Source organism: Nicotiana tomentosiformis, chromosome 6 (genome assembly GCF_000390325.3).
Source record: "Nicotiana tomentosiformis chromosome 6, ASM39032v3, whole genome shotgun sequence".
NCBI lineage: Eukaryota > Viridiplantae > Streptophyta > Magnoliopsida > Solanales > Solanaceae > Nicotiana > Nicotiana tomentosiformis.
Genome location: NC_090817.1, coordinates 96859411 through 96931499, shown reverse-complemented (window position 1 = coordinate 96931499; position 72089 = coordinate 96859411). Strand labels below are relative to the sequence as shown.

The 72089-nt window shown below is 39.1% G+C and overlaps 2 protein-coding genes across 2 annotated transcripts; one reads left to right on the top strand and one right to left on the bottom strand.

Moving 5' to 3' along the window:
• Window positions 1-56285: 56285 nt before the first annotated feature.
• LOC104085976 (protein farnesyltransferase/geranylgeranyltransferase type-1 subunit alpha) lies at window positions 56286-66673 on the top strand. Its single transcript, XM_009590106.4, has 5 exons — window positions 56286-56662; window positions 56999-57108; window positions 57807-57927; window positions 64957-65052; window positions 65799-66673. The coding sequence occupies exons 1-5, from the start codon at window positions 56426-56428 to the stop codon at window positions 66279-66281; spliced, it is 1047 nt and encodes a 348-aa protein (XP_009588401.1). The 5' UTR covers window positions 56286-56425; the 3' UTR covers window positions 66282-66673.
• Window positions 61832-63586, bottom strand: LOC104095281 (uncharacterized). The gene is made up of 3 exons (XM_070177617.1): window positions 62652-63586; window positions 62446-62564; window positions 61832-62356 (listed from the first exon to the last, which is right to left on the bottom strand). The coding sequence occupies exons 1-3, from the start codon at window positions 63553-63555 to the stop codon at window positions 61943-61945; spliced, it is 1437 nt and encodes a 478-aa protein (XP_070033718.1). The 5' UTR covers window positions 63556-63586; the 3' UTR covers window positions 61832-61942.
• Window positions 66674-72089: the final 5416 nt, after the last annotated feature.

The window sequence follows — 72089 nt, the reverse complement described above, 5'->3', positions numbered from 1 at the left end:
TGCTTTAAATTGGTTGATTGTGACTTTGCTTAACTGCTTTGACTAGAGAGTCGGGATAGATACGATCCGAAGTAAGTTATGTGCCAATGTGTGAGTGAGGTTTTTGTTGATATTCTGTGCATGTCAGTTGATGTCTAGAACTTGCCCCGTGTATTTGCAAAGCGAAGTATTAGTCTTGTTCAGTCTAGAAAGGGATATAGACATTTCTTTGTGAGCCAATTATATGCATGTGACCCGCCTAATTGCTTTGCATCCTAGTTAGCATTTTTGAGCCTCTAATCCTATTTTCTTTGGCAACTACACTACAAGCCTGACCCCTTTGTTTGAATTGACTATCTATTTGGATATTTTTTTTGGGGCATTTATCTAATGATTTTAGAGAGAAGTGAGAGTGTTCTAGAGAGAGAAAGTAGATAAAGTGTCTTGTTCATCAAATTCTTGTCCAAGCCTTAAAAACCAACAAGAAATTCCTCAAGTTCTTCATCAAAGAGGTAAGGTTCTAACCCCTAATCTTCAATTTCGAGTTTGGGTAATGATGGGTGATTAAGAGCATAATTCTTGGGGTAAGTGTTCTTTATCCTATATTGATTATTTCATGATTTCATACTCATTTACATCTTCTCTATGAGCACTTGATTTATTTATGAGCTGTTAAAAGCTAAGTGGAGGTATGGTTAGATTTTTGAGTGAAATTATAGAAAAGGAGAAAGGAGCATTGTTTGAAAAGAATTGTGAGAGCCACTTGTAGGGAATTGAAAAAAAAGAAGAAGAGAAAAACAAAATGTTGGTGTTTGGATATATTACAAAGAAAATTAGTCCTTGCTAGTGATAAATCTTGATTTGTATGTGCTTAAAGAAATTGAGAGCTTAGTGTTGATATGATGTAAAGGTTGGGGTTTGAATTTGTGAAATTGTATATATTAAAATGCTTAAGGAGGAGTAGTCACTATTATCCATATGTATCCTACCTGTCCCATAACCTACATTACAACCAAAATAAAGTCCTACTTGATCCTTGACTGAATGAGATCAATTAGTAGAGTATTACACTGCGGGCAAGTCTATGGTACATTCTTTATGGCGCATGAATTTTATTTCTGAGAGTGAGTGAATTCTTTCTATCTTGAGTTCCTATTTGTTCTTGAATTTTATTGTGTGTAGAACTACTCTCTATTATTTGTGTGAGGCCACATGACTTGTGAAGTTAAGGTAAAGTATTTGACCTTTGTGTTAGAGTAAGTGAGCAGGTTTTGAAAAATGCGTGGTACGTTTGAGTTGAGTCTTGAGGCTAAGATGTTATGATATAGTGATTAGTCTATTTTAAATATTCTTGGCATAATGTGTTAGGGATGTGAAGTGAGCTTGATTGCTCGAGAACGAGTAATAGTCTAAGTGTGGGTGTTCATGGTAGGCTAGAAACCCGTATTTTAGCCATAGTATTGCACTCTAATTACTGTATTTTACGTGTGTTTGAGCTTAAATTATAGTAAATTACACTTATTACATATTTTATGCCTTGCAGGAAATGATCCCGAGCTATTAAGGTAATTTGGAGCTAAATCTAACAAGTTAGAGCTTTGAAGTCTGAGTAAAAGCTCAAGAAATTAAGTCGGGATCACGTTCGGGGGTCGAGGACCAAGTCTGAATGTCAAAAAAGTGGATGAAACAATATACTCTGGGAAAAAGACACAACCGCGCTGCATGGGGCGCGACGCGACAATGTAAATTGGTTCTGACATGCATTTTGCATGCTCTCTGAATATCCTCACAAGCACGCCGCATGGCGCGGTGCGGATGTATAATTTTGTCAGAGTTATTTTCTGTTTCGGCTAGGAAAGGGTAGTTTCATCTGGGCCCGTTTATATAGGGTATAAATACACCAAAAATAAGTTTTTGAAGGGACTTTTGACCTACAAAAGATTTGAGAACCAACCAAGGCAAGAAGACTTAATAATTCATCAAGATTTCAACCAATGATAGGTGCAATATGGGGTTTTGTATCGAATCATTACCATTGATGTCTTCTATGCTTTTAAACCTCATTGAGATAACTTTTTCGATAGTGATGGAGTAATTTTCATTAGGGTATTGACAAATACAGTGTTTTGATAACTTGATTAGGGATTCGATTCTTGATAATTTTTGGAATTAATTGATGGAGTTTTAATTCGTATTATAGGGTTATTTCTTATTTTGCTTAATTGAAAGAGGAGCTTGATTTTGAATTTCTTTACATCTTAGCTCTAGTTTAAATTCGTGATTCAAATAGGTAATCGAATGAGCCTCTTGAATTATTAATCAAACTAGAAAATAGAGAAATATTCATGAGAAGTTACCCTTTAGACCATAACCATCATTTTATTCGTTGCAATTGTTTACCGTGCTTCAATTGGATTAATTACTGAAATTAACGTTTAATCAAAAGAGGAACTTAACTTCAAGTGTAATCTGATTATCTTTTGAATTTGTGAGAATCAACAATATTATAGAGTGAACTAACTCAAGAATTGGATCCCGGGTCAATTATCTTGCACTTGTCTAGTCAATTACCTTTATTTCTCTCATTGATATTTCTTCGTTGCTCATCTGCTGTGTTTCGTGATCAATTGTTAATTACTTAGTTATTATAGTTAATCGTAGTTGATAATCATCAAATCAAGTATTAATTTTTCTGGATAATAATCAACTGAAGATTATTCGAACATTGTTTAAATCTAATCCCCGTGGAGACGATAATTAAACTGTACTATCTTTGGCTAGCGAGAAATAATTTTGTGTTATGTTTTGCGCTCGTCACACCCATAGAAAAAAGGGCAAGGAAAATACCAGACATCTGGTTGATGAAGATGATAATTTGGGGCAACAATCAGAAGAAAGAATACACCTAACAGCACCCAAATCTAGTCAAGCAAGTTAATCTAGTGTTCAAGGCTCAAAGTTTGTATTCATGTCTACACCATCTGTGTACAATCAATCAACCAGTCCATTTCCTGACTTTGACCTCCCTGAACTTGATCCAGATATAGTTACAAGGCCAACCACTATGTCAGATTCTAAAACAAGACTTCTGAAAAGGCAAAAATCACTTCAAACTTCAAGTGTAAGGTTAATTTCCTTCACTGGTTATACAAATGGTGTCAGTCTTCCATCATTTCACTTCCTTTCAAACCACCAGGCCTCAAATGGAAGGATAAAAGTGTTTTAACAGGAAGCCAGCTGGAGATGTAAAGCAAAAAGAAAGTGGATAAGCTGAAGCCAAGAAGGGGAATCAACTAAAGTCTATTGTAATATAACTAAATAGGTTATTTTTGTGTAGTTTGATTGGGTTGTAATTACTGCCATGTGATAGTATATTTCCTATTATGTAATTTGTTAAGACTTGTTGCTGAAAGTTGGAGTTGGATGTCATATTATCACCATGTTTGTGCTAGTTTTTTGGGGGTATAATATGGACCATATCTCTAAAAGTCTAACTTTGTTTATCTGACTTTGTTATGTGTAATGAAATATGCATTTACTATTTAATTTGTTATTTCAGTAGTTAATGTTGAATCTGTAGTATGTGCAGTTAATGTTGAATATGCACTATGTGCAGAGTTTATTGAATATGTAGTTTGTGCAGAGTTTGTTGAATATGCAATTTGTACAATTGTTGAATCTGCAGTTTGTTGAATATGTTGTTTGTGCAATTTGTTGAATATGTTGTGTTAATGTTGAATCTGCAGTTTATGCAGTTTGTTGAATCTATAGTTTGAGACATACTATATGAACAACGAACTGATATGGAGCAACTTAAACTTCAACTTAAATCTATAGTAGAATCAACAAGAGCAATTAACATTACAACTTAAAATATTAAAGTTACAAGATTTGAAGTAGTCTAAACAATAGTCAACTCATCTGATATTACGCCAACATAATTTTTTGAATAACAAAACATCAAAAAAGAGGTAACATTCACTACCAAATATATCTAGTATCATAATAAACTTCAAATCATTACCCTAGCAACTAAAGATCCAACAAAAAGGGCACATAAAATGAAAATGAAAATCTTTATTTTGATAATTTTCTCTTCTAATTTAGTCACTTGAACATGGTTTCTTGCCTTCACGATGATTATTTTCTCCTTCAATTTATCCCTTTCAATTTTAACATTGTCCAACGATGACTTTAAAGTACTGATTTTAATATTTGTCGCACCCAGTTGAGACCTTAAATTGTTGATTATAATGAGCGCTCTATCGGGAATAGGATCATCTGACCATTTCCAATAACACATGAAGCATCCTGTAAAACCAAAATATAATTCAAACAAATTAGAAACAATTCGTTAAATTATTAAAAAAAAATTCAAACACGACAAAATTTAATAATAATCACTTACTTCTGATTTTTGGACACTTTTAGAATCTCCGTCAAGGGTTAAAAAGAGTAGTTGAAATAAAGTGGTTAGAAAATTCTCCACATTGGCATTTCCTCTTGGATGAAGAACTATTTTCTAACAAACCAAATCACCTTTTTGGATAATATTTACAGTATAGATTAAGAAACTAAGATCAAATAAGTGATAATGAAAGAAATTGGAGTAGCCAACATAGAATCTTGAAGAACCCTAATTGCTCTCGTTGGTTTGGAAAGGAAATGAGAGAGACTATGTTTTGGGGCTCTTTTTTAATCAAAAGATCGGGTGGGTCAGATAAAATTAGCAGGGTCGATAGGTCAATTAAAAAATAGGGGGTTTAGTTCATCCAGTAACAGAATGACATGTGGATATTTTTAATTTAAATTTGGGACTAGATGGCAGAAGGGTATTTTAATTTCTGGGCACAAATGATAGGGACTCTTTTAATTGAATAGTATAACCCCCCCGGGGGGGGGGGGGAGGGAAGATATGACATATTTTAGCTAGTAGGTGGACATATATGACCCTTTTTCGTCACTTATACAATATCTTACTTACTATCTTTTTGAGGATTTCCAGAAAGTTACTTGTAATTGAATTGGTAAAGGCTCTGATATGTCCCTCTACTATTAACTATTATTTAAAAATGTCCTTCGTTATACTATAGGGTCAAAGACTCCTTATCTTTACACTATTAAACAAAAATACCCTTAAACAGACGGAATAGACACGTGGCATGGATTTAAAGCTCAAGGCCATCTGGTTATTTTTTATAACCCAAATTGAACCGAACCCGCTCCCGATCCACATACTTGACCCACCCTTCTCCAACTAATTTAAAGTTCAGAACCCTAAGTTTTCAACATATTTCGTCCCCCTAATCAGAGAAAAGTTATCTCCTCTCTATTACTCATAATTCATAATTGCAAAACTCAAGATTCAGTCTCAAAGGTGGGTTCAATGTCCGATTCAACTTCTACATCAAAGAGGGGTGCCATTGTGGGGAGATTGCCAAGAACTTCAAATCAACCACACTTCAAAATCCCGGAAGGAGATTCTATAAGTGTGCTAAACCTGAAGTAAGTTTTAATTTTGCTTGTGATTCGTTGTTGGAACGTATTACACAAATTTCGTTCCTCTTTTCAGTAACATAATTATTGGTTGTTTTTGTTAGAATGAGTCGTGCGGATTCTGTTGCCAATATTAAAAGTATTTTAGGTACGACATAAAATATTAGTAAGTTTACAGTTAATACATCCCAACAAAACACAAAAAAGTCCAGCTAGGTCATTATTTTCCTTTCCTTGGCCTAAGCTTCCCAATCCTCTGTTGCCTTTATTTTTCTAACTGATTTGCAGTTGTAGCAGGTTTTCCCTTCGAGCTTAAAGATGGTGGTGAGTATGGATGGTTTGTCAGATCACTCACACCCGTGTGATCACCAGGGAAGTTGATTGACCTTGTGCCAGTGGGTATTGATACCTTCTGTCTCATCTTAAGTCTTGTATTGACTTCTGATATCACTCTTGGCCTTAGCACAATATCTTCATCAATGTCCAGATCCTTGCTTGATTGGCCAATACTCCTAACTCCATGTCACGACCCAAAATTCTAACCTGTCATGATGGCGTCTATCGATGGTACTAGGCAAGCCGATTCTCAAAGATACTTTCAATGTTTCACAAAAGATAAGTCAAAAGCTTTTACATGACAGAGTTTTCATTAAAAAATAGGAGTAAGATCAAAATACAGTGCGAAAAATAGCCCCAAAAATCGGGTGTCACCAAGTCATGAGCATCTAAACAACTAGTCTAAGAAACAATGTCTACAAGAGTCTGTGTTAAAATACCAATACAGAAAAGAAAATATAATAAGGAAGGAGAGACAAGAACTGTGAACGCCGATAGCTACCTCGTGAATCTCCGATACTCAACCACGCAGAAGATCAACATCCTCCGTGACTGAAAACACCTGGATCTGCACATGAAGTGCAGGGTGTAACGTGAGTACAACCAACTCAGTAAGTAACAATAATAATTAAGGAATTTAAAGGTAGTGACGAGCTATACAAATACAGTTCATTTCAGTAATTTCAGCAATGAAAGTAGACATGTTTCCATTCCGGCAATTTGAGTCAAGTCAGTTACACATTACCAAGTTCAGGTAAAACCGAATACAATATTTTCCAGAAATTTTAGAACAATGACATAAATCATCTAAGTGTAGCAACATTGAAACAAGTGCAACCTCTCAGGGCAACGACCCCTCAAGCTCTCTTAATAGATCAACACTCGGCTCTCAGCCCTCAATACTCACACTAAATAGGTACCTGCGCTCACTGGGGGTGTACAGACTCCGGAGGGGCTCCTACAGCCCAAGCGCTATAATCTGCACGGACAACTCACATGTTCCACGGATAACTACAGTATCATATCAAGATCCGCATGGACAACGCACGTGTTACAGTATCATATCAGAATATACACGGACAACTCACGTGTTATAGTATAAATATCATGATCCGCACGGATAACTCACTTGCTATGGTATCATATCAGAATCTGCACGGACAACTCACATGCTATAGTATAAATATCATGATCTGCACAGACAACTCACGTGCTATGGTATCAATACCTCACAAACAGGCCCTCGGCCTCACTCAGTCATCAACCTCTCTAGTCTCACGGACCTCAGTAACAAAGTGGAATCAGCCCCAAACAGAATGATATAATGTATCAACAGGGAATAACAGAGATCGAGGTATAATATGCAAGTAATACTATGACTGAGTATAAGTAATAATAAACAGGAAGATTCAACGGGTATCACAACCACTATGGGTCTCTACAGCACCAACATATAGCCTAAGCATGGACCAAGTCCCAATTCCCACGGTGCACGCCCACACGCCCGTCACCTAGTATGTGTGTCACCTCGAAACAATCATTTAACATAAAATCCGGGGTTTCATACCCTCAGGACCAGATTTAAAATTGTTACTTACCTTAATCCGCGTAAAACTCTACTCCGAAATGTCTTTGCCTCTCGAATCGGTCTCTAAATACCCCAAATCTAGCCACAAGCAGTATGATACAATTAATATAGGCTAAAGGAATCAATTTCATAAGCAAAATACAAAATTATAAGACAAAATCCAAAATTGACTCAAACGCGGCACCTGAGCCCACGTTTCGGAATCCGACAAAAGTTACAAAATCCGAAAGCCCATTCACTCACGAGTTTACCCATACCAAATTTATCAAAATCCGATCCCATATGGTCATCCAAATCCCCAAAATTTACTCTCCAAATCTCTAGCCCTAAACCCCTAAATTTCACCTCAAAAACTCACCAACTAGGTGTAAAATTCAGTGAGAAAACATCATTATTGAAGAAAAATGAACACAATGAGCTTACTTCAGTAATCACTTCAAAATCCCTCTCAAAAACCTCCAAAATCCGAGCTCAAAGTGGTGAAAATGGTGAAAAATCTCGAAGCACCATATTTATATGTTCTGCCCGGACCTTTCGCACCTGCGACTCTTATCCGCACCTGCAGAACTGCTTCTGCGGAAAGAACCCCGTATCTGCGGAAACCACTTAACCAGCTGACTCCGTTTCTGCGAGTGCTGGACCGCATCTGTGAACATCGCAGGTGCGAAAAATGCCATCGCACCTGCGGAAACAGCCGCATCTGTGCCTCTTCTGCTCGCTTCTGCGACCATGCAGGTGCGGGAGAATCTTCGCACTTGCGGTTCCTGCTCACTTCTCCCTTGGCCGCTTCTGCGACACTTGCCTCGCTTCTGTGGACTCGCACCTGCGATGCCCACTCCGCAGGTGCGGTTACACCAATAGCAGCAACACTTCAGCTCCGTAAATCTCCCGAAATCAACCTGAGTCCCCCGGGACCTCAACCAAACATATCAACAAGTCCTAAATCTCGATACGAACTTAGTCAAATCCTCCAATCACCTCAAACAACATCAAAAACACGAATTACACACGGATTCAAGCCTAATTAATTTCAAAAGTTCCAAATTTTATAAACGACGTCGAAATCTATCAAATCATGTCCGATTTACCTCAAATTTTGCACACAAGTCATAAATGGCACCACAAACCTACTCCAACTTCCGAAAATCTAATCCAACCCCGATATCAAAAAGTCCACCCTCAGTTAAACTTTCCAAAAACTTTAAATTTCCAATTTTTGTCAAGTGACCCCGAAACGACCTACGGACCTCTAAATCCACTTTCGGACGCGCCCCTATGTCCAGAATCATCATACGAACCTGTTGGAACCTTGAAATCTTGATTCCAAGGTTGTTTACTCGAAATCACACCTTAATAAATTCTTCCAACCTAAAGCTTGCGAAATGAGAATTTTCTTTCTAAATCAATTCCGGACTTCCCGAAATTCAATTCCGACCACACGTACAAGTCATAATACCTGAAGTGAATCTACTCATGGCCTCAAATTGCTGAACGACGCGTTAGGGCTCAAAACGATAGGTCGGGTCGTTATATTCAGTCACGCCCCAACCTCGGAGAGTGCGACTGGCGCTCAACCGAGTGGTCCCGGTTGAGAAATCCTATTAAACCTTTCCTACCCGACTCATTCATAATCCAAAAAGGGATCACATCACCATTTGTAAAACAGGGGAGAGATCAGTTATATAAATATATAAACGTTGCTAGTTCATTTTTCCTTATATACATTATGCCATAGTTGAGTTTCCAAAATACAACTTGATCCAACGACCACCTCAACATACATGACCTATATAAAAATCTATGAAGCCTCTAATGATACAAAATACCAACATTACAATGCCGGCAACAAGGCCCCGGCTATACCTCAAAATATAAAAACTTAACCAAAAGAAAGACTACATGACCCCTGGGAGAAATGGGGCTCACCAAGACTGCTTGGAGGAGAAAAAGAGAGCACCAGTATCTGCGATCGGCACTATCTGTGATGGAACCACCTACATCCATTCAAAGATATAGCGTCCTCGGCAAAAGGGACGTTAGTACTGTCGAATAGTACTAGTATGTAAGGCAAACACCAATCTTAGTAGAATGAACAGTGAAACAAAGAGAAGGCAGTCATAATAATCAATAAGTACTTCATAGAAATACAAACAAACACCAAGTAAGGATCACATAGTTTTCAATTCAATCTTTTCATCTTTTTAGATTAATAATCTTTAGTGCCAAAGTCACAACTCACAATGCCACCGTGTTTTTACACGGAGTCCGGTCTCGGTCCGACCGGCTAAGCCATCTCAAGTGAGACATATCAATATCCACAATGTAACTCAATAATTTCAACACAAATGCCACCATGTGTACAGCATGGCGTCCGATCTCGGCCCGATCGGCTAAGCCATCTCACTTAAGACATAACCTCTTTCAATTGTTCACTCAATTCACATTTCTTTCCCATCTTTTGTTACATGGCACAAACAACCTCAGTTATTAAGTAGTTCTTGGCACTTGGGGACATTTTACAATTCAAGTCTTTCCCTTTTTATTCGTTCAAATAACATCATAATTCATGTCGATAAGTACCATCACATAAGGCATTGCGCACACAAGGGAATGTGCTTGGAAAATCATAATCACGTTCTCAAATAGCATGATGACATGGTAACCATCTAAAACAATTAGGGAACATGAATCTTTCAATCCAACATACTAAGGTAAACAATTCTAGTATGATCAAGTTGGAACTTACACCCATTATTCGAACGCCATGAGTTCGATTCTAGGAAGAAGAGAGTTAGCCATACATACCTCAATTGTGCTTCTTTAGACTCTACAATTATCCGGAACCCTTAGCAACCTCAATCTATTTTAGCAATATACAAATTGAACCCGGAATTAGGAAAAAGTTCATGGTTCTAGCCCACTTTTTCCCCACACTCTTTATCACACATGCATGCAAGATAAACCACCCTCATACCCATGAAATATCACCCTAGTACCCCATTATAGCTATGTTTGAAATTAAGAGTTGGGGTGATGAAGCCTTACCTTTTAGGATGAAGAATTTTGGTGCTCTACTTGAATATTTCCCAATCTTTGAGTGATGGTTGAAGATTCATTTGATGAAAAATTAGGCCCTCCCTCTAGAACCCTCTCTCTCACTCTAGAAATATCAGAAATGAGCTTCAAAATAGACTAAAGGGGTGTTTTAACGGAATGGGGGTTGGGTTTTAAATTAAGAAAATTGGTGCCCCGACACAGGTCTGCGGTCACATATGCGACCGCATAATGGTTATGCGATCCGCAAAGTGACCGCAGAAATGGCCCTCAGGGGCCTAAACTTTCGGCCCAGGTATGCGACCACTATGCAGTCCGCATACATGTTCTGCGATCGCATAATGCACCACAGAACTCCCTCCGCAGAAACCCAAGAGGGATTATACGACCGATATGCGGTCCTCATAGTGATTATGCGGTCGCATAATCGACCACAAAGCTGACCTCAAATTGGCCAACTTTCTGCTTCACTCTGCGGCCATTATGCGGTCCGCATAGTGATTATGCAGCCGCATAATGGGCTACAGAAACGTGTTCTTCTGCGAAACATTTTTTTCTAAGTCCGTAGAGTACTGTTCAATCCAAAAAGTCCGAACCCCCGGCGATAAAGCTCGCCGCGAAGAATTTCTACTATAGTAACGCAGGAATCTATCTTGGCACCACGAAACCCCGAGTTTTTGGTTAAAATTTTTATGGGTCCTTACACATTCTCTCTTACTTAAACATGCGTTCGTCCTCGAATGAGGATCAAGGTTCACTTAACACAGTTTCAGTTATGCCACATACCATCAGCCCCAAATTTGCCTAACTTCCTAATTTTCTGAAAATTTTGCCAGAGTTTCCTTTGTATTTAGGCCTATCCACCTGCCAGAGAGCCCCCGAAGCACACCTTAGCAACATATATAGAATTAAATGACACAACAGAATGCAAAATAACACCAACCGAAGCCTCATGGGGGACATATAGCTAGAAAGGAGTGTCTTTATATTAGCCGAACAAGTGATACAAACTTTTTGGGGGGGGGGGCAACTTTATAGAGCTATTACATGGCTATTCAAATAAATGAGGGTACTTCTCTTTCATTTCATTCTCGACTTCCCAAGTAGCTTCTTCGACTTGCTGGTTTCGCCATAATACCTTTACGAATGCAATTTATTTGTTCCTCAACTTTCGGAACTGTCTGTCAAGGATAGCAACCGGAATTTCTTCATATGACAGTTACTCACTAACCTCGATGGTCCCAATCGGCACAATAGCGGACGAACCTCCAACTACCTTCTTCAATATGGACACATGGAATACCAGGTGCACTAATGACATCTCAGGTGGTAGCTCAAGCTTGTACGCCACCTGACCTATCCTTTGAATGATTCTATACGGCCCGACATACCTCAGACTTAATTTCCCTTTCTTTCCAAACCGCATGATCCCCTTCATGGGAGATACCTTCAAGAACACCCAATCATCTTCCTTGAAGTCTAAACATCCGAATAGGATTTTTGACGACTCTGAGCAGCTCTCAACCGCTCTTTTATAATCTTAACCTTTTCCATAGCCTGATGCACAAGGTCTGGTCCTATTAGTTCAGCTTCTCCAACCTCGAACAACCCAATCGGCGATCTACATCTTCTACCATACAAGGCCTTAAACGGCGCCATCTGAATACTGGCATGGAAGCTGTTGTTATAAGAAAATTCTATGAGTGAAAAATGATCATCCCAACTAACCCTTGAAGTCAAGCACACACGCACGCAACATATCCTCAAGCGTCTGAATAGTCCGCTCTGCTTGCCCATCAGTCTGTGGATGGAAAGTCGTGCTAAGATTTACCTGCGTACCCAAACCTTGCTGAAATTTCTTCCAGAAATTAGCTGTGAATTGGGCCCCTCGATCGAAAATGATGGAAACTGGAGTTCCATGTAGCCTGACTATCTCCTTGATATACAATTGAGCATACTGCTCCGCAATGTCGGTGGATTTAACCGACAAAAAGTGAGCTGATTTCATGAGTCGATCCACGATCACCCAAATTGAGTCAAACTTATGCGGAGTGCGCGGTAACCCTACCACAAAATCCATATTGATCATTTCTCATTTACACATTGGAATTTCTATACTCTCAGATAACCCAATGGGCTTTTGATGCTCGGCCTTCACCTGTTGACAGTTTGAACATTTTGCCACAAAGTCCGCCACACCCCTCTTCATGTCATTCCACCAGTAAACTTCCTTGAGATCATGATATATTTTTGTAGAGCCTGGGTGCACGGAATATCTAGAATTATGAGCTTCTGCCATGATTCTTTCCCGAAGACCATCTACGTTTGGAACAAATAGTTGTCATTGGTACCGTAATGTACCATCATCCATGCCAAGAGAAAAAGCCATAGTTTTATGTTTATGAATCCCTTCCTTCAGCTGCACCAACACTGGATCATTATATTGTTTCTCCTTGACTTCCGCCACAAGCAATGATTCCGCCCTATTTCGCACAATCACTCCCCCTTTACTAGAGTCTGTAAGATGAACTCCCAAACCGGCCAACTGGTGAACCTCCCGGGCCAAGAGCCTTTGACATGTCTCCAAGTGAGCCAAACTACCCATAGATTTCTGACTAAGAGCATCCACCACCACATTAGCTTTCCCCGGATAATACAAAATGTCGATGTCATAATCTTTGAGCAACTCAAGCCACCTTCTCTACCTTAAGTTCAATTACTTCTATTTGAAAATGTAATGAAGACTCTTGTGGTCCGTGAATACATCTACATGGACTCCATATAAATAATGACGCCAAATTTGTAATGCAAAAACCACCGCCGCAAGCTCTAAATCATGAGTTGGATAGTTCTTTTCATGATACATAAGTTGCCTTGAAGCATATGCTATGAACTTACCATGTTGCATTAATACACACCCAAGACCGATCCTTGAAGCATCGCAATACACCACAAACCTCTGGGTACCCTCTGGTAGGGTCAATACCAGCGCCGAAGTCAACTTTGATTTCAATTCTTGGAAGCTCCTTTCACAAGCATCGGACCACTGGAACTTAACCGCCTTCTGCGTTAATTTAGTCAATGGAGAGGCAAGAGTGGAGAACCCCTCCACGAACCTCCTATAATACCCAACCAAACCCAAGAAACTGCGAATCTCTGTTGGAGTAGTAGGTCTAGGCCAATCCTTCACCGCTGCAATCTTTTGAGGATCAACCTTAATTCCTTCTCCGGAGATGACATGACCCAGGAATATAACAGACTCAAGCCAAAATTCACATTGCAAGAACTTTGCATATAATTGGTGTTGATGAAGAGTCTACAGAACTGCCCTGAGGTGGTTGGCGTGATCCTCTCGACTTCGCGAATATACAAGGATGTCGTCAATGAATATTATCACAAAGGAGTCAAGAAACGGCTTGAAGACCCGATTCATAAGATCCATGAAAGCTGCCGGGGCATTTGTTAGCCGGAAAGACATTACTAAAAATTCAAAGTGCCCATACCGGGTTCTGAAAGCTATTTTCGGAATATCCTGCTCCCTTACCTTCAATTGATGGTACCCAGACCGCAAATCAATTTTGGAGAAGAACTTAGCACCTTGCAATTGATCAAACAAATCATCTATCCTTGGCAATGGGTATTTATTTTTTATTGTGACTTTGTTGAGCTTCCGGTAATCAATACACATTCGTAGCGATCCATCTTTCTTTCTGACAAAGAGAACCAGTGCGCCCCAAGGTGACACACTCGGTTGGATGAAACCTTTCTCTAGCAAATCCTTAGTTGTTCCTTTAGCTCTTTTAATTCTACTGGTGCCATTCTATAAGGTGGAATGGATATAGGCTGCGTGGCTGGCATCATATCAATCGCAAAATCAATCTCCCTGTCTGGATGAATTCCAGGGAACTCATCCGGAAAGACATCGGGGAATTCATTCACAATTGGTATATATTCAAGGGTAGGCACCTTAGCAGTGGTGTCCGTAACTCGGACCAAATGATAAATATACCCCTTCCTGATCATCTTTGTAGCCTTAAGGTAAGAAATAAACCTACCTTTTGGCATAACATAATCCCCCCCCCCCTCAACAGTTGGCTCGCTAGGAAACTCAAGCCTCATAATTCTAGTCCAGCAGTCGAGTTTGGCAAAATATGAATAGAGCCAATCCATTTCCATTATTACATCAAAATAAATCATTTCCAGCTCAATGAGATCAACCATGGTATCCCGGCCACGCACCGTGACAACACAATCTCTATAAACCCGTGCGGCCGTAATAGACTCGCCAACTGGGGTAGATACAGAGAACGACTCATGAAGCTGTTTTGGTTCTATCCCAAAGCTCGTAGCAATATAAGGAGTAACATAGGACAAAGAAGATCCGGGATCAATAAGGGCATACACATCATGAGATTGAACAGTTAATATACCTGTGACGACATCAGGGGAAGCCTCCGCACTCTGTCGACCACTCATAGCATAGAATCGATTGGGTCCTCCCGAACTCTATGCACCACCCTTAGCTGTACCACGCCCTGCAGGTGCTGAAAAGCCTCGAGCTGGAGGGTGTGTTGAAGATGTAGCAGCTGTAGGACTGGATGACTGAGTTGTGCCCCTGCCTGCACCCTGACGGGGTGCACGACACTCCCTCTGAATATGGCCTCTTATTCCGCATCTGTAACATACTGGCATGTCCAGGTAGCACACTCCCGAATGTATCCTCCCACACTTAGGGCATGGGGCCCTCTGCTGCTGTGGGAATCTCCCTCCTGATCGGCCCTGATGGTGGGACCCCCTGCTGCCCTGATCGGGCCTAAAGCGACTCCCCTGCTGCTGACTGTGCCCTGATGGCGGGGCACTAGCTGAAGACTGAGCATAATACTGGGACGACCCTGATGATCCTCCCCGAAAAGCTGATCTCCCACCTCCGAACGAATCCCCAAGGTTGCCTGCTGATCGGGCCCTACTACTACCTTCTCGTTCCATCCTGTGCTTTAATTTTTGAGCCTCTGTAGCTTGGAAAAATGCCACCATCTTTCCATAGTTCATGTCAGAATTTAGAGAAGTTGTGGCAGCCTCATTAATAACCAAAGGGCTAAGGCCCTGTACAAATCGATGCACCCTAGCCTCCATAGTCGGCATCATATAAACAACATACTTTGACAGGCGTGCGAACTCCATGTGATATTACTACACACTCTTACTACCCTGTGTAAGGGTCTCAAACTCCACAGCACGGGCTGGCTTAGTCTCGGCAGGCAAGAAATGGTCTATGAAGGCATCCGCGAACTCACTCCATCTCGCCGGAGGGTACCCCTCCTCACGAGAATCCTCCCACATTTCAAACCAGGAATATGCCACCCCTTTCAAATGATAGGAGGCCAAATCTACTCCCTCCGTCTCAGTAGCACGCATAACTCGGAGGGTCTTATGCATCTCATCAATGAAATCCTGAGGGTCTGCCCCGGGATCAGTACCTGTGAACACTGGAGGGTCTAACTGAAGGAACCTGTTTACCCTGGAACCAGAAGAATCTCCTTGCAAGCTAAATGAGGTGGGTGCAACATTTGACCTCTGAGCCTGAGAAGATACTAACTGAGTTAGCATCTGAATAGCTCCTCTAAGATCCCCATCGGAAATATCGGGACCAGGAGCTGGGGCTGGAGGTGGAACATGAATATCGGCGGGAGGGATTATGGCACCCTCCGCGGGTGTAGGAACTGGGGTAGTCTGTTTTGGAGTAGACGAATTAGGCAGTGTGATAGTAGGGGGATTATCCTCACTCGCATTATCAAGTAAGGGATCAACAGCCACTCCTGGGGTGGCATTGGCTTCTTGGCCAATTCTCACTCTCTTCTTAGGTACCATTTACTGAAAGTTAGAACAATGCACGAGTTAGGGGAAAACAACCTCATGTTCCGCTCTATCATACGATATAGAACAACAATAAAGGGTTTCATTCTTAAATGTCCAAGTAGCCCTCTAATTATAGGTGTGGTCGACAACACACCGATAAGAAGGGGTCTACTAGACACGGCTCTGAGACATCCTAGGACACTTTAAAACCTTAGGCTCTGATACCAAGTTAGTCACGCCTCAACCTCGGGGAGCGCAACCGGCGCTCAACCGAGTGGATCCGGTCGAGCAAGCTTATTAAACCTTTCCTACCCGACTCATTCATAATCCAAAAAGGGGTCACATCACCATTTGTAAAACAGGGGAGAGATCAGTTATATAAATATATAAACGCTGCTAGTTTATTTTTCCTTATAAACATTATGCCATAGTTGAGTTTCCAAAATACAACTCGATCCAACGACCACCCCAACATACATACATGACCCATATAAACATCTACGGAGCCTCTAATGATACAAAAGACCAACATGACAATGCCGGAAACAAGGCCCCGGCTATACCTCAAAATATGAAAACTTAAACAAAAGGACTACATGACCCCTGGGAGAAATGGGGCTCACCAAGACTGTTGTGAGGAGAGAAAGAGAGCACCATTATCTGCGATCGACACTATCTACGATGGAACCACCTACATCCATTCAAAGATGTAGCGCCCCAGGCAAAAGGGACGTTAGTACTGTCGAATAGTACTAGTATGTAAGGCAAACACCAATCTTAGTAGAATGAACAGTGAAACAAAGAGAAGGCAGTCATAATAATCAATAAGTACTTCATAGAAATACAAAGAAACACCAAGTAAGGATCACATAGTTTCCAATTCAATCTTTCCATCTTTTTAGATTAATAATCTGTAGTGCCAAAGCCACAACTCACAATGCCACGGTGTTTTTACACAGAGTTCGGTCTCGGCCCGACCGGCTAAGCCATCTCAAGTGAGACATATCCATATCCACAATGTAAATCAATAATTCCAACACAAATGCCACCATGTGTACAGCATGACGTCCGATCTCGACCTGATCGGCTAAGCCATCTCACTTGAGACATAACCTCTTTCAATTATTCACTCAATTCACATTTCTTTCCCATCTTTCGTTACATGGCACAAACAGCCTCAGTTATTAAGTAGTTCTTGTCACTTGGGAATATTTTACAATTCAAGTCTTTCCCTTTTTATTCGTTCAAATAACATCATAATTCATGTCGATAAGTACCATCACATAAGGCATTGCGCACACAAGGGAATGTGCTTGGAAAATCATAATCACATTCTCAAATAGCATGATGACATGGTAACCATCTAAAACAATTAGGTAACATGAATCTTTCAATCCAACACACTAAGGCAAACAATTCTAGTATGATCAAGTTGGAACTTACACCCATTATTCGAACACTAGGAGTTCGATTCTAGGAAGAAGAGAGTTAGCCATACATACCTCAATTGCACTTCTTTAGACTCTACAATTATTCGTAACCCTTAGCAACCTCAATCTATTTTAGCAATATACAAATTGAACCCGGAATTAGGAAAATGTTCATGGCTCTAGCCCACTTTTTCCCCACACTCTTTATCACACATGCATGCAAGATAAACCACCCTCATACCCATGAAGTATCACCCTAGTACCCCATTATAGCTACGTTTGAAATTAAGAGCTGGGGTGATGAAGCCTTACCTTTTAGGATGAAGAATTTTGGTGATCTACTTGAATATTTCCAAATATTTGAGTGATGGTTGAAGATCAATTTGATGAACAATTAGGCCCTCCCTCTAGAACCCTCTCTCTCACTCTAGAAATATCAGAAATAAGCTTCAAAATAGACTAAAGGGGTGTTTTAACGGTATGGGGGTCGGGTTTTAAATTAAGAAAAAGTGTGCCCCGACACAGGTCTGCGGTCGCATATGCAACCGCATAATGGTTATGTGGTCCGCAAAGTGACCGCAGAAGCCCTCAGGGGCCTAAACTTTTGGCCTAGGTATGCGACCATTATGCGGTCTGCATACTTGTTCTGCGGTCGCATAATGCACCGTAGAACTCCCTCCGCAAAAACCCAAGAGGGATTATGCGACCGATATGCTGTCCGTATAGTGATTATGCGGTCGCATAATCGACCGCAAAGCTGACCTCTAATTGGCCAACTTTCTGCTTCACTCTGCGGCCATTATGCGGTCCGCAGAGTGATTATGCGGCCGCATAATGGGCTGTAGAAATGCATTCTTTTGCAAAACATTTTCCTTTAAGTTCGCAGGGTACTGTTCAATCCAAAAAGTCCGAACCCCGGTGAGAAAGCTCGCTGCGAAGAATTTCTACTATAGTAATGCAGGAATCTATCTTGGCACCACAAAACCCCGAGTTTTTGGTTAAAATCTTTACGAGTCCTTACACATTCTCTCTTACTTAAACATGCGTTCGTCCTCGAACGTGCTAAGAACTGTTCTGGAGTTGTCTGAAATCACCGTTTAACACCTCATGCACCTACCCGTGCTACCACAACTCAGTTGAGCACATTATATTGAGCCAATATGAAAATCTTCCCCTTTATTTAGTCAAGTAAGCCTTAGAGTCAAATTCCAACATCCGAAATTCTCCACTGGCTTGTTTCCAACATACGAACACCGTATCAATCACTACACACTACACCAAACACGATTGTATACCCTTACTGAATTCTTACCATGCACCGCGTAACTCATTTGCCCAAGGCAATCTTCCCAAAGGATAACAGCTAAAATTTCACTGACCCGAAGATCGTCGTGTACCTCAAGACCAATTAAGCCTTGCTTTAACTCTCGCAATATAGCTACGACAGATAAGGTGTGTAGAACTCATAACCACCTACCGAATCACAATTTATGGAGTCTCTCCTCCCGACAAGAACCATTACCTCATTCTGGACTGAATAACAATATTTACTCTTTAATATTCCTTATAGAAATCAGATCGCACTAATCCCAAGTCCAATAATCTCGTTTTACCCAGTACAAGCTGCTCGGGCAATACGCCATCTCAGATACTGCAAAAGCCTCATAAGATGCCACATTGTGCTAACAAGCTACAAACTCGAATGTGATACATAAGGAAAACGAACTCTGGAATGAACTACTCAACCCATGTAACTAATTTAATAACCGAAAAGATGTTATGAACCTTCCTCAGAAATGAGACACAAAACACACAAGAATAGCTATGGGAAACTGTACTCAATGTCACACTGTTGTGGCATGCAACCCGATCCACACATGATACCGTTATGGTGTGCAACCCGATCCAACCATGATACCCGTGGCGGCGTGCCACCTGATCCAAACAACATACCTGTGGTGGCGTGCCACCCGATCCACACAACATACTCGTGGTGGCATGCCAACCGATCCACACATAATAATCTAAAAAAAACAAACATCGAGTCGTAATGCTTATACTCACGAAATGCCCGAATATCAACCATAAGCACGCCAAGTGCATAATACAAATCCTGGGGAGACGGGTAGCGTCATACGCTATAAAACTCAAGCACAACTAAGGTGCGATATATGATCTACATCTCGAGAGCCATCCTGCTCACATAACACCACCGCTACGCGGAACCTCAACACATTGTACAAATAATCAAGCCATCTCACAACCCACATGGCACAATAGAGTATTACATGAAATAGCTGGCGACCAAATTAACATCCCACGCCCGAATACTCTTCCATAAGGAATGCTATGCTGAATGAACATACCCAGGCTGGTGTAGAGTACACATCCACATTTGGACCCATCAATAGACCTCAAACTGATTCTGATCATACCATGCTTGGGCAAATAACCTCTCAAGGATCCACAATGACCCTTTTCCCATGACACGCAAGAACAACTGTCGAATCCGGAACAAACTTTTACAATTCACAACCAACTTAATAGAGCGCCTTTTCAGGCCTAAACCCTCATATTAGCGATAGTACAAAAATATCTCCATACTTGATTTTAATCTTTAATCAATCAAGTGACCACATGTCACACTTATACAATCTTCCCGTGGGATACGATCCCACGACCTTCCGCACCAGGTAACAAGTCTGCACCTCCATACTGCTGGCCACATTAATGATGTAAAGCAAATCAAGAATCCGCAAATCGGTACACAAAGCCTCTTACACAGGACACCGATCTTAAGTGACGCTAAGGACAATACCAGCTGATTCTAACCATCTGAAATTTTTCCTGCTCGTCTGAGCTCGTGACGTTCTTGTCAACACTGAACTGCAATCTTGATCCTCAGCTTCCGATTTCCATGTCTCTCACTACATCTAACATGACAATACGTGAGAGTACAAAAAGTCCATAATAACCCCTAATCCACTAATAGAATAAACACTCCATTATATAACAACCTTTCACTTAACTCATCTCAGGAGAACCATTGCAACACGCGACCGAATTCTCATAATCGCATAAAATACAACCCCAAGTAGTGGTCTAAACCACCATAAACCTTCCGGGATCCATCTACACATAACATGCCATAATAACTCGAATGTCTCCAAGTAAAATCAATTACGGTGGTCGTCAAGCCTCGTACGTACCGCCACAACCACATGTAAAACCTAACACGTTGAAGGAACTGATCATTGCCACATCATGCCGATTCAACCATTGCTAACCGATCCGACTTCTTCTAATTTACTCCAGATTTGCCTTAGGAATAATAATCGCTCCATTCAAAACATGACGAACTCAATTCGCACTCATCCAGAAGGACCCTATTTCACGAGACCACGTTGTCTTAAAACCCACAAACCATCTCATGCCTTCCTTGTGCGCACATTCGCATCTTCAACTGGTACACCCATTCTGATATTTTCTTTATGAATCTGAAGTTATTTTCTCCCATTCCTATAGTTCTACACCGCAGACCGATGATAACATTGAACACTCCAAGCCCCTTTTCGTAATCCGCTGCAATGCTCGATACTTAACCTTACTACGGACTCAAAATCCTTAGGCACCGCACTTGTAAATTGTTTTTTTTTTAATCCACTAGGATCGTTGTTGAGAGTTACCCACTCTGACTTATTCCCAAATATGATCAATTCCAAGGCTCTGCTAGAACATGAACGCCCTTTCAAAGAAGCACCCGGCTGAATCACCCTTCTCGTACATCACATCTACACGAAGCATAAATCCCGAGTCTTCCCAAAATCCTTAACATGAATCGATAAGGCCAATTATAGCACACATTCCTCAAATCCTTTGCTCAAATCACCACTGATGTTCTCTTTCCTTAGTCATAATAACCCACCAATATGCTGATAACCAGAAACCTCACAAGTAGACAACTATGCAATCCAATCGTAGGCGGTGGGGCTCTCCCACTTAGCTTGAAGCTAACATAACATAACCTGGAACCTAACAAGATTCCTTCTTCCTCACTGACACGACCTCGCATAATCGACCCGCCAAATTCCTTGAAATCTTCCTGTTAACCATTTCATGAACGCTCTGAATCCCTAGCCACATTCACATGTTCGACCTCTTATCGGGTATCCAGTAGAACTCTTTGCAGAAGCTTCCTCAACACCACGCAACCGTAAACCTTCTCACCGGAAATAACCCACATGTGGAAATTCCATGCCGACATCTTCCAACAACGCTGCACCGAGTACAATTACCACGAAACCAATAAATCATCCTGAGCCCATGCTCATTCACCAGCTGTTCAAGTCCGTTCACTCCTCATGGACATCCACTAAAGGTGCGACAATACATTCCAATCCAAAGTCATGTTGTATCCTTCTTCATATCAAGAAACTTATTTCTGTCATATCCAACCTTTTTCCGTATAGCAGCCAATATTCCAAATTAAGTTCTTAGACTTAGTCATTGTCCACCATGAGTTACAAATCGCTCTAAACTTTCCTTAACGCGTGTAGCTATCCTATCACAGAACCCATACGCTACTCTGTCACTCTCCCACTTTGGTCAAACTATCTCCTTTAGGCAACTTCCCGACTTCTGCTTTACATACTTAACCTACTAGTAATTCACCTACCGCGAGACTCCCTTCCACGATGTCCTTCCTCATCCTTCGCTACCCAGCTGTTGCCTTAAATCAAAATCCATCTCTGTAGCACTTAGATTAATCGATCGCTACCAACTTTAAACCTCCCCGAAGATCACCTTTCTCGAGCCATCAACACTAGGAACACCGATTCGATTCTGAACCACAGCACACCGCGATCTCTGACAGCCGCTTCCCGGACACCATTCCACCATACCCTGCCCGAAAGGCAAATTTAAGAAAACCATAACACCAGCAAACTTAATACATTCAACAAGGACAACGACGCCATATCACAGATGAAAATTTCATCATGCTCGAAAATGTCAAGTCTCGTTACTCTATCAACCCAACCCTGAACATTCATAGTCCGATTGCCTTTCCTCCGATGGAAATAAAACGCTGAACCTCTGAATCATGCACTGAGAAAACCTCCTTTCAAGTCATTCACTACCCCGACACATAGACAAGCATTTTACCATTACATCAATACTATGCGATAACAACTCATGTATCATCATAACAACCAGTGCCCAACTTCAAAATCATAGGAATTACTGATACTGAGCTGAAACGACAGGACAACCTTTTGCAAGGCGATGACCATAGCCCAAGCAATTACGTAGGGAGAAACATCCCGCACTACATCTGTAGTACTATTAAAATTCCTCGATTCCCAATTGATAGCAAGCGCTTCACATCGCATAAGATTGAGTAAGAAAGAAATAAAGGCATAAGCCTCAAAGGAATCAAATCGCACGATGAGGAATCAAGAGGGGAAGTGCTCCTATAAGCCATGTAGCCTCTCGAAGATAAGTACAGATGTCTCCATACAAATTCGCAAGACTCTACTAGACTCGCTCATGACTCGGGAGACATAAGTGAACCTAGTACTCCGATACCAATTTGTCACGACCCAAAATCCTAACATATGATGATGGCACCTATCGATAGTACTAGGCAAGCCAATTCTCAAAAATACCTCCAATGTTTCACAAAAGATAACTCGAAAGCTTTTACATGATAGAGTTTTCCTAAAAAAACAAGAGTAAGCTCAAAATACAGTGCGGAAAATAGCCCCAAACATCTGGTCACCAAGTCATGAGCATCTAAACAACCAGTCTAAGAAACAGTGTCTACAAGAGTCTGTGTCAAAATACCAATACAGAAAAAAAAAAAGATAACAAGGAAGGAGAGACAAGGACTGCGAATGCCGATAGCTACCTCGTGAATCTTTGATACTCAACCACGCACGAGATCAACGTCCCCCATGACCGGAAACACCTGGATCTGCACATGAAGTACAGGGTGTAACGTGAGTACAACCAACTCAGTAAGTAACAATAATAATTAAGGAACTGAAAGGTAGTGACGAGCTATACAAATACAATTTATTTCAGTAATTTCAGCAACAGAAATAGACATGTTTCAATTCTGGCAATTTAAATCAAGTCAGTTACACATTACCAAGTTCAGGTAAAACCGGATACAATATTTTCCCAAAATTTCAGAACAATGACATAAATCATCTAAGTGCAGCAACATTGAAACAAGTGCAACCTCTCAGGGCAACACCCTCAAGCTCTCTCAATAGCTCAATACTCGGCTCTCAGCCCTGAATACTCACACTCAATAGGTACCTGCGCTTACTAGGGGTGTACAGACTCCGGAGGGGATCCTACAGCCCAAGCGCTATAATCCACACGGACAACTCACGTGCTGCACGGACAACTCGCGTGCTATAGTATTATATCAAGATCCGCATGGACAACTCATGTGCTACAGTATCATATCAGAATTCGCACGGACAACTCGCATACTATAGTATAAATATCATGATCTACACAGATAACTCACGTGTTATGGTATCATAACAGAATCCGCACGGACAACTCACGTGCTATAGTATAAATATCATGATCCGCATGGATACCTCACGCGTTATGGTATCAATACCTCACAAACAGGCCCTCGGCCTCACTCAGTCATCAACCTCTCTAGTCTCACGGCCCTCAGTAGCAAAGGGGAATCAGCCCCAAATAGAATGATATAATGTATCGACAGGGAATAACAGAGATTGAGGTATAATATGCAAGTAATACTACGACTGAGTACAAGTAACAATAAGCAGGAAGATTCAACAGGTATCACGACCATTGTGGGTCTCTACAACACCAACACATAGCCTAAGCATGATTTCTAACATGATTTACTGTCAAATTTCTATAACACAGGAAGGCACATAGCTAACAACAAGCTTATTCAACTTTTCAGTTTGCCGGAATGGACCAAGTCACAATTCCCATGGTGCACACCCACATGCCCGTCACCTAGCATATGCGTCACCTCCAAACAATCATTTAACATGAAATCCGAGGTTTCATACCCTCAGGACCAGATTTAAAATTATTACTTACCTAAATCCGCACAAAACTCTACTCCGAAATACCTTTGCCTCTCGAATCGGTCTCTAAACATCCCGAATATAGCCACAAGAAGTGTGATACAATTAATATAGGCTAAAGGAACCAATTGCGTAAGAAAAACACGATAATATAAGCCAAAATCCGAAATTGGCTCAAACCCGGCCCCCGGGCCCACATCTTGAAATCTGACAAAAGTTACAAAACCCGAAAGTACATTTACTCACGAGTCTAACCATGCCAATTTTATCAAAATCCGACGCTATTTGGTCATCCAAATCTCCAAAATTTACTCTCCAAATCTCTAGCCCTAAACCCCCAAATTTCACCTCAAAACTCACCAACTAGGTGCAAAAATCAGTGGGGAAACGTCATTATTGAAGAAAAATGAACACAAGGAGCTTACCTCAGTAATAACTTTAAACTCCCTCTCAAAAACCTCTAAAATCCGAGCTCAAAGTGGTGAAAATGGTGAAAAATCTCGAAATCCCGTATTTATATATTCTGCCTAGGCCTTTCGCACCTGCGGCCTCTTATCCGCACCTGCGGAACCGCTCCTGTGGCTAGAACCTCGCATCTATAGAAACCACTTAACCAGCTGACTCCGCTTCTGCAAGCGCTGGACCGCATCTGCGAACATCGCAGGTGCGGAAAATGCCATCGCACCTGCGAAAACAGCCGCATCTGCACCTCTTCTGCTCGCCTCTACGACCACGCAGGTGCGGGAGAATCTTCACACCTGCGGTCCCTGCTCACTTCTCCCTTGGTTACTTCTGCGACACTTGCCCCGCTTTTGCGGACTCGCACCTGCAGTGCCCACTCCGCAGGTGCAGTTACACCAGTAGCAGCAGCACTTCAGCTGCTTAACCAACTCAAAAATCAAGTCCGTGAAACTCCCAAAATCAACCCGAGGCCCCAGGGACTTCAACTAAACATACCAAAAAGTTCTAAATCCCTATACGAACTTAGTCGAATCCTCCAATCACCTCAAACAACATCAAAAATACGAATTACATATGGATCCAAGCCTAATGAATTCCGAAACTTCCAAATTCTACAAACGACGCCGAAACCTATCAAATCACGTCCAATTGACCTCAAATTTTGCACACAAGTCATAAATGGCACCACAAACCTACTCCAACTTCCAAAAATCTAATCCAACCTCGATATCAAAAAGTCCACCCTCAGTCAAACTTTCCAAAAACTTCAAATTTCCACTTTTCGCCAAGTGACCCCGAAATGACCTACGGACCTCCAAATCCACTTTCGGATGCTCCCCTAAGTCTAGAATCATCATACGAACCTTTTGAAACCTTCAAATCCTAATTCCGAGGTCGTTTTCTTGAAATCACACCTTAGTAAATTCTTCTAACTTACAGCTTCCGAAATGAGAATTTTCTTTCTAAAGCAACTCTGGAGTTCTTGAAATTCAATTGCGACCACACGTACAAGTCATAATACCTGAAGTGAATCTACTCATGGCCTCAAACTACTGAATGGCGTGCTAGGTCTCAAAACGATCGGTCGGGTCGTTATACTCCAGGTATAGGAATGAACCTAAAGCTATTGTCTTGACTTGGTTGACTGATTGGAGGTGGTGAACAATTAATTTCTTCTTCAATTTCTTCATCTATTAAAGTTCTTGGCCTCTTTGTTTGATATTTTCCCTTTCCCTTTTGTTGCTGAAAAAATCCAAGTTAGAAAAATAAAAAAAGTTCAAATTACAATAATTAAATATTCAAACTACACTTTATCTGTCCACAAGTCCTAGTATTGTGGGTTGTCTCTCCACATTTGCTACAAGTCATGAATCTTCCTTTTCTGGATTGTGACCATAATCCTTGCCTTTTAATTTCCTCATTATTCTACCTATTTCTCTTAACCTTTGGCCTGCCATCCAACTTCACCAACTTAGGTGCCTCCATTGCTTGTGAGTCGGTCAACCTTCCAAATGATTTCTCCTCTTACAGGTTGCAGTTTGTGTTTATAAGTGAGCAAAAATGCCTTCTTGCTATACCATCAGTTCATCTTTGTCAAAGGATCACACATGTTGTGAAGTACAACTTTAATAACATGTGGACATTGGATTCCTACAAGGTCCCACTACCTACAAGTACACTTCTTCACGGCCATATTCGCACAATGCTTATCAGAACCTTCTGACACTTCGCAGTCATTTTCTCCATTGGCATTAACTTTACAAGATGATTGAGCAATATGCATGTACTCATTGTACAGTTTCATGATTTTTGGACTAAAGTCATGTCTCCAACTCCTCACTTCATCGTCGTGTTCTCTTAACAGGTTCATCACTTTGATTCTAATGTCCTCCAACATTTTTATTATTGGCTTATGCCTTGCCTACAAAATCCATTTGTTGAAGGATTCTATCAGCTGACTGATTCTTGCACATTATGTCTAGATAAGCTCTACACCAAGCCTAAGGTGGGTACTTCAACAAACCAGCTATTGCATCCTTGTTTAACTCTCCTAAATTCTTCAGTTGGTCCTTAAATTCCTCCTCATAAGTAGACTATGCACACCATCAAAGTAGTTTTGTGCTTTCACCAGTATTGTACATCTTGCACCAGTTAGCCTCAATATGTCTAACACAATATCTATGTTGTGATTGAGGAAGGACAGTTCTAACAGCATCAATTAATCCCTATAATAGTTACAGATGCATATTGTAACGACCCGATCGGTTGTTTTGCTTTCTAGATCCTCGTTCCCCTAAATAAGACTTTTGGTATGTGCTTTTACTGTTTTATGACTTGCGGCAATGGTTAGTTCGGGATTTGGAAGGGTTCGGGTTGAAATCAGAACACTTGGTTCCTTAAGGTAGGTAAAAAAGGCTAAGTTTGACCTTGGTCAACGTTTTGAGTAAACGACATCGGAACGGGGATTTGATGGTCTCAATAGGTTTGTATGATGATTTTGGACTTAGGGATATGTTCGGATCGGGTTTTCGATTACTCGAGAGCGTTTCAGCGCTTAATAGTGAAAGTTGGCACATTGGAGGTTTTAGAGTTCTTTAAATTTGGTTGGAAGTAGGATTTGGTGTTATCGAGGTCTATTTGGGATTTCAAGATGAGAAATAGTTCCGCATGGTGATTTAATATTGCACGTAAAATTTGGTATCATTCCGAGTAGTTTAAGTAGGTTTTGGCGCGTTCGGAGTAAGTTGGAAGAACTTGAAGTTCATAAGTAAATTCAATTAGGTTTGGGGTGTGATTCTTAGTTTTGATGTTGTTTTCCACATTTTGTGGGTGCGATCGAGTCCATCTTATGATTTCCAACTTGTTGGTATGTTTGGGTGGGGCCCCCGGGGCCTCGGATGTTAATCGGACGAGGCGCGGACCATGTTTTGGATTTAGAGGAAATGGCTGAAGCACCCAACTTCTAGTGTAATTGCACATATGGAAGTCCAGTCGCAGATGTCAGCTCGTAGAAGCGAGCCATGGACCGCAGAAGCGGCACAGCACAGACTACCCAGTGATCGCAGAAGTGGCTAAGGGACCTGCGGAGGCGCATGTGCGAAGAAGACGATTGCAGAAGCGGGATAGGGTCGCAGGTGCGACGCGCTCGCCGCAGAAGTGAGCCCGCAGATGCGAGCTTGTGGACACAGAAGCGTCTTTGGGAATTGGCCAGTGGTCCGCAGAAGCGGGGAAGCAAGCGCAGAAGCGGGATCCCGTCCTTAGAAGCGAAGCTAACTAGCCTTAGGCACTTCCGCATAAGCGGACCTTGGTCCACAGATGCGACCCAGTGAGCGTAGGTGCGGAATCGCTGGAGGTAGAGTGGTCCTTTTAATACGGGACTTAGGCTATTTTGAGTTCATTTATTACACACTTGGGAGATTTTAGAGCTTCAAAGAGGGGGGTTTCCACCTAGCTAATTACGGTATGTAATCTCTATGTAATGTGAGTTTAATACATAGATCATGGGTAGATTTTAACATGACAATTTGTGAAAATTATGGGTTTAGATAAATAACCCTAGGTTTTGATAAAAATGGGATTTAACCACGAAAATGGTTATGGAATTGAGTGAAAATTATATATTTAAGTTCGTGAGGTTATGGGTAACAACTTTCTTCGAAAATTTTCGGAATCCAGGCACGTGGGTTAGGGGATGAATTTTAGGAATCCGTCAATTGGGGTTGGGTAATCACTCTAATAGTTAGAATATGAACTTTTGAACGTGTATTGATTAATTTACATAACATTTGACTAGTTTTGGATTTGTTCGGCATCGAGTTGGGGCTTTAGAGCGAATTTGTGACCGGAAAGTGAGCCTTGAGACGAGGTAAGTCTCTTGTCTAACCTTGTAAGAGGGAATTTATCTCATAAGTGATTTAAATTAATATTTGCTTCTAATTGTGGGGGCTACGTATACACGAGGTGACGAGAGTCCGTGCGTAGCTACTATTCATCCTAATGTCCGGGTAGCTTAGGACCCAAATCATGGATTACTTGAAATGCTTGCACCCTACTTGTTAATTTAAGTGCCCAAATTATATTGGAACTTGTTAGAGGAATTGTAAAAGAATGAATTTCACTTACTTGAACTTTTAGCGAATCACTTGACCGTTAATGGAAATTTTATTATATTATGTACTAGCCCTGTTATAATGTTTAAGTCAAATGCTTATAAAGTATCCTCTCTTCTTGTAGAGCGGGACAAACACTTTGTCAGTAGATAGATACATATATGGATCATGCTGCACGTCCCTCGGCAGTGTACACGTTATTCTGGATCAGGTCATATGACCTCGGCATAAATCGTGCTTAATAATACTTGAAGCCTAATTATACTTGATATTATTTTGTGGCTTGTGAGGTTACACTTATCAATGATGGGAATTTATTTGGAACTTATTAATTTGTAAAAGAATTATTTGCTCCTGCTTGGTAATGGTTTATTATTATTAATTACATAACTCATGTTAATTTGGAATTTCTGTATTCATATTGATAGCCCACAGTAAGTGTCGAAGTCGACCCTTCGTCACTACTTCTTCGAGATTAGACTTGATACTTACTGGGCATATGTTATTTATGTACTCACCTATACTTCTGCACTAATCGTGCAGGTTCTGAGGCAGGTGCATCTGGCGGTATTACCGACGCACATCCCAAATATCCCGAGGCCTAGTGGTGAGCTGCATTCCTGAGCCATTCCGTAGCACGTAGTGTAATGACCCGACCGGTCGTATTGAAATCTAGAGCATCATTCGGCAATTTGAGTCCATGAGCAGCTTCACTTTAGGTATTATGACTTATGTATGTGGTCGGAATTGAATTTCGGAGAGTTCGGAGTTGATTTGGAGAGAAAATTCTAAATTCAGAAGCTTTAAGTTGGGGGAATTGAGTAAGCATTGATTTTGAGTAAACGACCTCGGAATCGGGATTTGAAGGTTCCAACAGGTTTGTATGATGATTTTGGACTTGGGCGTATGTCCAGATCGGGTTTTGGATGACCCGAGAGTATTTCGGCACTTATTACAGAAGGTTGGCATTTGGAAGAATTTTATAAATTTGGGTTGAAGTGCATTTCAATGTTATCGATGTCCGTTTGAAATTCCGAGTCCGGGAATAGCCATGTATGGTGATTCTGGTATTGGGAGCGCGCCTGGATGTGGATTTTTGGAGGTCTGTAGGTCATTTCGGGCTCATTTGGTGAAAGTTAGAAATTTGAAGGTTTTAAAGAAGTTTGACTGGGAGTGGACTTTTGTATATCGGGGTCAGATTCAGATTTCAGAAGTTGGAGTAGGTCTGTAATGTCAAATGTGACTTGTGTGCAAAATTTGAGATCAATCGGACGTGGTTTGATAGGTTTCGGCATCGATTGTAGAAGTTGAAGTTTCAAAGTTCATTAAGTTTAAATTGGAGGGTGATTCATATTTTTAGCATTGTTTGATGTGATTTAAAGGCTCGACTAAGTCCATATGATGTTTTAGGACTTGTTGGTATAATTGGTTGAGGTCCCGAGGGCCTCGGGTGGATTCCGGATGGTAAACGGATAGAGTTTGGGCTTGGAGGAATGCTGGAGCTGCTGTCATCTGGTGTAACTGCACCTGCGAGGTTTTGGCCGCAGGTGAGGAGCCGCAAAAGTGGCCAGGAGGTCGGGAAAAGGGAGTGGGGGACTGTGCCCGCAGGTGCGGACGATATGCCGTAGAAGCGGATGCGCACCTGCGGGGAGTTTAGCGCAGAAGCGAGCTGGGTAGCTGGGGGACTTACGCAGAAGCGGAACATTTTGCCGCACCTGTGAAAATGCATAAGCGGTCCAGTGAGTGCAAGTGCGGAGGTCGCCTGGGCAGAATATATAAGTTAGCCAAATCGGGTTTTGGCTCATTTCACCTCTTTTCTCTCGTTGGAGCCAGCCTGGGGGCGATTTTGCCGTCTTCATCAGCTATTATGGGGTAAGTGATTTCTTTACATTATGAGTTAAATACATGATTTTTATATGGATTCAAGCATGAAAATTTGTAGGAATTTGGGATTTTGAAGAAAACCCTAGAAATTGGTTATTTTTGGATTTTGACCACGAAATTGGATATGGAATTTGGAATGAATTATATATTTGATTTCGTGGGGTTATGGGTAATGTTTATCTTCGAAAATTTTCAGAATCCGGGTACGTGAGCCCGAGGGTGATTTTTATCGACTTTTTGAGCGGAGTTGGAAATTGTTGTAAATTAAATTATAATGAGTATTAGAGTACATATTTATGGATTTGCACCTTAATTAACTAGTTTTGGAGTGATGGGTATTGGTTTGAGTTGTTGCAAAGGCTTTGGAGATGGTTATGGACTTTCAGAGCGAGGTAAGTCTCCTTTCTAACCTTGTAAGAGGGAATTACCCCCATAGGTGAATCAAATTATTATGTGCTTCTATTTGTGGGGGCTACGTACACACGAGGTGACGAGAGTCCGTGTGTAGCTACTATTATGCTTATGTCCGAGTAGTCTAGGACCATATCATATTGTACTTGCGATATTTGCGCCCTACTTGTTAATTTAATTGTTTAACACATTTAGAAACTCGATAAGGGAATTATAAAAAGGTTAAACTTCATTTACTTGACCGTTAAATGAGAATTTGAAATTCTTGGGATATTTGCACCTTAATAAAGCTTGAATTGGTTGTTTAATGTGCTTTCTCTTTTGTGGAGTGGACCGAACGCCTCGGTAGCAGATAGATGCATCTATGGTTCGTGTCGTTTGACCCTCGGCAGTGCACAGTTTAAATATTATGTTGGATCGGGCCATACGACCTCGACATAATTTGCGCATGATAAAACTTTGGAACCAATTATAATTGATATTGCTTCTTTGGCTTGAGATATAAATTGTTAAATGACGAGAATAAGTTTGGAAAAATTTCCTATTAATAAACGAATTGTCCACTCACTTCTTGTTATTGAGTTTACAGCTATTTCATACAATCCGTGTTTAAGTATAATATCGGTATTTATTGTTAGCCCATAGTAAGTGTCGGGATCGACCCCTCATCACTACTTCTTCGAGGTTAGATGGGATACTTACTGGGTACGTGTTGATTTACGTACTCATACTACACTTGCTGCACATTTTTGTGCAGGTACATATATGTCCGGTGGCCTCGTGGGCGCAGAGCTGCGGTTATTTTAGGGACTTAGGTGAGATGCATTCTATACTATGATCCGCAGCCAGCAGAGTCTCCTTCAGAGTATTTATATTTTTCGTAGGAAAATACGTATTCCGGACATATACTGTATTTTATTTAACTTCCTAGTTGATGCTCATGCACTCGTGACACCAGATTTTGGGGTGATTATGGGTTGTTTGGTATTGAAATTGTGAAAATATTTTTATTTACTCTGTAAAGTCTATCTTTTATTATTAAATTGAAGGAAATCATGATTTCAAATACTAAAATGAGTAATTAAGTTAATTAATTATTGTTGGCTTGCCTGACAGCGGTGTTAGGCGCCATCACGACCTATAATGGATTTTGGGTCGTGACAACATGGTATCAGAGTCAGGTTCACTTAGGTCTCACTAGTCATGACCGAGTATAGTAGAGTATTGCGAATCGGTACGGAGATGTCTGTACTTATCTTCGAGAGGCTACAGGACTGTTAGGAGCACTTCCCTTCTTAATTCCTCATCGTGCGATTTGATTCCTTTGAGGCTTATGCCTTCATTTCCTTCCTATTTAATATTATGTGACGTGAAGCGCTTGTTATAAATTTGGAATCGAGGAATTTTAATGGTACTGCAGATGTGGTGCGGGATGTTTCTCCATGCGTATTTGATTGGGCTTTTGTCATCGCCTTGCGGAAGGTCGTTCTGTCATTTCAGCTTAGTATCAGTATTGCCTATGGTTTGAGATTTGGCACCGATTGCTATGATGATTCGTGCGTTGCTATCGCATAGTGTTGGTGTAATGGTAGGGTGCTTATCTATGGATCGCGGCAGTAAATGACTTTATAGAAGGACTTCTCATTTCACGACTTAGAGGTTCAGCATTTAGTTTCGGCGGAGGAGAGGCAATCGGACTATGAACGTTTAGGTTTGGGTTGATGGAGTAACGAGGCTGGGTATTTCAATCGCGGTGGAATTTTCATTAGTGATGTGGTGTCGTCGTCCTGGATTGGATGTGTTAAGTTCATCGGTGTTGTGGTTTTCTTCAATGCCTTGGGGGCGGGGTATTGTGAAATGTTGTTGGAGAAGTGGTTGTCAGAAATAACGGGGTGTAGCAATTTCGGAATCGAATCGGTGTTTCTAGTGTTGATGGCTCAAGAAATATGATCTTCGAAAAGGTTTAAAGTTGGAAGCGATCGATTGGTTCAAGTGCTACATAGATAGATTCTGATTTAAGGCAACAACTGGGCAGTGAAGGATGGGAAGGACATGTGGGAGGTGTCTTGTGGTGGTTAAAATTCTAAAAGGCCAAGTGTGAGAAATAGAAGTCGGGTAGTTGCTTAAAGAAGAGGGTTTGACCAAAGTGAGAGTGGCAGAGTAGCATATGGGTTCTGTGGTAGGATAGCTACACGCCTTGGGGAAAGTTTAGAGTGATTTGGGATTCATGGTGGACAGTGACTAGGACTACGGACTAATTTGGAATATTGGCTACTACTGAGGAAGGTTGGATACGATATGAAGGAGTTGCTTAATATAAAGAGGGAGGCAACATGACTTGGATTGGAATATATCGTCACACCTTTAGTTGATGTCAATGGGGAGTGAATGGACTTGTACAGTTGGTGAATGAGCACAGGCTCAGGATGGTTTATTGGTTTCGTGGTAATTGTACTGGGTGCAGCGTCGTTGAAAGAGGTCGGCATGGAATTTCCACAGGTGGGATATCTTCTGTGAGAAGGGTAGCGGTTGTGTGGTGCTGATGAAGCTTCTATGAAGAATTTTACTAGTTATACGGTAAGAGGTCGAATATGTAAATGTGGCTAGTGATTCAGAGTGTTCATGAAATGGTTAACAGGAAGATTTCGAGGAATTTGGCGGGTCGATTATGCGAGGTCATATCAATGAAGAAGACGGAATCTTGGTAGGTTCCAGGGTTATGAAATTGTAGCTTCAAGCTAAGTAGGAGAGCCCCATCGTCTACGATTGGATTGCATGGTTGTCTACTTGTGAGGTTTCTGGTTATCGGTATATTGGTGAGTTATTACGACTAAGGAAAGAAAAACATCAGTTGTAATTCGAGCAAAGGATTTGGGGAATGTGTGCTATATTTGGCCTTATCGATTCATGTTCAGGCTTTGGGAAGACTCAGAGTTTATGCTTCGTGTAGATGTGATGTACAAGGAAAGTGAGTCAGCCGAGTGCTTCTTTGAGAAGGTGTTCATGTGCTAGCAGGGCCTTGGAGTTTGATCATAATTGGGAACAAGTCAGAGTGGGTGACTCTTAACAATGGTCCTAGTGGATTAAAAAATGTAAAGTGTGGTGCCTAAGGATTTCGAGTCCGTAGTATGGTTAAGTATCGAGCATTGCAGCGGATTACGAAAAGGGGGCCTGGAGTGTTCTATGTTATCATCGGTTTGCGGTGTAGCACTGGATGAATGGGAGAAAATAACTTCGAATTCATAAAGGAAATATTAGAATGGGTGTACCAGTTGAAGATGTGAATATGCGCACAAGGAGGGTATGAGATAGTTCGTGGGTTTTGAGACAACGTGGTCTCAAGAAATGAGGTCACTCCGGATGAGTGAGGATTTGGGTTCGTTATGTTTGAAATGGAGCTGTTATTATTCCTAAGGCAAGTCCAGAGTAAATTAGGAAAAATCGGATCGGTTAGCAATGGTTGAATTGGCATGGTGGTGGCAACGATCAGTTCCTTAAGCGTGTTAAGTTATGCATGTGATTTGTGGCGGTACGTGCGAGGCTTGACGGTCATCGTAATCGATTTTATTTGGAGGCATTCGAGTATTATAGCTTGTTATGTGTGGATGGATCCCGGAAGAGTTATGGCAGTTTAGACCACTACTAGAGGATTGTAATTTATACGGTTATGTGAATTCGGTCGCGTGTTGCTATGGTTCTCCTGAAATGAGTTAAGTGAAAGGTTCATATATGATGAAGTGTGTATCCTACTAGTGATTCAGGAGTTATGATAAAATTCTTATACTCTCAAGTATTGTCGTGTTAGATGTATACCTGTTAATCGGGCCGGGCTGACCCATTTACAACCCAGTTTAGCACGGGTCAGCTCGGTACTGTAGTGTGAAGGGCGGGCTAGGACGGGTTAGGCGGGGAGCGGGTTTCAAACGAACAGTTTTTTGATACCGGTGCACCGGAACCTGCTACGCCCGTTAACGGGTTTTTAACGGGCTACAGCCCGGTTCAGCCCATTTTTTAACTTCTTTTTTTTTGGGATCGTTGCCAACGGTCAAATTCAAATATTGAAAATTATCCTACTATTGCAAATGGTTTAGTTCATATTGCTGAAATTTTTCTTTTACTATATAATTTGAAGAAGAAAGAAGGATATACTTCTGTTGTTGAATCTATGCTAGATAAGTTTAAAAAGTATTTCTACCCAATTCCCCCTATTTACCTAATTGGTGCTATTTTAAATCCTTCTATCAAAATGGCCACTTGTCGCCAATTAATCACTGCTTTATATTCTTATATGGATATTGGACCAACTGAAACTCCTGATATTGACACTTGTATTTCTGATCTACACAAATATTTAGAAATATTATATAATTATTATGCTAACATTGTTGATCCTTCTTCTGCTGTAGATCCAAATATTCCTTTAAGTTCAGTTTCAACATATGGGACCAGTGCTTTGGATGATAATGATGGTGTTGAAGATTATTTGACTTGGTCTACACTAGGGAACATCAACAAACCAGTAGCAGGAATATTGATGAACTTCAATTCTACTTGCAAAAGTCAACAGAGCCCCGTACAAAGGAATTTCTACTACTGAGTTGGTGGAGGAGCAACTCAAATCAATTTCCTGTTCTTTCGGCCATGGCTCGAGTCGTGCTAAATGTGCCAATTTCAACAGTCGCATCAAAAAAGAACCTTACATATTGGTTTATGGTTCTGATTCAACTAATGCCGGAAACTAAGAACTTCATGTTGACATGGATGAACTTACAAAAATGATGCAAAGCATGTGATGTACTATTTCTTTTTTTTTATAATTGTTGTAAACTTTAATTTGCAAGTTCAAAAATAACAAAATCAAAAAAAAACTTGCAACTTAATTTGAAGTACTATATATTATTCAATAAAAATATCAAATAAAAGTTTTCGGAGCTTGATCCTTACATATTGCCTATTGGTCTTATTAAATAATTTTTTATAGCCACTTACTTTCAAATTTTAATTTTAAAATTGAAAAATTCAAATTAAAAATTTAAAACTTTAAACTTCAAAGTTTAATTCTAAGCCTTAAAAGTTTGCAAACACTTAAGTATCAATAACATTGAATAAGAAAAAAAAAATTTACTTTAAAAAGAATTTGCACGGCCCGGTCCAGCCCGCTAAGCCCGAACCCGGACAGACAAAAAAAAACTCAAAAATGTACAGCCCGCTAACTCAGCCCACTAACAGCCCGCAACATTAAACGAACGGGCTAGTTTTTTTTGTGTCCAGCCCGTCCCAGCCCGCCCGTTAAACACCCATAGTTAGATGCAGTAGGCGACATGGAAATCGGAAGTTGAGGATCAAGGTTGCAGTTTGCTGTCGACAAGAATGTCAAGAGCTCGGATGAGCAGGAAAGGATTCAAATGGTTAGAGTAAGTTGGTATTGTCTTTAGCGTCACCTGATATCGGTGTTATGTGTAAGAGGCTTTACGTACTGATCGCAAATTCCTGATTTGCTGTACAGCATTAGTGCGGCCATTGGTATGGACGTGTAGACTTGTTACCTGGTGCGAAAGGTCATGGGAGTGTATCCCATGGGAAAATTATATATGTGTGACATGTAGTCACTTGATTGATTAAAGATTTAAAACCAAGTATGGAGATTGTGGTACTATCGCTAATGTGAGAATTTATGCCTGAAGGGCGCTCGGTTCATTTGGTTGCGGACTGTTGAAGTTTGTTCCAAATTTGACATATGTTCTTGTTTGTCGTGGGAAAAAGGGTTATTGTGGATCCTTGAAAGGTTATTAACCCAGTGCGGTACGATCAGAATCGGCTTGAGGTTTGTGAATGGATCTAAATGTGAATGTGGGCTCTATATCAGGCCGGATGTGTTCATTTCGGCATAGCGTTGATTTCGGAGGGGTCTTCTGGCCTTGGATGTTATTTCTGTTGTCGACCCTTCCGTGTAGTCTCTATTGTGCCATGTGGGTTATGAGGCGGTTTAATTATTCGCACTCGTATTGAGATCCCGTAAAGTTTATGGTGTGATATGAGCAGGATGGCTCTCGAGATGCAGGTCATTTATTGCACCTTAGTCGTGCTCAAGTTTTGTAGCGTATGGCGCTATCTGTCTCCCCAGGGATGGTATTGTGCACTTGGCGTGCTTGTGGTTGGCATTCGGGTATTTCGTAGGTATAAGCATTTTGGCTTGATGGGTACTTCCCTATTTATTGTCATGTGTGGATCGGGTGGTACGCCGCCACGGGTATATGGTTGGATCGGGTGGCACGCTTCCACGTGTGTGTTGTTTGGATCGGGTGGCACGCCACCACGGGTATCATGGTTGGATCGGGTTGCACGCCGCAACGGTATCATGTGTGGATCAGGTTACATGCCGCAACAATATGATATTGAGTACAGTTCCCCATATCTACTCTTGTTTGTTTTGTTTCTCATTTCTGAGAAAGGTTCATAACATCCTTTCGGTTGTCTAATTAGTTATGTGGGTTGAGTAGTTCTTTCCAGAGTTCGTTTTTCCTTATGTATCACATTCGAGTTTGTAGCTTGTTGGAACATTGTGGTATCATATAAGATTTTTGGCAATGTCTGAGGTGGCTTATTGCCTGAGCATCTTGTACTGGGTGAGATGAGATTTTTGGACCTGGGATCAGTGCGAACAGATTTATATGAGGCATATTAAAGAGCAATATCGTTATTTGGTTCATAATGAGGTAATGGTTCTTGTCAGGAAAAGAGACTCAATGTTTTGTTGACTCGGCAGTTGGTTATGAATTTCTACACATCTTTTCCATCGTGGTGGTATTGCAAGAGTTGGAATAGGACTTATATGTGTCATGAAGTGTTTTGTGGGCATCGAATTCGTGAAATTGTGGCTATTGTTGTCAGAGGATATTATTATGGTCATGTGAATTATGCGGTGCATGGTGTGAATTCAGCAAAAGTATGCAATCATGTATTGGTGCATCGTGTAATGAATGATATGGTGTTCGTATGTTGGAAACAGGCCTGGTGGAGAATTTTGGATGTCGGAATTTGACTCTAAAGCTTACTTGACTAAATAAAGGGGAAGATCTTTAGACTGGCTCGAGCTAATATGCTCAACTGGGTTGTGGTAGCATGAGTAGGTGCACGAGGTGTTGACCAGTGACTTCGGACAACTCCAGAGTAGTTCTTAGCACGTTTGAGGACGAACGTATATTTAAGTGGGAGAGAATGTAACGATCCGACCGGTTATTTTGAGATCTAGCACGTCGTTCGGCGGTTTGAGGCCATGAACAGCTTCATTTTAGGTATTATGACTTGTGCATGTGGTCGGAACTGAATTTCGGAGAGTTCAAAGTTGATTTGGAGAGAAAATTCTAAATTCAGAAGCTTTAAGTTAGAGGAATTGACTAAGGATTGATTTTGAGTAAATGATCTCGGAATCGGGATTTGAAGGTTCTAACAGGTTTGTATGATGATTTTGGACTTGGGCGTATGTCCGGATTGGGTTTTGGATGACCCGAGAGTATTTTGGCGCTTATTACGAAAGGTTGGCATATGGAAAAATATCATAAATTTGGGTTGAAGTGCATTTCAATGTTATCGATGCCCGTTTGAAATTTCGAGTTTGGGAATAGCTCTGTATGGTGATTCTGGTATTGGGAGCGGGTCCGGGTGTGGATTTGGAGTTCCGTAGGTCATTTCGGGATCATTTGGCGAAAGTTGGAAATTTCAAGGGTTTTGAGAAGTTTGACAGGGAGTGGACTTTTTGATATTGGGGTCGGATTCTGATTCCAGAAGTTGTAGTAGATCTGTAATGTAAAATGTGACTTGTGTGCAAAATTTAAGGTCAATCGAACGTGATTTGATAGGTTTCGACATCGATTGTAGAAGTTGAAGTTTCAAAATTCATTAAATTTGAATTGGAGGGTGATTCATGTTTTTAGCGTTATTTGATGTGATTTAAAGGCTCGACTAAGTTCGTACGACGTTTTAGGACTTGTTGGTATAATTGGTTGAAGTCCCGAGGGCCTCGGGTGGATTCCGGATGGTAAACGGATCGAGTTTGGGCTTGGAGAATTGCTGGAGCTGCTGTCATCTGGTGTAACCGCACCTGCGAGGTTTTGGCCACAGGTGCGGAGCCGCAAAAGCGGCTAGGAGGTCGCAGAAGCAAAAAAGGAGTGGAGGACTGTCCCCGCAGGTGTAGACGATTTGCCGCAGAAGCGGATGCGCACCTGCGGGGAGTTTAGCGCAGAAGCGGGTGGGCAGTTGGAGGAGTTACGCAGAAGCGAAACATTTTGCCGCACCTGCGGAACCGCAGAAGCGGTCCAGTGAGCGCAGGTGCAGAGGTCGCCTGGGTAGAATACATAAGTTAGCCAAATCGGATTTTGGCTAATATCACCTCTTTTCCCTCGTTGGAGCCAGCCTTGGGGGCGATTTTGGAGTGCCATCTGCATCAGCTATTATGGGGTAAGTGATTTCTTCACATTGTGAGTTAAATGCATTATTTTTATATGGATTCGAGCATGAAAATTTGTAGGAATTTAGGATTTTGAAGAAAAACCTAGAAATTGGTATTTTTGGATTTAGACCACGAAATTGGATATGGGGTTTGGAATGAATTATATATTTGAGTTCGTGGGGTTATGGGTAATGTTTATCTTTAAAAAAATTCAAAATCCGGGAACGTGGGCCCGATGGTGATTTTTATCGACTTTTCGAGCGGAGTTGAAAATTGTTATAAATTGAATTATAATGAGTATTAGAGTACATATTTATGGATTTGCACCTTTATTGACTAGTTTTGGAGCGATGGGCATTGGTTTGAGTTGTTGGAAAGGCTTTGGAGCCGGTTATGAAATTTCGGAGCGAGGTAAGTCTCCTTTCTAACCTTATAAGAGGGAATTAACCTCATAGGTGAATCAAATTATTATATGCTTCTATTTGGGGGGGCTACGTACGCACGAGGTGACGAGAGTCGGTGCGTAGCTACTGTTATGCTTATGTCCGGGTAGTCTAGGATCCATATCATGTTGTACTTGCGATGTTTGCGCCCTACTTGTTAATTTAATTATTTAAAACATTTAGAAACTCGATAAGGGAATTATAAAAAGGTTAAACTTCATTTACTTGACCGTTAAATGAGAATTTGAAATTCTTGGAATATTTGCCCCTTAATAAAGCTTGAATTGATTGTTTAATATGTTTTCTCTTTTGTAGAGCGGGCCGAACACCTCGGTAGTAGATAGATGCATCTATGGTTTGTGCCGTTCGACCTCGTCGGTGCACAGTTTAAATACTATGTTGGATCGGGCCGTACGACCTCGGCATAATTTGCGCATCTTGAGATATAAATTGTTAAATGACGAGAATAAGTTTGGAAAAACTTCCTATTAATAAAAGAATTGTCCACTCACTTCTTGTTATTGAGTTTACAACTATTTCATACAATCCATGCTTAAGTATAACATCGGTATTTATTGTTAGCCCATAGTAAGTGTCGGAGTCGACCCCTCGTCACTACTTCTTCGAGGTTAGACGGGATACTTACTAGATACGCGTTAATTTACGTATACATACTACACTTGCTGTATATTTTTGTGCAGGTACATATATCTCTGATGGCCTCGTGGGCGCAGAGGTGCAGTTATTGCGGGGACTTAGATGAGATGCATTCTATACTACGATCTGAAGCCAGCAGAGTCTCCTTCAGAGTATTTATATTTTTTCTATCCAATTTGTATTCCAGATAGATGTTGTATTTTATTTTACTTCCTAGTTGATGCTCATACACTTGTGACACCGGATTTTGGGGTGATTATGGGTTGTTTGGTATTGAAATTATGAAAATATTTTTATTTACTCTGTAAAGTCCATCTTTTATTATATAATTAAAGGAAATCGTGATTTCAAATACTAAAATGAGTAATTAAGTTAATTAATTATTGTTGGCTTGCCTGACAGCGTTGTTAGGCGTCATCACGACCTATAATAGATTTTGGGTCGTGACACCTAGAGTCTCTCCTTTACATTTATTTCTATCTATTTTCATTTCAGACAGTGGCTAGAGTTTTGTATAATCTATTAGTGTTCATACACTTGTGACACCAGATCTTGGCACACACTTTAGTAGACTTTATGATTTTGGAGTATTTACATATTCATGCGTTCATTCAGATGCTTTCATTTTATTCACTTGACTCTCTATTTCGCAAATTTCTAAATTTATGAAACTTAATTACTTGTAAGCATGTTAAAAGAAGTAATCACATAGTAAATTCATCATAGGCTTTCCTAGCGGCGACGTTAGGCGCCATCACGGCCTATATGAGTAATTGAGTCGTGACACATACAGTCACTTAGACATTTTCAAGAACAACAAAATGACAGAATTAAGATGGACAGAAATAGGAAAAAACAGAAATGGTTGAGGACAAAAATGCCTCATGACATATCTAATAAATAGAAATATAAACAACAAAAGTACATCATGGACAAAAATATAAAACAACAATGAACAGAATAGAAAAGCATAAAATTAAAATGGACAGAACAGAAAAGGACAAAATGATAATGAACAAACATAGAAAAAATAAAAATATAGGAGGACATAAAAGAAAAAGGACAGAAGTATAATGGATAGAATAGAAAAGGATAGACATAGAGAAAACAAAAATATAGGAGGACAAAAATAGAAAAAGGCAGAAATAAATTAAAATAGAAATACCTTTTGCATGTCTGGCATGAAGGTAATTCCTTCCCCATCCTTGAGGTCTAGAGAATGTTGAAGCAACTGCAGGAACCAGTTCCATATATTCTTTGTCTCTTTATCAACAACTTCCCAGGCCAAAGGATAGAAATGGTTCTGTGAATCCTGTCCAACAGCCACTAGCAGTTGGCCCTTAGCTTTTCCCTTTAAGAAAGTGTCATCTAGACCAATAAAAGTTCTCAAACCTAGCTTGAAACCCATCTTTAAAGCTTTAAAGTAAATATAAATCCTCAAGAATCTTCTCCTCCCTTCTTCAAGTGCATTCTTTGAAAGGTTAATAACCACATCACTGCCTGGATTACTATCTCTCGATTTAATTGCAGCTTCAAGTTTATTGTACTCATCACTAAAACTACCATCTAAGCTTTCCAAGATCATTCTCTTTGCTCTCTTTCACTTCCCATAATTAATATTTAGTTCAAAAACCCTCTTCAAATCTGCCATCATCTCGTTTACCTTATACTAAGGATTATCCTGTACTTTAAGCTTGAAATAATGTGCAATGGTACTGAAATCAATTGTATTGTTATCATAAGAAACACCACAATTATGTGCTATATTTAAGGTCTTGATCTTAACCCCACAATTCCTCTCTTTGGATATCAAACACAAAAAGGGACAACCAAATATATCACATTTTTACCTAAGCCTTATTATGTCACTCTTCAACAATTCTAATTTTTTTTATTTTCCAAAGAATACAACTTCATACACTTCCTAACTTCTGGTATGTCCTTATAGGCCATACCCTTATAAAACTCCTTGTACTCATTAAGTTCTTCAGTTATCTCCCTTTTTCTTTGTACTTTCAATGTTTCTAATTCTTCATAATCATATTCTTCTGAATTAGAACTAGAGTCAGATTCTAAGTCACTCAAGCTACAGTCAGTATCAGCCTCATACTCATTGGTATGTGATTCTTTATGGTGTATAATATCATGGATACCATGAATAGGGGACTCACATTCATCCCCAGCATAAAGGTTAACAACATTATATTCATCACATATCAAGCCCAGTAAATGTCTAATCCCAATATCCTCTTCAATCTCATAGAATTTATTAGAAGGACCAGCAAAAATAACTTGATGAACCCCTACAAACCTTAGCTCATTTATATATTCATTGACCATGTCTATATATGAAAGTAGGTATGAATCATAACCTGTCCAATTGTGTACCAGTTTCTTTGTGTATAAGGCCTCATGCTGTGTAACTCAATCACCACCATAATTGAATATTATATCAATTAACACCATCTCCAATAACCTACAAACATAGAAATAAGTCCAATTAGCAAACAATAAAGAAACCAATAAAAAGGCAGAAGTAAAAAGGGAATAATTAAAGTATAAAATCATATAAGACTAGAGGTTCTCCTTCAATAACAAAAAGACAACATTCATCTCTATCATACCACCATTGAAGGTGGTCCTACTTACATAATACTTTAATACCAAAAGGTCACACAATTGGGGACAACTTCACTTAATAAATAAAGAAGAAATTCAGATTCTTGGGACCAGGCCACATAAAAATCCACTTTCAGACTCACTCCTTAATAAATTAACCAAAAATCATTGAAGGTGGTCCTACTTACATAATACTATAATCAGAAAGTAACACAATTGGGGACAAATGTACCTATTACAACGGGACCAAAAGAAACCCTAAACCATCTACCAAAATAAAAAACCATGTCGGGATCAAAAATAACTTCACATTGAGACCACATCAATAATAAAGCACGCAAATACTTGAAGTAGACAAAAAATATGAATATATAACTGAAAGTTCAGAAATAAATGTACGGATGTCAATTAAACCCAACAAATCGAAATCCTCGACGAAAAATCCTAGAAAACAAAAATAACACACAAAATATTGAGCAAAAAACAGTTAAGGAAATAAAAATGAAGCCTTTTCATGGAGAAAAATGTTACCTTTAGAACATTTATAGTGCAAATCAATAATTTTCATCTAGGGTTCCAGCGGAGTCTTATAGAGAGAGTGAAAGAGAAAGTGTAAAGTGGTCCACTAACTTAGGTTCCCGTGTTTTTAGTTGGAGAAAGGTGGGTCAAGTATGTGGGTCAGGAGCGGGTTCGGTTCAATTTGGGTTATAAAAAAAAAACCAGATGGCCTTGAGCCTTAAGTCTATGCCACGTGTCTATTCTGTCTGTTTAGGAGTATTTTTATTTAATAGTATAACGGTAAGGATTCATTTGACTCGATAGTATAAAGAAGGATATTTTTAAACAATATTTAATAGTAGAGGGACATATCAGACCCTTACATAAAAAGGTCAAAATTGTAGCTGAACTATCATAATTAGTATAAAATTACCTTTTATCCGCCTATTGAGCTAAATTTACATCTACCGTTAATATTTTGGCTAATTCCTACCTTACAAATAGGGAAACAAATTGGATTTATCCTTGTACTATTGTATAGAGTTTACATTTGTCCCCCGTTATACTTTTTGTTCAAATACATTCTTACCGTTAATAAATTAAGCAAAAATACCTCTAACCCTAACGTTTTGACACTGTAGTACTCGGGGCCCTCAAATAAATTGCCACGTCACCTTTGGGATTAATCATAACTAGCAACCCTAACATTTTCGGCCCATTCAGAAAAAATAATCTCACTCTCTTTCTAATTTTATTTTCAGGAACTTAAACAATCCTTGATGGGTTTTAAAAGCTTTCAGCTTGGGGGCTATGGCATTAGAGAAGCAGAAGAAGTGATGTTGAAAAAAGAAGAAAGAGAAAAGTAAAAGAAAAAAAGAAAAAATAATTAAAATAATTTATTGGGTAGTGAATTTATAAAAATGTTGGCATGTATTATTATGTGGCAGTTTATTTGAGGGCTCCGAGTGCCACAGTGTCAAAACATTAGGGTTAGGGGTATTTTTGCTTACTTTGCTAACGGTAAGGATGGATTTGAACGAAAAGTATAACGGGGGATAAATATAAACTATATATAATAGTACAAGGTCAAATCCAAACTTTTTTCCTTAAAAATTACATCCCAAAATAAATTTAAATATACTACAGATATTTATTACATGTCATTGTCCTATTGGCCTAACTTAAATCTCATCCCAAATTTAATTAAGTTATCACGACCCCAATTTCCCTCTGTAGGATGTCGTGATGGCACCTAATCTCTACGACGAGGTAAGTCTAAAAATAATAATAACTTGGAAGAAAGAATATAACAATATACTAAAACAAGTTGAATACTGATATAACCTTCTGAATCAAATTATAGTCTCAACAGTACGCTCCCCAAAATCGGTGAAACTGAGTCATAAGCTCTATAGAATAATTCTAGAATATCTAATACATCATTGTCTGAAAGAAATACAACATGAAGTAAAATAGGGAAGGTGACTCCGAGGCATGCGGGCGTGGAGTGGGTATACCTTGAAGTCTCCCAAGCAGCAGCTACAAATAACCTCTAACGACCAGCACGAGCATATGTACATGGATCTGCACAAAAAAATATGCAGAAGCGTAGTATAAGTACACCACAACGATACCTAGTAAGTATCGAGCCTAATCTCAGTAGAGTAGTGACGAGGCCAAGTCAAGACACCTACTAGGATATAAAATAGGCAGTATGAAAATGTAATGGAAAGTGAAGAAATACTGATACGGAACAAGATGATAACAATAACTTGTACCAGAAATCAACAATAGAAATAACATAAAAGAATCAACTAAAAGGCTATAATGATCATGTACGGACAACAACTGCTAGAAAAATAAATAATGAAACAACAAGATATATTCCCACCAAAACACTTTGCAAAATAAAATAAACAACAAGAATCCAAACGAGGTATTGCCTCGTGTATAATGCAATCAAAATCGAGGTACTGCCTCATATAATCAAGAATCATAACTGAGGTACCGCCTCGTATTCACATTTCTCAATTTCAATCATTATCTTTCCTTATGCCGTCGCGTGAGCCTTAAATTTGAAAATAGGTTTTGAAAATAGTTTTTCCAAAATAGCTATACGCGCTGTCACGACCCAAAACTCCTAACATGTCGTGATGGCGCCTATCTCAATACTAGGCAAGCCGACAACCTTAATAAATTGCAATTTCTTTTAAGTTTGAAAACATAATATTTGAATTTCATAGAAAACCTCACAAATCACTTACAAAAAAATACATTCCCAAAATCCGGTGTCACTGGGTACATGAGCATCTAAATGATAGCAAAGTCTGACTCCTAAAAACACTGTCTAAAAATATAGAACAATACAAAAACTAAAAGAAAAGAGAGTCAAGGTCTGCGGACGCCAAGCAGCTACCTTGATAATCTCCAACAGATAAACTTCGAGAACTAACAACCATCGTGTCCAGAAGTACCTAAATCTGCACACGAGGTACAGGGTGTAGTATGAGTACAACCAATTCAGCAAGTAACAATACTAAATAAAAAACTGAAAGTAGTGACGAGCTTCACAGCTGAGTCCAATTACAGTAATTTCCAACATATTAAGGTAAGCATGCTTTCAAGTTCAATATTTAAGGCCAAAACAGTAATTTCATGCCAATTCAACTTAATCATAAGATAATATGTCTTAGAAACTTCCAAAAAAACAATGATATATGACAGCTGAATTGCAACAGTAATGAAATCAAATGCATCCTCTCAGGACCACAGTCACTCAGCCATTCCATTCACTCAGCACTCGCACTCAGTAGGTACCTGCGCTCACTGGGGGTGTGTACAAACTCCGGAGGGGCTCCTACAGCCCAAGCCCTATAATCCGGACGGACAAATCACGTGTTTCACGGATAAATCACGTGCTATAGTATCAATATCCGTATCCGTACGGACAACTCACGTGCTATAGTATAATATCTGGATCCGCACGGATAACTCACGTGTTATAGTATAATATCTGGATCCGTACGGACAACTCACGTGCTGCACGAACAACTCACGTGCTGCACGAATAACTCACATACTGCACGGATAACTCACGTGCTATAGTATAATATATGGATCTGCATGGATAACTCACGTGTTGCACGGACAACTCATATGCTTAGTATAATATCTGTATCCGCACGGACAACTCACGTGCTATAGTATAATATCTGGATCCGCACGAATAACTCATGTATTGTATAGACAATTCACGTGCTATGGTATAATATATGGATCCGCACGGACAACTCACGTACTATAGTATAATATATGGATCCGCACAGACAACTCACGTGTTCCACGGATAACTCACGTGCTATGATATAATTATCTCACAATCAGGCCCTCGGCCTCACTTAGTCATAATTCTCCAGTCTCTCGGGCTCTTAATAATCATGAAATCAGCTCAAACAACAATGATATGATGCATCAATGATGAACAATAGAGACTGAGATAAAATAAATAAGTAAACTGTGACTGAGTACAAACAACAATTAAATAGATAGTTCAACATGTACACGAGATATGTGGGTCCCTACAGTGCCAACATATAATCTAAACATGGTTTGTGGTTCAATTTTTCTACTACATGGAGAATGTACAGATAACAACAGATTATTCAACTACACAGTTCCATGGAATTTGACCAAGTCACAATTTCTACAGTGCACGCCCACACGCCCGTCACCTAGCATGTGCGTTACCTCAAAACCGATCACATAACATATAATATGGGGTTTCATACCCTCAGGACCAAATTTAGAACTGTTACTTACCTCGAACTGGTTAATTCGTTATTCTGCTATGCCTTTGCCTCGCGAATCGGCCTCTGAATGCTTCAAATCTAGCCACAGTTAATTCAATTCAGTCAATACTAATTATAGGAATTAATTTCATATGAAAATACTAACTTTCCAACAAAATCCGAAATTTAACTCAAAAATTGTCTGTGGGGCCCACGTTTAGGAATCCAACGAAACTCATAAAATCCAATAACTCATTCAATTACGAGTTCAATCATACTAATTTTATCAAATTCTGATAACAACTCGACCTCCAAATCTAAAATTTTCGTTCTTGAAAAGTTTTGCAAAAATCTTGATTTCTTCCATATAAATCTGAAATAAATGATGAATATAACCATGGATTTATGAAATATAATCACTTTTGGATATAGGACACTTACCCAAGTCAAAGTCGTGATGAAATCCTCAAAATCGCCTAAGAACCCGTGCTCCAAAAATCCAAAACGAAATTAAGGAAATGACCATTTTTGGTCCTTAAGTTTCTGCCCATCAATCACTAAAAGTCCATTTTCCGTCACTAAAAGTTTATTTTCTGTCACTAAAAGCCCATTTTCTGTCACTAAAAGTTCATTTTCTGTCACTAAAATTCCACACCAGAACTTGCTTGCACCAGCAGTTATTTTTTTCACTAAAAAGGCTCTAACTCCATCATACGAACTCGGATTTTGACGATGCCTATTTATGAGTCACAAATAATAATACGAACCTAGTCATTCAATCGAAACTCAATTCGGAGCTCATTTGCTCAATGTGATACCAATTTCGCTCGTTAAACAATTAACTCGTGTTTCGTGCTAAAAACCCAATCGTGACTTGATGAAATTAGACCAACCTTTTCAGATCACTCCTATAATTCATTATCAAAATTCCGGAAGTCTCGAAATCGAATTTCGATCTCTAGAACTAAAAATGGACCTTTGGATTATTACATGCTTATGCTCAAAACACCAAACTCTTTCAAAACTCATCTGAGCCCATGAGACCCCAACCAAGTATACTAACAAGCCCCATAATATGACACAAACTTAGTCGATGCCTCAAATTATATTGAACAACATTAAAACACGAATCGCACCCCAATTCAAGCCTATTCAAAACTAACAAATTCCAAATTCTACATTCGATGTCGAAACCTATCAAGTCAAGTCCGATTGATCTCAAATTTTGCACACAAGTCATAAATGACATAACGAAGCTATTCAAATTTCCAGAATCAGATTCCGACCCCGATATCAAAAAGTCAACTCCCCAGTCAAACTTCCAACTTAAATTTCTATTTTAGCCATTTCAAGCCTAATTTAACTACGGACTTTCAAATAATTTTTCGGACACGCTCCTAAGTCCAAAATCACCATATGGAGCTGTTGGAATCATTAAAATATTATTCTGGGATCGTTTACACATAAGTCAATCATCCGGTCAACCTTTTCAACTTAAGTTTTCATCTTTGAGACTAGGTGTCTCAATTTATTCTGAAACCTCACCAGACCCGAACCAATTACCCCGGCAAGTCACATAACAACTGTAAAGTACAAATTGAGCTGTAAATGGGGGAATGAGGCTGCAATATTCAAAATAACCGATTGGGTCGTTACACGCACTTTAGCCCACTTTATGACGTAGTGTGGCTTCACGTAGTTCCCCTAAAAGCAACACGCAATTAGTCCTACCGTATACCGCCGCATGCACATTAACCCCAAGCCTTATACCGTCGCATGTGCGTCAATATCATATCACAATAACAATTCACACCATAAGTGCCCATATATCACAACTTGACAACAACAACAACAACAACTATATCAATGTTTTCACAACAATAGTTCATGGCTTCACCACAACGTATACAAGAATATCAACAACAACGATGAATGAAAAATGCTCAATAAGATAGATGTTTCAACAATAACCAACATCGCCTCAACGAACTACTTTCACAACTTCAACACCAAATAACTCAACAATGAGAGAAATGATATATAACCACGATATTAGATAAGACTAACTCACAATAACAGAGATAATATTTAGCAATAAGTCTCAATAATGAAAATCAATCAGTAAGGGGATAACATGAACAACTACTTCAAGTAACGAAAATCAATATGGAAAGAGATAACACGAATAATAACTTCAAATAATGATAATTATCAATGAAGAGGTAGCATGTAATAATTAAAAGAGGCAATAAGTTCAACTAAAGCATGGGAGCAAATTAGCAAGTAGGATGTAGAACAAGTACTAAACAAGTCAATTAAGACATGTAAGGATAGTCTAACACAATTAAGGACAAATTGACTATGAGAATTTAGAACACGATATAGCAGTTCAATTAAAGTATGGAAATAGTCTAAGTAGCCTAAACCGGTCAAATACTACGTACAACCCGTGTACCCACTCGTCACCTTGCGTACACGAATTTCACTTAGTACGATTGAATCAAACAATACCAATCTTAAGGTGTAGTTCTCCCACATGAAGTTAGGCAAGACACTTACCTCAACTAGGCCAATTCAATACTCGAAAATAGCTTTTCCCTTAAAATTCGCCTCCACACGGCTCAAATCTAACTAAAATTGACTCAATATCATCAAGCAATTCTAGGGAAATCAATTGCAATAGATAAAGTTAAGTTCTTTATACTTTTCCTAAAAAGTCAATAAAGGTTAACTCGGGGCTTGCCTGGTCAAAATCCGGGTCCAATGGTAGATTTCGTCCATCCATGACCTCACGAGTTCATATATGTGATTATTTTCAAAATCCGAGTCGAAATCGACTCTCAAAACTCAATTTCTTATTTTTGAAAAACTTAGACAAAGTTTCACAAATTTTCACTTTGATTCACATGATTTTGATGTTAAAATCTAAGATATGTTGATGGAATATGATTAGAAGTAGATTAAAATCACTTCCCCAGGGTTTGTAGGTGAAAATCCCCTCTCTAAATCGCCTTCTACCGAGTCTAGGGTTCAAAAATGAGAAAATAAGTTCAAAAATCTCGTCTCCCAACCCTTTAACCAGCTGCAGATGTCACATTTATGACATAGGGTTTGCATTTGTGAAACCTTCGCAATTGCAGACCAGGGCTCGTATTTGCGAACTCTGACAGTCTTTTACTTCATCGCATTTGCAATAAAGGCTTCGCAATTGCGAAGCTGGAATTATCGCAAATGCGAATAAATTGTGAACTCTGCCCAGATTTTACTTTCTTCGCAAATGTGAAGGGGAGGTCGCATTTGCGACATTAGCCCCCTACTATCGCCTTCGCATTTGCGAGCCTGGTGTTCACAATTGCGACACCAGAGCATCAGATCCAGATTTCTACAAATTTCAGTCCAAAACTCTTTGGAACATGTCTGAAACTCATCTGAGCCCTCGGGGCTCCAAACCAAACATCCACACAAATCTAAAAACATCATACGAACTCGCTCGCGCGATCAAAATACAAAAATAACGTCTAAAACTACGAATCAAACTCTAAAATGCATGAAATTCAAGGAAATTTTCAAGAACTTCTACAATTACAACTAAACGTCTGAATCATATCAAATCAATTCCAAACGACACCAAATTTTGCAGACAAGTTCGAAATGTCATAACGGACTTATTCTACGTCCCAAAATTAAAATCCGATCTCGATAGCTAAAAGTCAATCTACGGTCAAACTTTTCAACCTTAAATTGCTAAATTTCGGTAATTCAACACAAATCAACCTACGGACTTTCAAAATCAATTCCGGGCATACACCTAAATCCGAAATCACGATACAAAGCTATCGGGCCCATAAAAATACAGTTCCGAGGTCGTTTTCACAAAAGTCAAAGCTTGGTCAATATTTTTAAATTTAAACTTCTAAGTCAAGAATCAAGGGTCCAAATCAACCCGAAAGCTTCCCGAAACGAAACTAATCAACTCCGCAAGTCATAAAATCATAAACACACAAGTGTGAAGCAATAAAAAGGGTAACGGGGCTCAATTACACAAAACAATCGATCGATTCTCTACATAAATACACCCATATAACCTGTAATTTTGCAATTGGTTCGGGTTGGTGCAAATTCAACTATGCAAGGTGCTACTTTGCCAGAGACTTGTGAACGTAACTTGCTTCACTTCTGCAAGGTGCAAACTCAAATTCCTCTGCCAGAGACCAACCGTGCGATTAATTTGGAAGTTCTAATGTGATTTATGTTTATTCCATCTTTTGGCATATTATCTGGATTCTGGATGGATAATAATCTTAATTTTAACATGGTGTACCATGTGTATTGGACCCAATAAAGAGATTAAATGACAAAGTTGAGCATTACTTATCATTTATGCAATATTCTCAATCTCAACGTGGTTTGTTGTGAAATTTTGCCATAGTTCCTTTATGTATTAGAAATGTAATGCTTCAGTCATCCTTTCGCTCTTATAACATCCTGCTTTGTTTCAAAAAGTGGACTGTGAAGGGACAATTGCTTTTGTTCTCAAAGTGAAGGTACAAGCTCTAGTTTTCGAATTAAGTCAGGTTGGTGCAAATAACATGTTATACGAGTGAGTTTAATTGGGTGGGGTTAAGTTAACCCAATAGGAAAGTGATACATAATAAATATTTACAATATTTTTTAATTACTTTTGAATTGTTAGTTTTAAAGGTAGGAATTAACCAAACAGTTAACAGTAGGTGCCAGTTTGGCTCAATTGGTGGATGATGGGCAATTTTGTACCAATCCTCACAAATCATATTTCACTATTTAAGCTCGACTAATATCTTTATTATTTAAAATAAAAATAAGAGTAAAAAAAAAAAAATTACTGCATATAATATAATAGTAGTACTAATAATAATTAAAATTAACAGTTCTATATATTTTTACTGGCATATATATTTTTGATAAAATAAAAGTATTTATTAAAAAGTAATAGGTTTAAAATCAACGTATTAACAAGTTAAACCTATTCCGAACTATTATTTATTACCACATTGATTTTATTTTTTATTGCACCATATCTTTAACTAAATCTACAAAGATCCTTAAATATTATAGATCTTCCAATATAACTTCCTTTTATGTGCTTTTAAGTGACTTGGTAGTGTAAAAAAATTTGACACTGTTAATATATAATAATTACACTTTTATGTAATTTTTAGATGCATAAGTTCCCTATAAGAAATCAAATATTTGAGGGTTAAATTAACGCGAAAATCATATTCTTTGAACTTTATTGAGAATTTTTAATTTCTTTTTGGAACAACGAGAAAATGTATGTCTATAAATATTTAAGCTTCATTTTAACGTTTAAGTTCATACAATTACATTTATTTTACTTCTGAAATGTCACGCCCTAAACCTGGGGCGGCGTGGTCAGCATCTGGTGCCATACTCGGCCCAAGCGTATTACTCTGTAACTATGAACCCTGGATGGATAACCCTCAACTTAGGCCGACGAGGCCTACTTGCAAGCAGACTATACCAACCACGGACGATAAGGCCGTACACTGAAATCATCTGAAGATAATATCTAACTCACCTAACGGGTAAACACACCCAAACATATATACATAACTATGTAGACCGACAAGGTCACCATGAACGTCTACAATCAGCAATACTCAATTGAACATATACACAAGGCCGACAAGGTTACAATACTGACATACAAAACATACAAAATTGTATCATGATCGAAAAAGGGACTCGACCTTCCCATCAAGTCTGTATATACAAAATGGACTTCAAAGTCTAGAGCTCATAACTCTGGGGGAGTCGAGCTTACCAATCAAGTTGATGTCTCGCTCTGTCTATTAGGAAGGTCTATCTTGCTGTCTATCAGAACATACAAGTATGAAATGCAATGCCTCCAGCAAAAGGGGTATCAGTACGAAATAATGTACCGAGTATGTAAGGCAATAGAATAACTAAAGTTGAAATTGAAGTGAAGTACATAGGAAACTAGAAGACAGAATGCTCTGAGATATACTCACTTGTCCCGACTTAACACAATGCAATATAGTAATATCATAGCTAACCGGCCACATATAGGACTCGATGTATCTCTTACTGACCAAGTAGCCAAAAAATAATAAACTCTCATTGGTCGTAAGGCTAGAAAAATATAAACTCTCACTGATATAAGGCCAGAGAAAAGTATCTCTCACTAACCAAGTGGCCAGGCAATAATATCTCTCACCGACCATAAGGCCAGGCAATAGCAATATCTCATTGACCAAGTGGTCAGGCTACAAAAAATATATGTATACATTATTATATATCATATATATAGTATAATGGATGAAGGTACGCATGTAACTCTCTATCTTTGTCCAACATCATGGAACAACATAAAGCGTATTAGAATCCCTATCAATAGGATGCGATGGAAGTATACGGAAAGATGTTACACCTATTGAGATACGAGTTCTACTATATGCTTTTCTCGCATAAGATTCATCCAACTCGTACTTACTACAGATTCATTCCAATGAAAAAAATAGATAGCCATTACATACCTTATCACAATCTGTCCAATAATCACGTTGAACTCGCCTCGTCGTACCTTAATTACAATAACGATAATAATACTATCATTATGCTACAAAAGATACAACTATCGTACAACGAACGACAAACCTATTTTATATTAAAACGGGCAGCATCTCCCCTATTTTTGTTACATTTCTCACGCCCTATGTTGCAGCAACAATCCAAACAACCAATAAATATACGAAATACAACCAGCACAATAGTATGCCGGGTGTCAAGCTCGGTTAATGTCTAATAAAACTATATTGTCAAACTCTTTCTCCTTTATTTTTTCTAGGAAACTATTGATAATAACAACACAATATACTCAGATTATTTCATCAATTTTCCAGCCATAAAATGTTGTAGTAACACCTCCCAAACAGTCCAACAATCGACAACAACATAACTACAATTTTTAAATTACTGAAAATATATTTCTAACTTCTCTTTTCTTTCAAATCGAGTAACACAACCAACAATACATAAATAAACTTCTTCTTGTCTAAACCAAACATGAATTAACTTTAAAAAAAGAGATTACAATAGCCTAGCAGTGGCGCAACAACAACATGCTAACTCTTTCAAAACTTACAAATTCTAGTCTTTATAATCAAGCTACAACTCATAAAAGCTTAGACAAAAGATGGAGAAGCATAAACTCGTCTCACACCACTTAGAATCAGCCGAAACTTAGCCTCACCCCACCTTGAATTGACCTCCAATGCAGAAACAAGAACGAGGAAAAGAAACTAGCAAGCACTTCGAGTTTCTTCGTCACTAGATTCGCCTTGAATCCCTTGAAATCACTTAGGGTTTGTGTGAAATTTTTTATAGAAGTTTGTAGGAGTATATTTTCTGATTTTATGCTCTTAAAAAAAAGTGGAATAATGAATAAAATCAGCCCCTAAAAGGGCCCTTATGCCCGACGCAACTAGTCCATTTTTGGGGACTTATTTGGTACTTTCATTTAAGCAAGTAAGTGACACACTTACTTCTTTAATTGGTGCCACATGCTGCCCCTTGTTAACTTAATTATGTGTCTTGTTCTCGTTTAATAATCACGACACGTGATAAATAGTTCAAGCAAGTAGGACGGGTAAGCAAGCTGCTCGATTTGGGTAAGCAAGTAGCTCATTTTTATTTGCTCAAAATCTCATTTCTCACGTTTAACTGCATTCATCAACTTCAACTTAGTCATACATATATTGAATGAAAATACAGAATGTAACATAAAAATATATATTTAAAATTTAACTTTGATTCAATTTATGTTCCATGTCAAAATTATTAGTTAAACTAAACCTAATACGTAAGAGTATGGAGATACTCGTACTCGAGAAATGAAGAGAACGGGAGACCAGATGGAACTTGGAAGTGGCTATACTTGCCGTTCTCGTTAAAATTAACAAATTAGAGTTTGTTAACTTTTTAATGGAGAGAAAAAAATATATATGGAAGAAACTTAAACTTAAGGGACCAAAACGGATCGATGATATATTTAAGGACTACTTTAAACCTACTCCAAAGATAAGGAACCATTTGTGTCATTTTCTCGCCTTTGCCCATCATTTACAAAAGTTTGTCGAAACAGCTTCTACTAGAGAACCTTTCTTTTCTTTCTGCTAAACTCCGGCGCATTGAACTACCGCCGGCAATCACTAATTAAAGGTCCGATCAGATCCCGGAGATCAATCCGAGTAGAAAAATGGATACTGGCGAAGATAAGCGAACGCGAATCCCGTTCAAGGAAAGGCCTGAATGGGCCGATGTGAAGCCCGTTCCGCAAGACGACGGGCCCAGCCCGGTGGTTCCAATAGCCTACACTGAAGACTTCTCGGAAACCATGGACTATTTCCGGGCAATCTACGTAGCCGACGAGCGGTCTCCACGCGCCCTTCAGCTTACTGCTGAAGCTATTCAGTTAAACCCTGGAAATTACACTGTAAGTCTCTAACTGCAATTCCCTCTTTCAGTTCTTTCCTTTTGGTTTTTGTAATGCAGTATTTTGTGAATTTAGGTGGGATTATTTTTGTATTAACTGGAATTTTCGTGTATAAAAATGGTAAAATTGCATCTTTGGTGTAGAGTTCGAATCCGAACTTAAATGTTATGGAAGTTTGTGAGATAATTGCGTCGGAATTCGTATAGTCCCTCTGTTTCATTTTGTGTGTCTTAGTTTGACTGGACACAAAAGTTTTAAGAATGTAAAAATGAATTTTGAATGTTGTGGGCACAAAGTTTAAGAGTTGTTAGTTAATGTGTAATTTTTCATGTTTAGGTATGGCAATTCAGGCGAGTTGTGCTGGAGGCACTGGGTGTTGATTTACATGAAGAATTGAAGTTTGTTGATCTCATTGCTGGGGAGAACACAAAAAATTATCAAATATGGTAAGTTGAAATTCCACACAGGTCCCTTTTTAAGTAAAGGTGATGGAAACTATATACTTTGTTGACAAGTGACTTATATCATGAATCCAAGGTTAATACATATAACATGATGAAACTGCTTCTGATGGGATTTGACAGTTGGGGAGCTTTCAACTACCAGATATGCCATTATAACATATAAAACAAAAAACCGATAAGCAGAGACACTCGATTATTGAGTTCTGAATGTCCATCATGTGGCAGAAGGAGGTAAATCATGAATTAGTGGTGAATTGGTCATTTTTAGTTAGTTAGCGCCCTGGAATTCCATTCTTTTAGAAATAAAAATTAATGGCTCTAGCACAAGGACAAACAGGCTTCATTGGGCTGAGAGATAAGGTGAGACATGCACCTTTTCTATGAGATGTGCATGTTTCAAAAAAATTGCAGAACTTTATAAAATGTATTGTGTTTATGTTCTTGGAATAAAAAATGTTTATAATAAATACATTGGTGAGGGGGAAATGATTGTCTTTTACCCTTTTCAGTATCTATGTATCTGCATATTATACTTGACACCATGGTTTCCTTCACAGAAAAGGGAAGTGGGGAAGGTTGTTCCTCCACACAAGTTATTCTTGATCTGTTGAATTCTTTGTTTTTATCTAATTTTAAATATGTGCACAATTGTCGAAGTTCTTCATGATAGAAACTTACAGGCATCATAGACGATGGCTTGCTGAGAAGCTGGGAGCTGAAGCTGTGACAAATGAGCTAGAATTCACGAAGAAAATATTTTCTCAGGATGCAAAGAATTATCATGCTTGGTCCCATCGGCAGGTTGTCTTTTCATCCCTTTTCTTTTTATTGGGGGCGAAAATATGATTCCTTTACATGTTTAAAAGAAGCTCTTTCGCGTGAGTTGTATTTCATGTTACTAAAATCATGATCTGGATTATTCAAGTTCATGGAATTGATCCAGATCCTAGATAGAATTGACAAGATACTAAGGTTAATGGGAAAAGTCCTCGGCGCTTAGTTCAATTGGCAAAGATTGAGGGACTAGGTCACAGGTTCGAGCCCAAAGCCATGTGAATTTAGCCTGGAATTTAAGTGGAGAAGGGTAGAGGGACATGCCCATTATCCCCGAGTTTTGAAGGCTGTGGTTGGTCCCAAGGATTGGCCCTAGACAAATTTCTCTGTCATCCAAAAAAGAAAAAAAGATAGTAAGGTCAAAGTAGGGTGACATAGGATCATATTAAATCTTAGGATCCCGCGCATCCCATGACAACTCATTACATTATTTTTGGGGGTTTGCTTCATTGTTGCTTAAAACATGTTTCATGTAATCAATCCCAATTATATCTTCCCTCTAATAGTGTTGTCAAATGCTTGAAAACTTTAAAAAGCCCCAAATTCTCCTTTGACTTCTCAAGTGTAATTAAAACGGGGGCTTCAATGTAAAAAGTGCAAATGATGAAAAGTAAAAAATTATATATGTAATGCAAGGAAAAAGTAAAAGAAAAAAATTGGATAAAGTTATAAATTTCATTGAAAGCAAAGGGCAAAAGATGCACGTATACAAGAAGTATACCAAAAAATAGTAAACCTTACAAAAAGACATGGTTTTCTATGAATGCCACTCGATCATCTATACATAAGGGAACCTCATGGGTGCTCCAAAAAACAATAAGTGAAAAGAAGCTATTCCTCAAATAAACAATATCTTTCTCTTCTCCATTAAAAGCTCTCCTATTTCTCTCTCTCCATATGGTCAACATAAGTGTAGAGGAGCAACATCCCATGACCTGTGTGGTTGCGTCTTCTCTTCCGTCTTCGGAAAGCACAACTATACATTGTGTCTTTCAGGGTGCCCGACATCACCCACTCCGTCCCAAACCATCTCAAAATTTCTCACCACAAAAAAGATGCTATTCGACAGTGCAGAAGAATGTGATTCATATCTTCTCCCAATTCTTTAACATAAAGCACCAACTACACAAGTAATTTTCCTCTTCCTCAAATTTTTTGTCGTCAAAATCACACCTCTTGTAGCTAGCTAAGTGAAGAAACACATCTTTCTCTGTATCCTCGGGATACATATTGAATTATGTGGAATACTAGCTTCTCATAATAGGACTAAACATAAAAAAACGCCATTATCCCCGAGACCCTATCTCCATGCATCATATCTATCTTGTGAATATTTTTGATTGTGAAGTAATCCAAGCAAATTTTGATATTCTTCTACTTCCCAGTCTTGCAAGTAACTCCCAAACCTTAAGTTCCCCTTGTAGGCTCCACAACCGATGGACCAACATCTTCTTTTGGCTTGAAATAATGTGTACAGGTTCGGGTATGCGGTTCTCAAATGTTGTCTCTGCACCACCTATGCTCCCAAAGCTTATCCTCCTCCCGTACCCCACTCTGATGAAATGTTCTCATCAAACTCTTCCTATCTCTTTATAATATTCCTCCATAAACCGCACCCATTGGGAAGTGAAGCATTTTTAGTCCTCCACCCCCTTCCAAAACCCCGTACTTCTCCACAATCACCCCCCTTCAAAGAGCATCCACCTATACCCCTAATCTCCGTAACCACTTTCCTAGTAACTCCTTGTTGAAAACTCTTAGATCCTTTATCTCCGGCCCACCCCAACACTTTGATCTAGTAACAGACTCCCAATTACCTAGTGAAACTTCATCTCCCCACTTGAGCCATGCCTTAGAAGTCCCTCTAAAGTTTTTTTAACTTTCATATTACGCTATCTGGAGCGTGTAACAAAGACATAAAATAAGTGGAGATGCTCAACATAGTACTCTTAATTAACACTTCCTTTCCCCCTTAGATAAATATCTCTATTGCCAACCGGCAAGCCTCTTTTCTACCCTCTCTATCACTGGGTTCCAAACTGCTAGGTCTTTATTAGATGCTCCCAGCGGTAGTCCAGATAAGTTGAAGAGCCCCAATCTTACAATTCATCACTTGTGCTAGGACCTCTATATTCTCAACCTCGCCCACGGGGATAATCTCGCATTTTTTGAGGTTGATCTCTACGCCTGACACTACCTGAAACCAAGTCAACACTTGTCTTAGATGAAACAATTGTGCTCTGTCAACATCACAAAACACTAAAGTATCATCCGCAAAGAAAAGATGACACACCCTCACAATACTTTGACCACCAATCACTGCAGAAAACCCCCCCTAAGTAACCTCAGCCACAGCTCTGTCCATCATCCTACTCAACGCTTCCATCACTAAAGTGAACAACATAGGGGATAACTGGTCGCCATGTCTCATCCTTCTCGAGCTACCAAAGAAACCGCATGGATTACCATTCACAAGAACAGAGAACTTGGTTGTTGAAATGCAAAACTTGATCCATTTCCTCCATCTTGCACCAAATCCCATCCTCAACATAGTGAAATCAAGGAACTCTCAATTAACATAATCGTTAGGCCTTCTCAAGGTCCAGTTTACACAATATCGCCGTCTCTCCTTGCTTCCTTCTCGAGTCAACCACTTCATTAACCACTAGTGATGCATCTAGAATCTGTCTTCCTTCCACGAAAGCATTCTGCGAAGTAGATAATGTCACATCCAATACCTTATTCAGACTATGGGAAAGCACCTTAGATATAGTCTTATGAATGATTCCCACTAGACTAATTGATTTATTATCCTTCAAGCTCGATGCACCCTCTCTTTTGGGAACCGTGATAATAAAAGAGGCGTGGAGGAAAAAGTAATTGTAAGCATAAACAACACTTCTATGGATAAAGGGACGACAAAAAACTTCAATTGTCTAAAATATATGAAGTAACAGTAAATCAAGTTCAATAATCTTATTTAATTTCTAAGTCAGATGCAAAAAAGACAATTTAAAGTTTTTGATTTGGCAATAGAACTGGTTTTCTTGTGTTAAGTTCCTTATTTCCTTTACCTAAGGGTGACCTAGTGGTCAATGAAGCGGGTGTAAATCTTGGAGACCAGGGTTCAAATCCCTCTAGATGATTTCTTCCTATCTGTCTATGCCTTGGGGTAGAGTTACTCAGTACCTTTGCTGGTGGGAGATAGCAGGTATATGGTGGAATAGTCGAAGTGTGCACAAGCTGGCCCTAACACCCCTACTTTTATCCGAAAAGGAAAGAATCCCTAATTTCCTTTTCCGAGTTACTTACCAAATCATTCATATAATTTCTTTGACAATTAATCTCACTTTGGCAGCTATATATATTGAGTAGTGTCGCTATCTTCAAGAGCCAGAGGTGGCTGCCTTAGCGCCTTGGTGCTGCATTATATCGTCACTTTAGTGAGACGAAACATCAACCTTCACTGTACATAGTCATTGTTTAAGCGCTTTACACGAGCCTTTAACAACACTACCTATAAAAGCATAAACAATAGGGATATACACTCCAAAATTTTGTGCTTCTTCAGCTAATATACAATTTCAACTATACCTTTGAAGTCGATTTCCAGTCAAATCAATATGATAAAAGCGCAGACAAAGGGAGTAATTAGTTTTATCTATTCTTGGGATAATCTTACAGTTCTGTGATCTAACCTGGAACCTGCGAAAGATGAGCTTGGATCCTACTTTGTAGTACTTGCTTCTTTTTCTCATTAGCAGTGTTGTGAAGAGCGTGAAGCGAGAAAAAGCGAAAAACCCCATTTCGCTTAAAGCGAGAAGCGAGAAGCGAAGCGCTCGCTTTTTTGAAGTGAAGCGAAATTTAAAAATAAATAAATAAATAAATATTGCATAGACAACACATGTAATTGTAAGCAAATGTTCAATACTTCAATGTAAAAACTAAATAGTAGCATCAATTAAAGCACAAAATGAGCATCCTATTCTTCTACAAGATTGTCAAATTCTTGTATTCCACTATCATTATTATATTGCTCGTCATCTTCTTCAACTTCTTCTTCATCAACTAGGGACAAAGTAGCTGCCTCTTTTCCCTTCCTATGTGAACTTGAAGTTGAGGTACTCCCCCTCAAACCATAAATCCTCTCCCCAATTCCACGCGCCTCCGCAACATCACCCCAAGTGAAATCAGAAGTTTCCTCAAATACTTCTTCATCTGCATGATCTTCCGGGACTCCAGTTAGCCATTCATTAGCATCATCGATGTTGTCCAAACTAATTGGATCAATTACATTGCGAGCGTTGTAATGACGCCTCAATGTTCTATTGTACTTAATGAATACTAGATCATTGAGACGCTTCAAGGTTAGTTTGTTCCTTTTTTTGGTATGAATCTGCAAATAATAAGTAATTAGTAAGATTAGGACAATTGAGATATAATTTAATTATCTCAATATACTAAATCTTTCTTCTTAGTTCTTACATGTTCAAACACGCTCCAATTCCTTTCACACCCGGATGAGCTACATGTTAGACTTAGAACCTTGATGGAAAACTTTTGTAAATCCGGAGTGGAATGGCCATATTGCTTCCACCATTCAACTGTAGAAGTAGAACAAATTTTCAAAACATAATATTGATAAAGAAATAACTTATTAACTATAAAACAACATATAAGCATTCGCTCACCTGGTGACTTCGTCTTTCTTTGTCTAATCGCCATGTTTTTTCGAAAAAGTTGCTCAGCATTCCTATAAATACTAAATTGCTCTGTTATTTTATCTTGCACGGATTCTTCAGGTATCAACTTCTCAATACATTCATAGTATCCATTCCACAAAGGTTCATCTCCTAGAATCCTTTCTTCATTGTCATAAAACAATTCCGGGTTCAAAACAAGTCCAGCTGCATGCAAAGGGCTATGAAGCTTACTATCCCACCTTTTATCTATGATCTCAAAGACTCTTTTGTATTTTCTTTGATCACTAAACGAGACTTGAATAGCCTCATTTGCCCTATCCATTGCTTCGTACAGGTAGCCCATTGGTGGCCTTTGCTCCCCATCCACCAAACGAAGCACTTTAACTAAAGGACCACCAATCTTCGATGCATGAACCACATTGTTCCAGAATGAAGGAGAAAGTATAATATCTGCAGATTCTCTCCCTCGAGCTTCCCTTCCATAGGCACTGTTAGTGTACTCATCTGAAACAAACAACTTCTTCAAATTGCTTTTTTGCTCATACATCCTATGCAAAGTCAAGAAAGCAGTAGCAAATCTTGTTTTTGCGGGTTTCACCAAGCTTCTTTGTTTAGTGAATCTCTTCATCATATTCAATAACAAAGGCCTTTGAACAATATAGGAATGCACTCTAATTGTCTGATTAAAGATTGAACTAAAGGGTCTTTCCTTGAAAATGTCACCGAAGATCAAATTAATGGAATGTGCTGCACACGGAGTCCAATAAATATGCGGGTACTCAGCAGACATCAAATCGTCAACTTTAACATTTTCACTGGCGTTGTCCGTGACAACTCGAACAACATTTTTTGCTCCAATAGAGTCTATTGTACTCTTGAACAAGGAGTACATTTTGGTTGAATCAGTCGAAGAGTCGCTTGCATCAACGGACTCAAGAAACAGACTTCCCTTAGGAGAATTCACCAAGATATTGATGATCATTTTTCCATTTCTCGCCGTCCACTTATCCATCATAATGGAACAACCAAACTTGTTCCATTCTACTTTGTGCTCCTCCACGATTTTGTTCACCTCTGCCACCTCTTTTTTTAGATATGGCCCTCTAACTTCATGATATGTTGGAGGCTTCATTCCTGGACCATATTGGCCTACGGCCTCAATAAAAGCAGAAAAAGTGTCAGTATAATTAACACAATTAAAAGGAAGACCTGCATCATACATCCACCGCACAAACATTATAATTGCACGATCCCTCAAAATCGTTTTGGCATCAATTTGAGGATTACCACTTTTTCCTTTCTTATCTCCAGATTTTTGCGAGAAGTAACAATCCATAGGAACTTTGGTCTTGCCAGTAGATCCACAACTAGAAGACATTGGTTGCATCCTTCCTCGCTTTTGTGATTTTGGTGGAAGCGACGAAGCATCGTCACCTTCTTCTGTTTCATCATCGTCATCAAGATTATACAGTTCTTGTTCATGAATCAGTTGAGTCTTTAACTCTCTCTTTTTATGAAGGAATGCTTTCAAATCTTCCTTCACATGCGACGGAACTTTAGGACAAGATGCGACATTTGGATCACCACCGATTAGATGCGCTTTTTGACGATAGATTCCTCCATTTGAAATCTTGTCGCAAAAAAGACATCTAATTGTCATCTTGTTGGTCTCGCAAACTCTTTCAGAGTAAGCCCAAGCCGGATCTTTCCTATCTTCTTTTGGCGCCATTAAAAGAACAACTACATAACACATAAGAAAGGCAATAAGAACTAAGAATAAAGGATATAAAAAATCATAGAAATTCTCTGTTAATAACTGGAAAAATTGGGCAGTAAAATTCTGGAAAAAATAAGAATGAAAATCAGAAGTTCAGAACATACCTGTTGAAGTCTTGAAGTCTTGAACTTGAAGTTGAAGAAGAAGAAGAACAACCCTAGTTGATGATTTGAGATTCTTTCAGAAATCAGAATTAGATGAAGAAGAAGTCGCTGCTGTTGGAAGTTGAAGAATACTAGTCGCTGTTGTTGAAGATCAGTGTTTAATCCAAAAAACTTGTTTTTAATAAAATAGGGTTGGGTATTTTAATACAGAGAAGCGTACGCTTCGCTTTCCCCGCTTCTCGCTTTTTACAGAGAAGCGGTCGCTTTTACTGACCTGAGTCGCTTCACCTTGCTGAAGCGCTGCCTTTCACGCTTCGCCTCGCTTCTCGCTTAAAGCGATGAAGCGAGCGCTTTTTTAAACACTGCTCATTAGCAAACCAGAATACTGATCTTCTTTTTCCTATTTATGCAGTGGGTCCTTCAAGCTCTTGGCGGATGGGAAAATGAGCTTGCCTATTGTCAACAACTCCTCGAAGATGATATTTACAACAATTCTGCTTGGAATCAGGTAACGATTGAACTTCTTTTCCTTTTTTTAATGAGAATAAATAATTCTTTGATAGTAAAGGAAAAGGACAGAGGAACAAGATGTCCTCAACTGACAGAATCAGAAGGTATAAACAAAGAAATCTCCAAACAAGAAGCATATACAATCCCTTGGGAGCTTTGTTAAAAGTATGCCTGAAAATGATAAGATGGCAAGAAATGGATTTTTCTCAATCTAAAGCTGAACGCGGAGTCTGTGCTGGAATACTCTAATGGTACCCAAAAAAATACAGCACAGAACAAGCATAATACTCTTCCATAAAGCTTTAACAACTTCACTTATCTCAAACCCATGAAATTTTAATGAGAAAAGACTTCTGGGGTTGACATATAAGTCTCCATATTTGCAAATAACCTCCGTCAAGTTCATTTGCTAAAGGAAAATGCACAAAGAAGTGTGCATGAGACTCATTACCATGTTTGCTTATTATATAGTAGCTAGGAGAAATACACAGCAACTGAGTAGTGCTGCTTCTATTTGACTGTGTTCACTCTCATTTTAGTCTCTAGCAACAATTAGCTGTAAAAGTTTCATTCCTTTTTTGTTTTAATTATTCTAAAACTCCTAATTGATATTAGTACCCCCTGACATTTTCAAGGAGCTCACCTCTAACAAATGTTTTTTGACTATTAACTTTAAAAAGTTAAAAAGGCTAAATATTCCTTTGTGAAGGTCACTAGCTTCTCACTTTACTTTGTTTCTTGTAGAGATACTTTGTTGTGACAAGATCACCTCTATTGGGGGGCCTAGCGGCAATGAGGGAATTGGAAGTGAATTACACAGTTCAAGCCCTCAGAGCTAGTCCAGAGAATGAAAGTCCTTGGCGGTATCTTCGCGGTCTTTACAAGAATGATACACAATCTCTAGTTGAGGATTCTCAAGTAGCAGCGGTGCTTTTGGATGTTTTAACCTCCAAAAATAATCATGTGCATGCTCTGAGCTTGCTGTTGGATCTTCTCTGTCATGGTTTTGAACCAAGGGAGGAATTAAAAAGTGCAGTAGATGTTCTTACTCCACAGTCATGCTCACCGGATTTACCATTGGCGAAGAGAATTTGTTCCATCTTGGAACATGCTGATCCAATGAGAATAAACTATTGGAATTGGCGCAAAAGCACTATTCCTGTTCAATCAGCTAAGTGCCAGAATACAGATAGGCTGGCTGATTTAAGTATGCAGGATGACTTGTAATAATATTGCAATGATGTTGTACGAATATACAATCTGAATTCACTGAAGAAGTCACGTCGGACACATCTGCTGGGAAATAACTGAATGACACGAAGAACTGGAAAAACTGTGCCCCGGGAATTTCTTATTGCCAGTTTTGTGTTGCTGTCTTAAGTTTGGGCCCTGGTGTATTCCTCAAGTTCGGATGCATTGCTTATTTATGGTGTGGGTGACTTCCAATATTCCAGAGGAAGGCTGGTAACATGTGCAATTTTAGCAACTTCTTTCTGTTGAGTTAGTCTAAAAGTTTAGTACTTCTACTTTAATGAGGATATATTACAGTCGGGGTAATGTTGTACTCAGACTTTGGATTTCATTTTTGTAATTTATCAAACGGAAGGAAAATGTGACAACCTGAGCCTGAAAAGTTGGAGAATACAGCTCATATCATCTTAAATGCCATACTAAATAAAATTAAAATCTAAAGCCTGATAAGATAGCCACAGCTTAGCTCACTTCAATTTTCGTTCTGATCCTTTGACACTTCAAGTATCTAGAATCACGTTGACTAATTACGTCGTGGATGCAAAATAATTTTCAATTCACTCGACATCTTAAGAGAAAAGTAGTTTTCGACCTTCATTATAGTGTTTGTTTCAGCGATGAAAACAAAATTATAGTTGTTTCAGCTAGTTTGCATCTGCGTGGTTACTAGTCCGCTGATTAACAGTGCAAAGATCATGTTGAGGAGAAAAGTTGTATTCGAAAAATAAAGGGCAAATATATAGACGGCCCCTTAAACTTGGCTCCAGTTTCCATTTTGACACCCTAATTTAGCGCTTTTCTTATTGAACACTTTAATTCTATTTTGGTGTATACCATTTAAACACAACGCATGTTCGACCAAAGGAGCGTTATGTCCACACATGATAAGCGCGTGAATGTTATTAATATTTGCTTAGGTGGATATTCCAACGGTAAAAATAAAACCCACCCGTTAGACCCACTTTAAAACACCCGATTTTCCCATTTTTTTTCTCTCAAGAATGCCCTAATTCCTCTTTCGTCTTCTTCCCTTGCAAATTCGCTATTTTCCCCTTCTACTGAAGCTTAGGTGCCCAAGCTTGAATCTTGATCTGATTTCTTCCTCATCTTTCTCGTTTATCAGTTCCATGTCACAAAAATCAACAATTTCTCGCAATGGAATGAAAATTTGTCACTGTGAATTTAATGCACCACTGACTATATCATGGTCATCTGCAAACCCAGGTCGCCGATTTTATGGTTGTAAATTGGTAAGTCGATCGTATTATTTTTGTTAGACCCTTGAATTTCTTAATAAAGAAATTTGTTTTTAATTTTTTTGGCCGCATTTCTTTTTGAATTTTGTAGGGTCGAGGTGGCTGTAAATATTTCAGATGGCATGATAAAATGCCTGACCAAGCTAAGAGGGTTATACGGGGTCTATTGAAGAGAGTCGAAAGAACTGAGAAAACAGTTGCGCGGTTGAAGTAGTTATTTGTTGTGGTGGTGGTGTTGTTTCTATGGATTTGGCTTTGGTGATGCTGGTGGTTTGAAGAACAATGTAGTATTTTTATGATATGCTGGTGCTAATAGTGTTGTAGTTGCTGCTATTAATTCAAGAAAAATGTAGTATGTTGGAAGTAGGTACTAGGAATTTGGCCTTTTGTTAATGTACATTATCTTGTTATGAATGAAATGGAAATGACCCATTTTTAATGCAAATTTGGGTTCAGCTGCACTTCCATAATGTGTTATGAATGAAATGCAAATTCATATTCATGAATTGAAAACATAACTGCCTAAACATTCCATTGCATAATGTGATGGACTAGCAATACATCCAAGCTCAAAAATAGAGTATTGTTTTGGTCTATAAATTACAAAAAAGCAGAGCATTGTTTTCCCAAACATATAACTTCCCAAACTAGTAAACTCTAATAGAGCATAACTGCCCAAACAAAAAACTGGTAGTGACATCTTAGATAACATAAATAAAAACGGGTCTGCTTCACAGTGTAGATGCAGCTGAACTTGTTTGACTTGAAGAACTTTTTTTCCTTGTTGCACTCATTTGCTGAAGTTGTGACCTTATCACTGCATTTCTTCCTTTAAACTTCAATCCGGGGGGCTTAAATCCAATGTCTATGTTAGTTGCAGATGTATCCTTGAATGTCCCAGCTGATATGACTCTCTCAGATGATATACCAGGCTGTAAAATACAATGAATTAGTAAAAAAATAGAATAATTCCAGCCCACAAAACTGCATTATAATAAATTATACACCCTTACATTCAGGATAGTAGTTCCAGTCATAGTGTCAGTGAAAATACCAAAACCAGTATGCCTTGGCCTTTTATGTCCAATGGTTGTTGCATTATTCGAGCCTCCTCCTAGTGTAGTTCCTCTTCCTTTTCCCCTACCTAGTCCATGGCTTCTTCCTCTTCCTCTTTCTCTACCAAGCCCAGTTGATTGGTTGTTGCTTTGTCTTTTGACAACACTTGTATCCTCACATATAGAGGATGGATTGCTTTGTTGAGATGATATTTCTTGAGATGATCTTGGTGGAGGTGGTGACATATTTTGACTTTGTTGAGTAGCACTTCTTGGAACATGCTGACAGAAGTAAAAGAAAAGAATATCAGAATTGCAAAAAAAGAATGTAAAAGACATAATTACAAATATCAGAACTTACCCCTTTCCTGTATCCAGATTTGTTGTGTCCTGTTTGTTGGAAGTTTAAACAAGTCATATTTACCCCTTTCTTTGATAGTTTACCATATTTTTTTCTTGGTTCATCCTTGGCTTTTTTCCTATATTTTTTTGGTCTACCTGGCATAGGTTTAGGTTCCGGAGGCTCTATAGATGGATTTGTTGAATTCGACCACATATTCATATTGGGAATTGGTTGAACGAAATGCTGGTAAGCTTTAAGGAAAGTTTTCTTCCTATACCAGTGGGCAACATAATAATCTGGGTCCATTTCTCTATCATAGAATGCACATACTGTATGTTGACATGGAATGCCCCTCAACATCCATGATCTACAAGTACATGTCATGGTCCTAAAATCAACAATGAATTTGTACACACCTTCATCAACTTCAAACCCATGTTCTGCATTCCACATAACCTTAAAGGGATTTGTTCTCTTCCAGTATAATCCTAGCCATTGGTGCAATATCAGTAACTCAAGTCTCAGCAAACTTCCTCATTTCAATGGTCCTATTCATGATTTTATGTCTAATTTTTTCCAACATAGTTATAACAGACTTGTGCCTAGGACCTACTATCCAAGAAGTGAATGTTTCACACATGTTATTCTCAATGACATCACACTTTGAATCTTCTCTAAAGTATGCCCTACACCAATACTCTTTATCATACTTCAACAAGTCTTCACATATCTTATAACCAAGCTTATTCATTGCTTCCAGTTCTTCCTTGAATTTTACTTCATAAGATGCTTTGGCACATCTCCAGAATTGTTTCCTTCTTTCTTCACCTCTCCAGTTCTTGGACCAGTTAGACCAAATGTGTCTAGCACACATTCTGTGTTCTACCATTGGTAGTAATTTCCTTATAGTTGGTACTAGTCCCTACAAAAATTAGTAATAACTGTTAGTGGACAGTATATATAAAGCAGAAAAAAGAAAAATTAAAAGTTGATTGTAACTTTACCTTTTGCATATCTGACATAACAGTTAAGCCAACACCATCTCCCAACTATAAATCTGCAATCAAATATGTGATGAACCAGCTCTAGGAGTGTTTTGTCTCTTGATCAACTACAGCCCATGCAATAGAAAACATTTGATTGTTCCCATTTCTACCAACTGTTACAAATAACTCACCCTTGCAGATTCCCTTTAGAAAACAGCCATCAAATCCTATAATCCTTCTGCACCCTTCTAACCATCCTCTTTTCAAAGCATCTAAACATAGATAAAAATAGATAAACAGATTCTTGCCAGGAATAGTCTCACTATCTGTTCTGATCCAGCATGAACTCCCAGGATTTGTTTACTTAATAATATCAGCATAATCAACAAGTCTGTTAAATTTCATCCTCCAGTCACCCATGAATTGACTTATCACCCTACACTTAGCCCTGTAACAAGCAGTCCTTCCAACATATAAACCTAACTTATCCCTGACCAAATCCTGAATCTCTCACAACTTAATATTTGGCTGGGAAATAATCTTATCTTTATACTTATTGGCAATGTACTTAGAAGTACATAATTTGTTCTTATTTTTTATGTTGCACTTATGAGCTGGATGGTACTTCTTCACAGTAAAGTCACATGAATCTCCATAATTGCTTGCATACAATTTCCAGTTACACTTGGCTCCTTTACACTTAACTCTAACCCTATCCTTTTCATTAGACCTAATTGTTAGTTGTACTTTGTTCTCCACAGCATATGAGGCTACTACTTTTCTAAACTCTACAATATTTTCAAATACTATACCAAGCTCAAAAATAGAAAGGTAATAGTCAGGGTCAAACCTTACCTTTTTACTTCTCCTTCTAGGAGGTAAGTCAATACCCCTTTCAGCTAAAACATCTAACTCATCTGTGCTATCATCACTTCCAATATCAAAACTGGTGTAGTAGTCTTCATCCCCTCCTAATTTTCCAGCAAACCTGTCCTCCTTAGATGGTCTGCCAATATCCTCAAAGCCTTTATCTATTCCAGCTTCTCCCAGAATAATCTCTTCAGTTGGAGTAGGTTTATTTCTTTGTTTCTTCTGTTTTTTCTTCTTGCATGCCTTAATGAAGTGAGCTCTTCATTCACATCACTATCATCTTCATCAGGAATGTTATCTAATTCAGACTCACTACTTGACAGATCTGATGCCAAACTAGCATCTATGTTTGTTGTTTCTTCAGCCCCTTGTAAATTCTCACCTGCAACCCCAACATCAGCTAGATTTTCCTCAGGCACAGATGTGTTATCTGCAGCACTTTTTTGGACATTTATATCCCCTGGAACAATAGATGTTGACCTAGCCTCTTTATTTAATGTATTTCACTTGGTTCAACAACTTCTGGCCCACATAAAAGGCTACATGGGACAGTCTCATCAAGCAATACAGGCTCATTAACTACATGCTTAATATACAAATCTAAATGATCAAGATGATTAAGGTGACAAACTTTATTATACAGTTGTTCATCATTTTCAATCAAGACAAAGTCATTAGATTTAGGATAATTAAATAAAAACCCTCTACCTCAACATAACCTATATCCTTTGTGTAGGACAAAAGCTCAAAAAGAGAAAAGTGGTCCTTGTCTATCATGTGACCATCCTCATCCCTCTCTCTTACATATCTCGGGACAGGATCCTTGACAATATGTCCATCATGGTGAAAATCGACAAGAATATATTCGTCTGCAGACATGTCTAGACCCTCGAAACTTCAGTCACGACCAACTCCAGTTACGACCAACTCCACTCACCACCACGGTCAAAAGAAGCAAACGATTACCCGTATTAGTAATATAATGGCCAAATAGTTGACGGACAGTTGAATCTAACTCAAAATCGATGAAGATTCCACCGAGAATCGGTCTCAATGTAGTTTATTAGGGTTTATTAGGCTAAAGAAAGGAGATTTTGGGTGGAAGATCGATTAAGTGAGGCGAGGTATGTGGGTAAGGTAAAAACGGGATTTTTTATCCGACCTGGATAAATAAACACGTGTCAGACTATTATTGGTATGTTATTCCACGTGGGAAGCGTTTAAAAACACGCGCTTAAGTTTTTACAGCCCGGTCATACATTGTGTTTAAATGG

Coding starts and splice junctions, on each gene's coding strand:
- LOC104085976 (XM_009590106.4), top strand. CDS start 56,426: ATGGATACTGGCGAAGATAAGCGAACGCGAATCCCGTTCAAGGAAAGG. Junction 56,663..56,998: donor TAAACCCTGGAAATTACACT/GTAAGTCTCTAA, acceptor TTTCATGTTTAG/GTATGGCAATTCAGGCGAGT. Junction 57,109..57,806: donor ACAAAAAATTATCAAATATG/GTAAGTTGAAAT, acceptor AGAAACTTACAG/GCATCATAGACGATGGCTTG.
- LOC104095281 (XM_070177617.1), bottom strand. CDS start 63,555: ATGTACTCCTTGTTCAAGAGTACAATAGACTCTATTGGAGCAAAAAAT. Junction 62,565..62,651: donor AAGAAAGACGAAGTCACCAG/GTGAGCGAATGC, acceptor CTACTTCTACAG/TTGAATGGTGGAAGCAATAT. Junction 62,357..62,445: donor ATTGGAGCGTGTTTGAACAT/GTAAGAACTAAG, acceptor TATTATTTGCAG/ATTCATACCAAAAAAAGGAA.